The sequence below is a fragment of the Pomacea canaliculata genome, linkage group LG6, assembly GCF_003073045.1.
Source record: "Pomacea canaliculata isolate SZHN2017 linkage group LG6, ASM307304v1, whole genome shotgun sequence".
NCBI classification, from domain to species: domain Eukaryota; kingdom Metazoa; phylum Mollusca; class Gastropoda; order Architaenioglossa; family Ampullariidae; genus Pomacea; species Pomacea canaliculata.
The window spans coordinates 11169676-11241764 of NC_037595.1; the positions used below are offsets into that span (position 1 = coordinate 11169676).

General features: G+C 37.9%; 6 protein-coding genes across 6 annotated transcripts in view; 2 read left to right on the plus strand and 4 right to left on the minus strand.

Annotated features, from left to right (window-relative positions):
- Positions 1 to 184, minus strand: part of LOC112566066 (thymidine phosphorylase-like) — a 9426-nt gene extending 9242 nt beyond the window's left edge. Inside the window, 1 exon segment of the mRNA XM_025242000.1 lies at positions 1 to 184. This exon segment is cut by the window's left edge and continues 160 nt beyond it. The gene's annotated coding sequence lies outside the window, so the exon portion shown is untranslated.
- Positions 185 to 1617: 1433 nt separating this feature from the next.
- LOC112566067 (trafficking protein particle complex subunit 10-like) lies at positions 1618 to 13961 on the minus strand. Its single transcript, XM_025242001.1, is given in 24 exon segments — positions 1618 to 3234; positions 3624 to 3761; positions 4485 to 4722; positions 5039 to 5185; positions 5491 to 5605; positions 6542 to 6779; positions 7076 to 7223; positions 7658 to 7849; positions 7852 to 8001; positions 8252 to 8439; positions 8783 to 8880; positions 9235 to 9375; positions 9720 to 9811; positions 10194 to 10276; positions 10573 to 10678; positions 10966 to 11109; positions 11330 to 11557; positions 11559 to 11578; positions 11804 to 11915; positions 12126 to 12321; positions 12690 to 12883; positions 13113 to 13245; positions 13399 to 13480; positions 13826 to 13961. Coding segments are annotated over 24 exon segments (3405 nt in total). The 5' UTR covers positions 13851 to 13961; the 3' UTR covers positions 1618 to 3037.
- Positions 13962 to 14120: 159 nt separating this feature from the next.
- On the plus strand, positions 14121 to 18086 carry LOC112565739 (lambda-crystallin homolog). The gene is given in 7 exon segments (XM_025241428.1): positions 14121 to 14306; positions 14890 to 15124; positions 15466 to 15627; positions 16131 to 16325; positions 16627 to 16732; positions 17379 to 17473; positions 17475 to 18086. Coding segments are annotated over 7 exon segments (948 nt in total). The 5' UTR covers positions 14121 to 14265; the 3' UTR covers positions 17589 to 18086.
- A 230-nt stretch (positions 18087 to 18316) lies between these two features.
- Positions 18317 to 32819, minus strand: LOC112566077 (peroxisomal fatty acid beta-oxidation multifunctional protein MFP2-like). The gene is given in 14 exon segments (XM_025242022.1): positions 18317 to 19111; positions 19691 to 19796; positions 20126 to 20320; positions 20462 to 20626; positions 20986 to 21056; positions 21059 to 21219; positions 21542 to 21626; positions 29973 to 30188; positions 30562 to 30603; positions 30606 to 30666; positions 30896 to 31090; positions 31595 to 31759; positions 32139 to 32373; positions 32672 to 32819. Coding segments are annotated over 14 exon segments (1959 nt in total). The 5' UTR covers positions 32713 to 32819; the 3' UTR covers positions 18317 to 18890.
- Positions 32820 to 33331: 512 nt separating this feature from the next.
- Positions 33332 to 39131, plus strand: LOC112566888 (kinesin-like protein KIF25). Its single transcript, XM_025243306.1, is given in 14 exon segments — positions 33332 to 33567; positions 33892 to 34080; positions 34186 to 34324; positions 34657 to 34724; positions 34726 to 34761; positions 35126 to 35214; positions 35339 to 35381; positions 35795 to 35847; positions 36023 to 36247; positions 36561 to 36722; positions 37129 to 37319; positions 37736 to 37891; positions 38111 to 38266; positions 38606 to 39131. Coding segments are annotated over 14 exon segments (1851 nt in total). The 5' UTR covers positions 33332 to 33498; the 3' UTR covers positions 38881 to 39131.
- Positions 39125 to 44079, minus strand: LOC112566078 (D-threonine aldolase-like). The gene is given in 10 exon segments (XM_025242023.1): positions 39125 to 39697; positions 39700 to 39790; positions 40050 to 40097; positions 40099 to 40134; positions 40136 to 40204; positions 40543 to 40689; positions 41103 to 41166; positions 42080 to 42243; positions 42542 to 42637; positions 43566 to 44079. Coding segments are annotated over 10 exon segments (1056 nt in total). The 5' UTR covers positions 43761 to 44079; the 3' UTR covers positions 39125 to 39551.
- Positions 44080 to 72089: the final 28010 nt, after the last annotated feature.

Here is a 72089-nt window from a genome sequence, read left to right on the forward strand (position 1 = left end):
AGTGTAAGAGAACCTACTGCTGTGAACTGTGTATGAAACTTGCACTTGCCTCAAACTTTATCTCAGTGAGGGTCTGTGACGCGACTATTACCGCGACCTCAAATATATACAACTGGTGACGTAACACAGCGTGTGTAGTAGTGACAAGTTTTACGAACATGAGCGATTCATGATTTTGTCGATGATACACACAAGCTATAGTGAAAAATAAATCAAACGTAAAAAAAAAAAAAAGAAAAGAAAAAGAAAACGTCAGATTTGTTTACACCAGTCTTCTGGAGTCTCATAAACAGTTTGTCGCACTTTTGTTTGGAACGAAATCGAGGCTTGCCGTCAAGGGAGCCATTGACGTATGGCTTCTAACGCACAGCCGCGTGATTTCGCAGCTGCGATTGTGCTGTCTCGATAATAATTCAGGGGAGTCACAGCACGGATATTTAATGCGTTTTATTCGATGGTTAGAAAACGAGCTGAGTAAGGTAGCTTTGGGTGTGTTCTTCTTGTCCGATCACATTCCAAGATGGTTGCGACTACGTTACTCGGGTGACACAGGAGACGCTGTATGATCCCCACGTTGAACGCAAGGAGTTGAAATAAATAGATTGAACAGAGGAAAGTCTAGCGAGAACCTAGCTGAACCTGGTAACAGAGCGGGGTTGTGTGTGTATGTTTTTGTATCGGCAGAATTAGGCACGGCTAGTGACATTTCGTTCCACTTTCCGAATAACTCGATCGTTTCCCAGAAATGTTTTTGACAGACACTTAATGTAAATGGACCAAGAGAGAATGATTCTGTTAAAAATAAATAACATTATTTAAAAGCCATATAGGAATGAAGTGTTTGCGAAGCAGTGCATAGTCTATAGATATTAGTAGTAGGAGTAATCAATGGTATGGTTCGGTGAGGTTAATTTTTGTTTTATTCTATTTTCGTTCTTGAATACAGGTTGACACAGCCTACGTTCTCGCCTATTCAGGAGATTGATGATTTATTAAAGCTTGTACAGCCGTTTATAACAAGAAGATATACAAACCTATAACAACTGCATTAAATCATTGTAGATGCTCGTTCAATTATCATCACATCATCATAAGAGAGCTTATATATTACCCTATCCTGTCTCATCTCGCTTAGCAAAAATAAATGTCAAAAATTTTTACAAAACAAAGATCAGTATTTAACACCAATTGTCTACCCCTACCTCCATTTGTAAATCCATAATCCTTAAGTTATGTCTTTTGTCAAAACATTTTAGGAGGGCAGCACAATCATTGAATAGACTTACAGAAAATGCACACACTTTTATTTCCAACAAAGAGCTGAAACTATGACTCACTTGAGTCCTCTGCTCATGCTATTTATGATCCAGCTTAAAGGTAATAAGTGCAGGTGTCTTTGTACACCAATTCTGCAGTGGATTTGAATGAATGCATATTTTTTCTACCTTTATGCATTATAATGAATTTGTAAGGCCAGCAGCTGCAAGATCTCAACTTCCATTTCCCCAAGAGGCTTGGGAAGGCTTTTATCTGTGTTGCTGAATGGATACACTGTCTGCATCACATTAGGAATTATTACACACTTTCTTTCAGTTAAATAAAATTTCCCAGTCCATATGAAATTTCGTCATTACTTGATTTTATTTCTGTGTGAAATTCCTTAATGTGTAGCACAGTACAGAGTGTATAGGAGACTGCTTAAAATCTGTACCATTAAGGTTGAATGATCATGTTTTACATTAATAAAATAATAAGGGCACCAGAAATACTTAGGACAACAAAGGTGATAACATGTATGATGACAATAAATTCTTCTAGGAACTCAGAAAAACTCCAGAATACTATTGAGACATGATATACAATATCTATATATTCATTTATCACAGACAAAAAATTTCTTTGAAATAAATACATAAGTATTACTTATTTGATTTTCTGTGAGAAAAGTAAGCACACAAGAAAAAAAAAGAATAACTTGGAAACAGCATTCTTCCTCTGCAAGAACTTCCCGAAACAATACACATAAGGAAAACATATACCCTTTTTTTTCTCAGGCAAAAAAAAGCCTGGGCATTCTTCAAATTTTTTATTGCGGCTAGTGAACCCATTAAAGCACCACCCTTACATATCACTCTGTATGGGTAAAGTAATATTCACTTTTGTCGTGTTTGCACAACCTTTACAATTTATTGACTCTTTCCTAAAAAATAAAGCACTCCCTCACCCTAACATTGGCATTCCACCTGTCTCCCACAACTCAAGTCATTTAAAGGGATTAACTGTGACTAACAGGGACCATAGCTCAGAGATGTAAGCTAGGTACCTCAGAGGTTCACATGGTCCATTAGCAACGTCACGACCTCTAGGTGTCTATTTAGATGCCAGTTCATGTAGCTACAGATGGATCCTATGATCCAGAAGTGCAAATCAGGTCAGACAAATCCAACACAAAGTGTTCTAGTGATACTATGATGCATCTTGCTATTTTTGTTATGGCAGAAGCAAGAGAAGTTGCCACTCATGTTACTTACTACATACAGTGTGACTTCCCTAACGCCATCACACTTGAGACTATACATGTAGGATACATAACAATTTAAAATCAAACTGTTAAGAAAGATGTATAAAAATGTTACACGTTCTGAGTGAAAGAAACAGGTGAGAAAAGAAGGAAAATACATATAGGACGGGGGAAAAAGGGAGAAAAAAAACAGATACAAATGATTTAAGTTTCTTTAAAGAAGGACAACATGTTTAATTTGACACAACTAAAAGCTTATTTTTTAATTTTTTTCTGACATGATGGCTGAATTTCATGAGGGAGAAAGACTGTCATTCACAAGCAGAACTGGTAGGTAAGTGATAGTTGAAGGTTTATTTTCATAAAACAGACCTTCGGGTGGGGAGAGGGGAGAAAAACTCCCAAATTCCAGAGTTACCCACATTAGCTGCTTCATGCTTTGGTCCCTTGGGGGGCAAATCTCATGCTTCTGTGTTAGAACTACAGCTGCAGTCAATGGTACATAAATGCACAAATTTACACAGCAACACACACCTCCATATCGCTAGTGGCAGCAGTGGGGAAAACGTGCACCTGCTTGGCAAGACTGGAATTATACACCCGACTTTCTGTCAATTCCTCAAGGCCATCAAGATCAAGGTCACAATCCTCGCCACTATGAGGCTCTGAAGTCAGCCTCGTGTCCCCAGCACCCTTTCTTTTCACCCACACTTCTGCACAAAAATGAAACAATAAACAACAGTGCATTTCATGCACACTTCAAAGAGTTACGGAAACAACGCTCTTTTAAGAAGGGTGGAGAGTATTCTGTTGTTAAAGGTGTTGCTGTCATGCTGTTAATGTTGCTGCTACTATTGCTGTGATGATGACAATGGTGATGGTATCCATGGTGTGCATGTATCTTTCATTCAAAGCAATTAAAAAATCCATAAAAGACTTTATTTTCTTCCATACTTATGATATTGAGCTTTGAAATAATTATATTTTCAAAGAACTTTCATTAGTCATATGTAGTGTTAATCACTTCAACTAGTTGAGACTACATTTTTTTAATCCCCTTTATGTCCTGATGCTACCTTGGCATCCGTTACAACCAGCCTACCTTCGTCATCCTCATTATGCTGTTTTTGATCACCCACATAGCGGTACAGCTGCACCCTGGGAAGATGTCTGAAGCCAGCAGCCAAGGGTATTACATTTAGCTGAGCTCTGAATGGGTGATCCTTCACACTGAAAACACCTAAAATAAAAAAAATTTTGATGATTGAGTTCTACTGATAAGACTAATGTTTCTCAAAGTGTGGTCCACGGACCACTTGTGGGCCACATGCACAAGTCAGGTGGTCCGCAGATGACAGTCATTATGATGTCGGCAAAGTAATATTTAAATCACCAGATACGCTAATTAGTCTAGTATTGATTTTACATGAGTTTCAATTTTATCGATGCCCAACGGCTCGTTCACATAAAATGCTCGCTTACCAACTAAGTCTTTATGTCACAGAGGAAGGATTGCATCATTTAACCTCGTCATCCATTACCCTTACTAACGCAGTGCACTTCCTTATTTTTAATTTTTATGTGTACTTTGTGAAGTCGGTAATCTTATGTAAACTTATTATCATACTACTATCACGAAGGTACATTTAGTTTTGAATTGTAATGAAAAAATGTGGCAATTCAACTTTGAAATTCACGGTAAAGAGTGATTTCAGGCCTTGGTGGTTCACTATACTTTTACTTTACTAAAGTGGTCCGTGGTCCTAAATACTTTGAGAACCACTGGATTAGATCATCATGATGATGTGCCAAATGGGATTGTCATAGAAGTGGTTTAACTGTGGATATATCATCAGCACTTATGTCCACATGTGTGTACATCTGCACTTACATGAAAGACTAGTTTAAAAGAATTTAAACATTATTTTGACATGCTAATAAATGAGAAACTCAAAATTGTCACCTGTGGTCTTCCCTAATAGTGCCCATATTGAGGGATCAGCAGCAATTCTGTAAGCCAGCAGCTCTGGTCGGAAGGGTGAGCAGTGTGCAGCTACTGGTGTTACTGAGAGATTCAGCATATGCATTTGACCAGCCTGGTACCCAACAACATCTCTGCTGTCACCTCTGCTGCTTTCAAATGACACAGACACTGTTGACTGTGACTTCCCTGACAAGCTGTAGTCCACAGTGTACCAGGTCTAGATAAAAAAAGATAAATTTCAGATGGTGCAGGTCCAATGACTGATTAAAATTAATTTAATAATTGAAACTAATAGCAGAGACAAAGACATTTCTTTGATGTTTTGAGGTGTCTTTTTATTATTCTTTGTAAAGTCTGCTTCCTACTAATGTTCAAAAGAATAGCTTTATGCTAAAATACCTTCTATAAAAACCATTCTGATTACAAGCATGTAAATAAGACACTGCAGTTCACACATTCACATTAAGCTTCAAAATGTAGGACATAAAAGATTATGTTCCAACTTGTAATATAACTATTCCAAACTATCCTGCCTGAAAGTGACTGAGATGGCACTTGTAGTTGAAAGATCGTGGCTGCTGTGCCAGGTCCAAGCTACAGGTGAACTGGCAGACAAACATGGCATTCACGTCTAGTTCATGATGTTCATGAATATTCTCCTCTTGCTTTAATTTCCCAGACTAGAGAAACACTCTGTCCCTTGCAAATGGTCTGGAATAATAGGGAAAAAAAGGAGTGATGTGGAGAGGAGTGCAGATTTTTTTCTTTAAGATTTTCTACTTTTCAGAATTGTGATGATTTATTTAATCATAAGCTAACTCAAAGATGATTCAATAGCCAGTCCTACACAGTTCTCTTTGTCTACACTGATTTTTGCTTTTAGTTCACTCAAATAAACTATGTTAAAAGCATTCAAGCATGAATTTATGAACATTATTGTGATGTTTTAAGTGCCACCTTTCATTTAAAATGTTTGACTACTCACCCAGTCTTTGCCCTGATTGATGAAGCTGAACATGCAGTTAGAGGCAGACAATTGAGGGGAGGTGATTACCATATATTCTTTTGAGCTTCCCTCTAAAGAAATTTGAACATACTTCCTGCAAAACACAAATACTTCTCTTATATTTTAAAAGCCACTATTTTGTCCCAACACAAAAACGAAGATGTAAGCCAGCTCTGAAGTCAGTCTGTTGATAATTTCACATGAATATTATATTTTAAATTTTAAGCCAAACAATAGAAAACACTAGAATGACAGTTACTAATATCTAGTGAACTAAAAGGAAAAAAGCCAATGTTTGGGGAATTAAAAAATATGATAAATGAGGTACTCATTTCTGCTAGACAGCTCCTGGGTTGGCAGATGGTATTTTTCACTCACAAGCCAGACCTCAGACCTAATCCACCATTGAGCACACTACCACAACATGAGGTTTCCCAGATTTTGTTTTTCTTTAAAAAAAAACACTTATGTGTCAATATCTTCTGCTAATACCAAATATGAATTGTCACAGCCATACAGCATTATATATTATACACACATAAGAAATGAGTTTACATACCGCACCCTCCCACATTTTATAAACCAAATGATAAATAATTGTGATCACCATTAACATTGACAGCACTCACTTCTGCAAAGAGGTAAAGATGCGATGTGTTGCACTCATTGGGCAGAGAAAAGATATCTCTTGTCTGATTGAGTCTTCCCAGCCTTCAACTGTACATTGTAACTGACAGTAGATGAGAAAAGTAAATAGTTTTGTTAAGTAACTTTGTTCCAGATTGCTTTAAGAAAAACTGAGACATTTCATAATTTCAAAACAAAGCCAGATCAACTGAATGTACTTATAATTCACATACCTGAGAAGTTCTGACTTATATACATATCAGTATCTTGAAAAAAGAAGTAAATGAATACTTCTACTCATTGATGTATTTCCTACAGGAATGGATGCAAAATGTGGTAGCTCATATAAAGCTCATTGCAAAATCTGGACTCTCCTAAGTAAATCAATAGACAGCTATCTCACCTCAGCTGCACAGGAAGCTGGCACACTAGAAGGAAGGGCATGTAAATGCTAATTTCTAAGTCACAGGAGGTGTGTGGTATCTGAGCCTGGAGCCTCAGCCTATTTTCATCTCCATCAAGAGTTTTTACAGTTAACGCTGGGGTGGAGTGCAGCGTGGCAACAGTGTCATTTAGTAAGTTCTGGCTCCCAGTGTAAAATGTCAGAGTAGCTGATTGCTCTATTCCCAAAATGAAATCAACTGTGACAACAACAACAAAAAAAGTTAAAGCTTGAAATATTTGCTTCAGTGTCTTTCTTTTTATTAAAAATATGATTATCAGTTTTGAAGCACTTTCAGACAATGTATATCATAAAAAAACAGTGTATAAAATACTAAAGGGTTAAATGTTTTATACAACTTCTTTCACTGTGCAATTGTCAGATATCAAAGCAAATTTAATTATCTAACAAAATTATACACCTTAAGACATATAAAACTGCACAAAATAGATATTATAGACTTGTTATATCACAGAGCACAATAGTTAACTATACATACGGAGTTTTTGGGTGTTAATGTGATCCTAGGGCCATGACATGCTACATGAAGTTGAAGGTCACTTGCTGGCAAAGACTGGAGAATTTCAAGACCTTTTATCATTACACATGACTGACTTGGATAGAAAGTTCCTTCACCACCAGCCTGAAAAAATGTACATGAAACAGAAAAAGCTGCAGAAAATATGTGACTAGTCAAGTAATTTACTTGTTTATTGCTGATTAAAGTGCCATCATTACATTATAATAGGATGCCAATTTGTTTTGTATTTTTCTTAAATGTGCTTATGAATGTGTAAAAAATGTAACTTATGCAACATGAGAGACTTTATATTCTGTTGATAATAAACTACTATCTACTGTGAACATACAAAAATGTTCACAGGTGCTCATATATCTACACAAGCAGATAAGGAGCAAAACCTGCAAAGCTCTTTGCCACAGATTTCAGTAGAAAGTTTTGCACAAAACATGTTACACTGGCTTCACAGTTAAGTGTGTACTTAATCTGCAATATCTTTACCAGACTAACATTCATAAGCAGTAAAAGACACAAATGTTTCAGCATCCACTACTTACCCTCATTACCAACTCAACTTCATTCAATCCTGGTTGAATCAGGACATCTGATGCCAAGAAGCACATAGAATAATCTCCCTTGACAATCAGTTCAGGGGAAACAACTTCACTCGCAGAACTGTCTGTTCGCTTCAGGAGCTCAGGAGCATTGTCACATGCCAATCCTGCCACAATCACTCTACCCTGGCGCCGTTCATACATGGCTCGTGCACGAATTTTGGAAGGAAATGAGTGTCTGAAAAGCTGTGAAGAAAGCCTGTCTGTATTAAAATTAATCGCATTTGTGATTCCCAGGGAAGACTTGATTTACGCTGAACTGATTTTGAATCGCCCTCTTGGTTAATCTGTAAAACAAATAATAATAAGAACAACAACAAAATAAATAAAGTAAAATAACAAAAAAGTGATATCTGTAAAAGTTGGAAGAAGAAATGAATGATCAAGTCATGAAAAAGTCATACAATAATCAAATGAAAGTTCATGTATTCCCCCAACAACCAGTACCAGTCAAAGGATGAATTTCTAGAGGCATTACCAGTCAATACAGTATTAGACACAATCTATAATGAAGAGACATGATCTTGACACATTTACCTTTGTCAGCTGAAAAGCAGGGCAAGGTGTGAGGGCCACTTGAATTGTGTCACAGATAACTGGCTGTGGCAAGTGGCTAATGAAGTGTATTGTCATAGTAACCAGATCATCGGTCTTTGCCATATTCTGCATTAGTTTAATCTGTTTCAGCTCCATGATTCCTTGTCCTTGGACACTTAAATTCACATCTGAGTACAGACATGAAATGCACACATTTAAAAGCACAATACAAGAAAATCTATCAAATGAAATATTTAAAATCTGACTTTAAAAAAAAGTTCTCATGTTTTCATTTTGTACACAAAGGATTGCTAAGTTCTATCAATAAACATTACTTTCCAACAAAATTTGCATAAAATGCTAACTTGTCTGGGAATTTACACATCACACTGTTCTATGCATGGAGAGTTCAGGTATAAACTTAATAGCCGCAAGCATGATTAAAGTAAAAGGAGTTGTAAAAGAGAAAGCAAAATCCTCCACTCAGACAAAATACAATACGCTAAAAGTTGGATGTAAAATACTACACACTTTCCTTTAGTACAGTAATTATGTCATTAAAGTGCTGAACACGATCTGTCTCATCTAAGCAGTTGCTGCATGTGATTTCAAGTGCTGTTCCCAGAAACCTTTAAAAATAAAAAAATAAAAAAATAATAATGTCCTTTCGCTGATTTTCAATTTCTGTTCTGCATAATAAATGATTCAAAATGCAACAATTTCAGTAATCTAATCAAGTGTAGAAATCATATGAAATATTAAAAATATAAAAAGTACTAAAAAATCAGTATAAATTATAAATATATTAATTCTTGTTCAATGTAGTATGTCACGTGCCATGGTGCTAGCAGTAATAGCATTAATAATGTTAAAAGAATAATTTCATCCAATCACTACATAAAGACATTAGCATCAACAAATTCCATCACTTTTATCAAGAACTATACCCATTTTGTCTAATAGTAATAATGATCGACATTCACCTGCTTTTTTCTCCAATTAGTTTCTGACATGCTGCCAGTTCCCTCAGTGTTCCATGAGCAAGCCTTGTCCACCCTTCCTGACTGTACAGCTTGATAGCATCACACAGAAAAGCCTCAGCCTTAGCAGGTTCTCCTGCCTTCCTGTATAAATCATCATCATTATTTTTGTGATAATAATTAGAAACAAGAAAAAAAAAATCAGAAATCTAGCAATCAATGTCATAAAAAAATCATTCACTTTTTGACACTTGACTCTTTATTGACCTAAAAAAATCCTGCAAACAGTAAAAGGATTCCTGAATGTGAAATTCTCACAGCAAATCATATGTTTATCTCTTAATCAGTTACTCTCTTTCTTGTCCTCAGTACTGGAATAAAATATGTCCCAAAACAGGAATAAAAATAAAAGGAATAAATAATAACTTAGATTAAATAAGTTTATGATAACCAATACAAATCTGACAGAATTCTGAGTGTAAACTGACATATAGAAATGGGCCAGATCCCTGCCAATCATGCGAGAAGAGCGAAAACGACTGATGTGTTTGTATGTTCCCATTGCAAGCTCACAGGTTTCCTGAAAAATAAATCCATGTATAATATGGGAGGGGAGAAAAGGAAAATACTGACATCTGCAATTCCAGGGCTAACCAAATTACTTTATCAAGTCCACATTTTGCCATTTTACTCTAAGAACACAGACCCCATATAATTTAAGTAATGCTTTAAAGGTATAGCTACTAAGATTTTTTAAAAAGAACATGCTGTACCATTAAGGCCCAAATAAAGTAATCATCATTAAAATTTTCTCTGTTCAAGCACCATGTCCATCATTCAGTTTCACACTGATTTGTGAACACTGAACGACAGTTTGTGCTGAAAATGCAGAGTTATAACCACATGCCAGACAACTGTAAAAATGAAAAAAAAAAAAAACAGCTGTTCATTCTGCTACTTACTAGGTAGTGTTTTTTGAAGGACTCTGAAGATGACAAAGCTTCACGCAACTTATCCACTGGGCGCACCTTTGCAACAGACTCTACTATTGAAATAAATACAAAATAAATAAAGAACAATATACCATAAGCAAAGTGAACATCATAAAAATCAAAACAGAACAATAACAAAGTATAATCAATTTATATAACTTTTGTACTCAAAAATATTAGCACAGTTGCTAAATATCGCTGGAACTGACCAGAGCAATGTTTTCATTTTGAAGCAGCAAAAAAAAATTATGTAAATGCCAAATATCACAGAATCATAAAAAACTGTGGTTTTATTATTGGACTTTTCTTGTTAACAATGAAAAGAAAACTATATATAATATTTTCTCACCATCATCAGATATCATTCCAGCCATCAGATCAACAAGATGACTGAGCTGTTTTGATGATGGGGTGATTCCTGGCATGAGTCCATACATCTGCCCCAGCTTCTTCAACTAACATGATGAATAGGAAACAGATGTTATTAAATAACCATGCATTCACCACTCTAAATTACTGTCCTTTTTCACTCTCTCTCTCACACACACAAACAAATACTGTCATTTCAAGCCAGCCAGGTAATATGATCTTTTTAGCTTTGTATTTTGGTAAATCAAGCAATACTTAATTAATCTCTATATTTTATGTCTTTACTTCTGCACCTAAATGATATTTTGTTCTCTATAATTACTACAACCACCCTCACAAACACTAATAAAACAGTTACAACAAGGGATCCTACCTTGTTTCGTATGTGATCCCATAGGTGTGCAGTAAAGAGGGCACATTTGTCTACCTGTCCTGTATCATGCTTCTGACATGCTGCCAAAATCTCAAGGCCACTTAAGACAGCCCAGCACTCTAATCCCCCCTCTGGCACCTCAACCTACAACAATTAAAATTAAAACAAAAGATAGATCAATGTCTGTGGCACTATGTTACCAATTAAGAAAAATGTGATAAAAGCTTGGGACAATGGATTTATAAGTAACCCTGAAACACCAAGGAAAGAAAAATTTAAAAACTCATGAAAATATTTTCTTAACTTCCTTAATAGTTTGTTATCTTAAATGACATTATGTGTTCTTTAGCAAAAGGTCTTATACCTCTAAACACTTTATTTCGACCACAGTATTGTGAAGAAAGTTTAAGGCCCTCTCAGCCACTTCCCAGGCCCGACCCATGGAGAAGAGAAGTGCTGCCTGACGACTGAAAAGATAATTTCGGAACTCCAGCAGAGAAGTGAGGCTGTGCTTGACACGATCCCGCAGGTCATGATCTAGTGATTTGGCCAGTGACAGGCCTAACCAACTTTTGCAAGGACGTACCAAGGGGAGACAACCACTTCACCATCTCTGCAAAAAAGACAATACAACATCTCGCTTTTACAACATCTCGCTTTTCAGGTTTACTGCATCTAAAGCATTGTTGTGGACTTGTGCAATTTGGAGGGAGGTGAGATAACAGGAACAACAAAAAAGAATAAGAGAAAAAAAAAATGCTACAACATGTGATCAGAGGCAACTAAGACCTCACATATCCCTATAAACAGAACACAAAACATGAAACTTTAAAAATACCTCCATTTGCATGATTCTCAACAAACTGATCAAACATAGCTTCCAGTTCATCATACTGGATCAAAGCATCGTCTTTGAGTCCTAGAATCTCCAGCATAAAGCCAAGTTCCTCCTGAAATAACCAAAAAAAACATATGAAGTGCTTTTCAACTGTATATTTTAATAATGTCACTTGTTATGGTAATGTTTGTTGTCAGTTTCTGTGGGGTGAGATGAATGATTACGTGGTTTCTAAATATTTACACTAACACATACACACACACACAAATGCAAAGTTTTGCACTTTCTAAATTTTTTGTTTTAGGTCTTCCATTTTCCATACCTGCACTGAAAAATATTCAAAATAGGTCCAACCAGGCTCATTACGTTTTTCTCTTAATGCACGCATATTTTCTTCATATTTGTTCAAGTGACGATTATATGCCTGCAGTAAAAGAGTTCGCAGCTTCTGAAAGAAGTGATTCCAAGACTCAACAGATTTTGGCTCTGACTTCAGAGGTTCTATAACAACAGCACTTCTGTTGAAAAAAAAAATGCAGTCATATTATATAGTTGTTGGTATGCCCAGCTACCCATTATAACTCTTGATGCAGTTATGTTCTAGGTTTTTTTTTTAAAGTATAAATTACTTTACCTTAACAATATTTCAAACATTTTGGACCAAGTTTGCAATATAGATTTATAATTATGCATTAATAAATACCATTTAACAAGTTCAAATTAAATACATATTAACAAATAACAATGGTCTTGTAGAAAAACATTACAAATCATTTACTACACACTCACCCACACACACATATACATTTGCACATAAAAACATAAAGGTATATTACATAATTATCCTCTCTATAAAAAAAGCCCATGTCATAAAAGAGTGTTGAACCTTTCAGGCTGCTTGCTGCAAAAGTCACTACGAACTTTGTCAGCAACTGATGATCGTGGCAGTAACTTGGATTTTATTTTGCTTTCATCCGGAATTACAACGACAATGAGCCAGTCAGGAATGTTCTTGGCTCTGAGTGCAGCGTGCCATTCCATCAGTTCATCTTTCACTGACTGCTTGTAGGTATCGAGATCCTGTTAAATTATTTAATATGTCCAAATGAGTTTGCTTTCATACGCCTTTTGTATCGATTAACTGATGAAATAAAAAAGTATGCATGTATTTTCAGCTTTCTTACACAATATATGTGCATGTGTGAGTGTGGCCAAATCAGCAGTGATTCAATTGAGTCATGTGTTGATTGAATCACCAAAATACAAAAGGAAAAATGATGCTCACTGAATAGTGCAAGCAATTACTTACACAATCGGTCCAGTAGATATGGAAGTAGGGCCGACTAACAAGGGTCTTAGTGTCCTCTTCAGGCAGTATATCAGGGTCATAAGGCACGAAGCTGCCCTCGAGCTGAACTGAACGTGGTGCTCGTCCAAATGACCTGTCAAGTGTTCATGATATATACACCTGTTAATGATAAACATCTGTTTATGACAAACCTGTGAAATCTTACAAGGTGGATTAAAATGTTTACAGAAGATACCAACATTTATATTTATAAAATAACATCTGCTTTTTGTTGTTTTTTACTCACCTTCTCCATTCACACACCTCCTTTGGTAGTCCATTTACAACAATTTGATGGAGGGATGAAAACAAAGTCTGATTTCCATGGCCTGCAATCACAAGTATGGTCATCTCCAAGATTTTACAGTGGTTGAAATAATTTTTTTTTCTACATCAGTTGCATATACCTGGTTTAAAGTTCTGAGAAATGAAATGAGGGCTGCTGCTTAATCTGATATAATTAGGTTTCCAAAGGATATACATCCATCACAAGAGTGCTCAAACTTGAAGATCTCTTTGATAACCAAAACTTCACGGATAAGCAGACGACATCACGCCCAGCCGAATTGTTTGCGAAATGAGCAACTTACAGCTCAAAACAACTAACTTAAACGACGAAGAATAATTAAGTGACACCAGTATATTAAACTTAAAGAGAAAACGAATGCGATTACATGTTATTATTGGCTTTGCCTCCATGTCATTGCACACAATTTGTCGTTTGACGTTTCAGAAGAGAGGTAAACTTTTTCATAACACGCCAACCGGAAATTACAACAATGCTGATTCACCTGGCGATTACAAGTGATAGTTGCGTATCTCTTCGCACTTTCGCTTGTAGACAATAATTATTTCTACTGATCTGTATTCACTATTCAAAAAATCATTAAGCATACGATATTTCTTTTATTTTCTTGACTGACTAGGTGAAATAGACGCACCTAAATGCATTTTAGTTCTGCTTGCTACCATATACATAATAGGGACGATCCCCACTCAGCCCCCCCCAGAGCTTATCAACTATCTACGCGAGCTCAAGGGGTCATACTAGGTCTTGCCAACGTGCACATTATTTTAGTTTTCCAAATTTGCCATTTTTGTTATATAGGACAGCATGGCTGAAATAGTCTCTGAGAAAGTTGCCATCATTGGGAGGTGAAGTAGAATTAACCTATTACCTTTTGTATTAACCATGTATCTTGTAACTGGATTTATGAATAAGGTTACAGAAACTAGAAAATAAAACAGCAAGTTTTTTGTATGTACTATAAATTTTCACAGTCATGACTTAGTTTCTTTTTTTAAAAACACAAGCAGGCAAAAGCTACAATGGTCGATCACTGGTTGTAGGCAAGATGATCGAATCCGCTTTTACTGATCATGTGCATTGCAAAATTATAGATCATACCATAATAATACAGATTTTATTATCACCAATGACTTTGTCAATTTATTAGAAAGATATGCAGTAATATTTTAGATATAATTCAGCACAACGATGAAACTGCTGTCACCTAAAGAGAGACATACACCATTACCTCCAGCCATGCATCATCTTCAGAAAAAAAGCCTTTTGTCAATTGCTGCCTTTGTCTTACCATTGTCTTTTCCATTATAAGACAGCATATTAAGCTACCAATTAAGGCTGCTTATTCAATAATAGTTTTCTGAAGGCAGATTTTTGCTACTGTATAAGGCACATCGGATCAGCATTAATTACTTTGCTACTTTTTTTCAGTGGAGTCATTGGTCAGTACTGGGCCATGATCTTTGCAAGTGGTGGTTACCATGTGTCTTTGTATGACATTGACCAGTCCCAGGTTTCTCGTAGTTTAACAGCAGTGAAAGAGCGACTTGAACGATACGAGCAACAAGGTTGTCTGAGAGGTCAAACATCAGCCGCTGAACAGGTCGTACTCATTTCAGGTCACACCAACCTCACAGAATGCCTGAAAGATGCAATCTATGTTCAGGTGATTGTCTTTTCCTCTGCAACTCTGTTTAAGCCATTTTTTAAAAATAGTTTGGCTGCACCTGATTTGAAATTAGGGGAAAATTGAATGGTTGGAAGGGTCATCCGTAATCTAGCCGTTCCATTATGTATTAAAGATTTGTTTTCTTTGCTATGGCTTGATTCTCATTTACATTATAAATAACATTTCAATTGATATTTTGGAATCTCTAACACTAACTGTAATACATAAATTTATTATGGGAAGATCTCTTTTCTCATAACCTTTTTTTTTAAATATACCAGCCCATCTCTCTCACTCTTATTTATACCCATCTTATGCAAAATCAAATAATTTTTCAGGAATGTGTTCCTGAGGTTGCTGAGCTGAAGACAAAGGTTTTTGAACAGATGGATGAGATGCTTTCAGACAGCATAGTGGCGGCTAGTTCAAGCAGTTGTCTTGGTCCCTCAATGTTTGCAGGTGGAATGAAAAACCGTGACAGAGTTGTTGTTGCACATCCAGTAAGTGTTAATTTTTTAAAGATAAGGTCGTAATGACCCTAATGTCATTGTGGAGGGTGAAATATAAGAGATTACACATCTTGGAGCCAGCTTTTCTTGAGGCCTTAACCCATCTTCTCTCCCTCACACTGTACCTTCCATAGGACAAGGGTGCCTAATTTAGAGCTGGGATAAAGGGGTAAATATGACACGGATGTCAACCTGGTTAATGTCCTCACCTTTGATTTCATTATGTGCTCTGACCACGAGACTGTCAATGAGTACTTGTATGTGGTCAATGAGGAGAGTATGTCTTTAGTAAAAGGGGGAAGGGGGGGAATTGGTGTTTTATGCCGTGCCAACAGCTGAGGCTATATTAGGGCAAGGCAGCCAGCCCTGTGTGTCTTTAGTAAAATCACGCTCATTATCTTATACAAAATCTGGGGATGCTACAGAAACTCTCAATGCAGATCTAATTTTTCTTTCCACCGTAACCAAACCTTAATTCATCACTGATTATGCAGGTGAATCCTCCTTACTTCATTCCCCTGGTGGAGATTGTGCCAGGACCCTGGACTGCTCCAGATGTCATTCAGAAGACACAGTCCATAATGCGGAAGGTTGGCCAATCACCAGTAACATTAAAGTCAGAGGTGCCAGGCTTTGCACTCAACCGCATTCAGTACTCTATTATTAATGAATGCTGGAACATGTTTAAGGTATGTAATGTAACTTTCTTCTATCAGGTCACTAATGATTTCCTATAACAATCAAGTACCATTAGGCTTAAAACATAGGGTTCAAACATTTTTTTCTTTACTTTTTTTTTTTGGTATTCAAATGCAACATCTGATGTGTTGACAAACTACTTTATTGTAGATGTGTTACATTTTGCGTTGTGATACCTGTACTGACAAATGAATGCTCAAGCCTCAAGAAAAGTGAGGAACTATTCATTCGAATTTACTGCTAAAATTAGTGTTATTGTCTGCTTAGAGAAGGTCTTTCACTTTTAATCAGGAGGGTATTTTAAGTGCTGAAGACATTGATGTTGTGATGAGAGATGGACTGGGGCCTCGTTATGCTTTTATTGGGCCTCTGGAAACAATGCACCTCAATGCTGATGGTAAGTATTTTGACTTCTGATTATGATCTTTACATCTGTTAATTGCAGTCATTCTGTCACTAACAAACTGATAATTTTAATTAGTTTAGTTTATTCCTTGTTACTCCTTGAGGAGGATAGGGTCAAAACAACTCCTCGCCAGTGGACCTGGCTTTGGGCAGCCCACTCACTTGGATCCATGTGGTTCCAACACGCTTTGCCTAGCTGACAAACTGATATAGTGGGATATTCAGTAATAAAGAACTTTAAAATTGATTATTGGGAGGCTATCCCATTGTGTGACTATTTTCTTTTTCTTCCAGTTATTACAAATTAGGATAGATGTGTGGAACAGACCCTTAGAAAAATATTTATCGATTTTGACAATGGTTTGAAATTCAAAGATAAACTAACTACAAGATCTGTTAAGTTAATCATTTTGATTTCATTTACTGGACTTATGAGATCTAAAGATAGAACAGTTTTAAACTTTTAGCTTTTTAGGATATTTTGTTGACATTATCGTTTTGTATTTTGATTAACATTTTTAATTTATGTTGGCTTCTTATAGTGATTCATTTGTATTGACTTTTTCAGATGTAATCCCATATGAGAAAGTCTTTGGTGAGAGAATGCTTATTAAACTCTTAATTAATTTCCATGCTAGGAATCGTGGACTACTGCAAGAGATATGCAGATGGAGCGTACAAAGTGGGTCAGACCCTAACTATCCCACCTGTTCAATATGATGTCCCAACAGCCTGAGAAAGTTCTAGAAGAAATTGGCAAGAAGATTCCCCTTGAAAAGCTAAGCGAACGTCGTCAGTGGAGGGATGATAGACTTGCCGCCCTTGCTACACTCAAACGGCAAGGCTGACAGCAAAGACAGGGGAGACCACTAAATATCATTTTTGTTTTTATTTGTTCCAAGATATAACTTGTCAGTAACTTTTATTATATTATCTACTTCTTAATTATTTATTTGCATAAATGGGGTTGGAATCCTTGTAAATGTTTGTTAAGCAGAGTTCAGTGATGGGTTTGTTAAGTGTCCTCAAATTCAAAGATAAAAAAAATTCAATGTTTACATGGCTTTAATGAATATATATGTATATAATTTGTGCCATATCATGCAAAGTGCCTTAGTCTTGCATGTGTTAAAAAACACAGTTATTATGAGTAACTAGTAATTCCAAAGAGAAACATTCTAACTAAATGCTTTTCAGAAATTCATTAACTAATTGAGATATGCTGTTTATGGGGAGATAATTATATTAACTATAATGGATCAACTACAATTTGTTTAGCATATGCATTGGAGTACATACATGATTTCAGATGTTACATTTATAATTTCAATAAACCTCAAGTATTTCTCCTGTATTCATTTACTTTGATTTACCCTGCTGGGGCATCAGCTAGGCTAGAGTGAGGCTGCATGCAAGATGCAGGAAATGATGGAGTGTAAATGAAAGTGGATGTGTACATTGGAGGTTATTATTATTGCTTACAAAGTTAAAAATGTTATACTGGTTCTGTCAAAAGCAGATTCATTTTCTATTTAACCACTTGAATGAACACTATAGGAGTAAAAAAAAAAAAACCAATTTGCAAACTGATTTTATTTGTGATCTGGATTCAAACATAGAAAGTCATACACACAATTCTTGCATCTTCATAAGTGGAATGCCAGTGAAATACAAAATATATCCCGTACATTTATAATTTATGTAGGAGTTTTAGGTGAATCGACAGAAATGACCTGTCCATCAGAACGAGATTTGTATGCATAGTCACATGCTCATAAATGTCAAGAGAGGATGATGACAGTAAAAAATGAATCCCTACAATTTTCCAGTAATGTATTTCCTGTTTTTTTTTTTTTTACAATTACATCATTTACTCTTTAGTGCCAGGGGATACTTTACAAATTATCAAAGACTTTTAAAAGTAGTGTTAAAGGTCTAGTCAGGTGCAAACTCAGTGCAAGATACTATTTTCCAAAAATACTAAGAACAGTGCTATGACCATAAGATTCTTCATCAGGCGACATTAAGCATGATTTAGCAGAGAGAAGTATCAGAGCTATTTACAGCAACAGACACAAGTTGAATGTTTAAAAAAACAATCATGCTTAAAAGAAGGAGTCACACTTTACGATCTCTCTTTTAGCATTTTGTTAATCATTTTTGTTCAGGTCGGCTTTTAGTTTGGCCAGAGCGGCCAGCCGGCGGTCCCGCCATTGTCTCCTCTGCTGGATTTCCGAGACTGGGCCGACAGTGGCTTCCATGTCTATCTGGATGAGGTCCAAGACTGGCCCGTCCATCCTCTCCGGTGGGCCCATGTCCTGCTGAATGCCCAAAATCATGTCCGCGTAGCGTTCACTGTAGCTGTGCATCCCTGCGACAGACAGAATCCAGGACAATGTAGGTCTAATTCACGTACACCTGCACTCACTTGTGGCTGCAGAAACACGTAGTTGTCATTAATGCCAAACCATGTACAAATGTCGAAAGTTTCGTATATGGTCACGGCAAGCGCTTTTTTCCCCGGTTGTTGGACGATAGCTAGAAGAGGGGGTAGAAATGGAGAAGGTATGCGGAGTCTCGAAGAACTAGCTTTGGCATCCCTTTTAGCATGCACGACCAGTGTCCAGGGTCACTTAGATGGTCAACCGGACAATCACATTTCTCATATAGTCGGCATGTAGCTCCAGTTATATATGTAAGAGGGGGCTAGGTTATTGGTGGATTTTAAATAATACTAGCTGCGATAATAGATTTCTTGACAATAACGAGACTTTTCAGTGCCTCTAACATCTGTACCTGCGTTTACGTTGCTACATTACATCAGGTGATATTCTAATGAAATTGAGGGTGAAATTTTTAATACTGCTTACATTTATAAAAAGATGATATTTTAATATATGGTTTTCCAACATGCCCAGTTTGTTTTTCCAGTGTCATTTAGTTAACTCACCTTCAGCGTTCAGGTAGGCAGTTTCAAATGGTCCCATAAAGGCATACCGAACACCAAGGCCACAGGACATGACCTTGTCTAAGTCACCTGCTGTCATGACCCCGTCCTGAGAGAAATTTATAAAGAACCACGGTGATTCTGTTGTATGGAAGCAGCATGAGCAATTAAGATTAAGATAATATAATACTCCGTACAGCTTAAAAGATTTTTTTTTTAATCTGAAGGGCTGACGTCGAGATGGACCAAAAACTATAAAACACTTTGCTAATAACATTAGCGTTATTTATAGATAGATGAAGCTGTGTGCTTTACATTTTTGGCAATAATATAATCGTCCCTGACACGCTAATCAGCAAGACTTGTTACAGTCGGTGTATTGAATTGACCTGATGTGAGGGCCACAGACACACTAATTTTATATGCATGGATACTAACTCTGATAAGTCTCCACGATTCCGCAAGGATGGCGTACTGTATCCTATTGAGGACAAAGCCTTTCACTTCCTTTCTGACCAGAACAGGAACTAGTCCTATGCTCTCTAACAGCTTGAGTGTCTGGGTGACCACGTCTGCGTCTGTCCAGGAGGCAGGTACCACTTCCACAAGAGGGACGTAAAATGGAGGATTGGTCTGGAATAAATTTGAGATAGTTGCTGTATTTAGCAATGTCTTATATATAATTCGTGTGTATGCATACAATGATATCTTAGGTCAACGTTTAAGAATAGGTTGCGTAACAAATAATGATGATTAGTTTTGAATTGCTCTTACCGGATGTGAGATAATGAAACGTTCCTTTCGGAGAAAGTTTCTTGAAATGTCCGAGGGTAACAAGGCGCTGGTGGAACTTGATAGAATGACGTCATCGCGCGTGATGAAGGGTTCGGCTTCCTTCCAGACATTTTGTTTGATTTCCAGCCGCTCGGGAACACACTCCTATCAACGATTAAAAACGTGTAAATTCTGTATTCATCCATGATATGATGATACAATGCATAGTTCGAGTTGAATAAACAGGGCGTCCAACCTGCTGTGACCGTTTAGCTATAGCTACGGATATCATGAACTTTGTTCCCAGTATCTAAATAGGTCAGAGCGTGCTTACTTGTCTATTCATTACCCTCGAATAGTCCTCCTTCTTCAAATAAAGTCATATTTAACTAGCAAAAACACACAGCACGGCCCACCCCCCACATACACACATATCACAGCAGGAACACCATCGCGTGACGATGTGCGTGCGTGTGTGTATATATACAGGTGTGGGTGGGTATGTGCAGTCTGTAAATCCTAACCAAGACGAAGAAGGCGTCTTCCACGCAGGACTTCAGGTCGGTAACCCCCTGAATCAGTTGGTACTGCTCGTCTTAGACAGATTGCCTCGCAATAAACCCTCTTCTTCCAGTTTCAGCAACTGAGATTTGATGTCGTCCTTGGCCTTGTCGATCTGCTCGATTTCAATGTCGTACAGCGACACCTGGTAGCCAGAACTAGCGAAGAGCATGGCGTAACTCCTGCCAATGAGGCCGCTGTAACATGTTGGCAATAGAAGACAGATGAACACGAACTCTCTGTAAAGTGCATGGTAAGGAGGGAAGGTAATCGTCAAGATGTCTGTATTGTCTGGCAGGAGTTGCTTACCTTTGTGTCAGTTTTTGTGACATTCGTGAGCGTCACAATGAAGAGATGACAAGATTATCTATCAACCCTTTCTCATTTTATGAAACAGCTATTTAGTCATCTTCTAAGAAATTATTATGCTAAACAGATTTATCTATTCAGCGATCTCCTCATTTCAAATACAAGCAAAGGTGTTAATAACATTTTACCTGTTGTCCTATGAAACCTTACCTGCCGATGATTGCAACTTTGCGGTCACCGCTGTCAGCCATTTTTTTTTTAATGCTGCAACGTTCGCACAACTTCCACTGAGGTCAGACTGTGAAAAAAATGTGAGCATGTGTCAGTAGGTAACAAGTTGCTTAGCCAACACAACAAATCGTGATTATCATGTCGGCATCCTTGTAGGACAAGGACACGGCGAAGGCTATCACATGTGTGAATGTTCAGTGTATGGTAACACATTGTTGACTAAACTTGTCTTTTTTCATGATTTACTAGATGACATCATCGAAGTTAAAAAACGCTTTCAAAACTAAAATCACCCAACAGACTGGCTATACTGTACACCTCGTAACAATCCACACTTTGATTATGAAGCTGTGTGTGAAACTGAGTGGTCCCTCGGACAAAGATAAATGCTCTGTTCAGGTGTAAACACTGTAAAGGTGATAACATATATGCAGCATAAGATCAGATATGATCACGTGCAGCGACATGCACAAAGCATCAGACCTGCACTCGACCTTTTGTCCTCTCGCTCTCGAGGTCTTTCAAGGCTCATATTTGTGACTATGAACAGTCAATAGCTGTCAACGACAAGCTGGTGCAAGTGAGAGATGTGTGTGAATGCGGACAATGTTAGTTCATATAGCAATACACGACTGTGATAGCGGCTTTAAAATGAACAACAAAAATATAGAATACGTGTACCCATATATGCACGCGCGCATATATATAGATATTGTGTGAGTCACAGAGAGAGAGAGAGAAAGAGAAAAAGAGAGATCTGTTTGTGACCATATCAAAACAAACAAAAGTTGGGGGCGTCCAATTATGAAGTTTCCCTACCGATGATTACAACTTCGTGTCACCATTGTCAGCCATTGATACTGTTCTGACGTATGTTTCGATACTCGCGCAGTTGCCACCGAGGTCAGGACGAGAACAGGTGTGAGCAGACTGACAAACACGGCTTGCTGAGCTACAACAAATCTCGGTTAATAAGACAAAGGCTATGTCGCGCAACTCTAGGGGAAGAGTCCGTGGAGATGGTAGAGGTTGTGATTCCGTCCTTCGGTTCTATCACACTCTCGATACCTCTACCAAATCACGTCGACATTTACCGCGTGCTCTCACACTAAATTGCTTATCAATTAACACTTTTAATTAGCTCGAGCCCCCAGCACGCATAACCCCAATGAACAACTCAAGGCAATTTAGTGTATAAAATAAGGTTATTAATCATCGAGAGGATTATACCAATTATGGCAAAATGATACAATTTCAAATATAACCATATGGTCGTTATCTAGGTGTCCCGTTATTCTAATTGTTCTCCCTCTTCTAGTCCAGATATCTAATGAGCCACGATTTAACTAATCTTAATCAAACTACACACTGCACACACCACACGCCACTTATCTTTACTCACAAGTCTCCAGTCACGTGAGGGCCCTCCTTGATCGACGTCCTGAAATCTTCTGATGTCTTCCGTCGTTCGTGTCGGCCTCCTTCTTCACGCGCAGAGAGTCTGGCACCACCGCGTGCCTACCTGTACCTCGTCCTTTAGGCCGGACTGCTGTCTCAAGCTTAACAATCATCCTCTCTCGCGATTGGTCAAACATACTTTAGCCTTACCTTCAACCATTCTGTTACCTAGCTACAACCAATCATACGTAGCTAACGCATGATAGACAGGTGGTCACCGGGGCTTATCCCAGCCCAAACTACACCCCCTTCTTTACCCCCACTCCCCTAGTAACATGATCTGCGACTACGGCGCCATCTTGTCTGATTTCCCATTCAATACCTGCGTCCAACGGGTGGCACCAGTAGGTAGCGCTGTTATCCTGTTTCAGGTATGCGGCGGAACTTCCGTGACTAACGGCGTAGGGTGACTGACACTCTTCCCTTCTCTGAGGGATCCCTTACAACGACCCTACCATTCCGCATTCCAACCTGACCTTGATCTATGTCCGTCGCGACACCTCGCCGCTAACACGTCTCCTCACTTACCCGTTTCACCTGATAGTCTGCTTACCAGCGTGTCCGCCTGTTTCGTGGGTGGGGGGGGGGGAGCAGAAGTGAGACACCAGGTCGCCAATGTAATTCAAGGGAAACCACTCGTCTTCACTTAATCACTGGTAGGAGTTATGGAAAATGACCGCTGCCAAAATTCTAAAAATAAACTTAAAATATTCTTTAGCATATTCTAAAACTTCCTTCAAGGTTTTTCACACACACATATTAAAAAGTGGGGGTAATGGATGTAATATGTGCGAAATCTAATTCATTAGAGCCTTAGTTACTCGCATCCACAATTGTAACGTCTAGGTAAAATCCTCTCTGTCCCTTGTCCAACAGTGGTGCAGTCTTGCCCACACTTGACTAATATCCACACACACAAACGTTCAGAGGAAACCATATACACGTTCCGAAGCTTACTAATAATAGGTGCTGACTCAGCAGACACCTAACAGACGACTCAGAATATAGTTGCTGGAGTCAACACATGACCCAAAGCTGACACCACAAATATATTCCTGGGGATCAACACATGATCCAAAGCTGGCACCACAGATATACGCCTGGGGATCAACACATGATCCAAAGCTGGCACCACAGATAAACCCGCAGGGATCGACACACACACACAATATCCGAAGCGAACACCACACACACTTTACGTCCGCCTCTCTTCCCTGCTCACAGCCGTCTGCTCTCTTCCGAAAGATTTTCACACTCATCCAAACTAAAATTCTCATCCAAACTAAAATTACGTCATAAAATGACGTCGGGTTCTGACGTGAAACCGCGATGCAACCAACACACTTATATAAACAAAAGACAGGGGCAACAACCCCCTGTTCCTAACAAACTGGTCCGTGACAATAATCTATAATTAATAAATAAAAGCTCAAACTTTTAATAGAATGAAAGCAAAGAAATACTGATCAATGTTTATTTTTGCTAATGACTGTTGAAGTACTGTGATCAATATAGGAATAAAGAAGAAAATTATCATTTTCATTTTACCACTCATGTCTTTTCCTTTTTGCCTGTCGTTGAATATTGAGTGGAATTGATCGACCATATGCAAAATTTGTTTCAGTAACACGTTTCTCGTGGCTGTAACATCACTTGTGAGATCTATCAATCTTTTTCGAAAACAGCTGAGCCTTGGATATTGTTCTACAAGGCCAAGATAAAGCAGCGTTTGGCCAATTGTGAGCTCATTATCAATAATGCCATGGACATGCTGTTTAAAATTATCAAATACTTGGCTGACATCATATTCATCTGCCAATTTTAGTAAGTTTTCAAGTGTTTCATCTGCACAAAACATAATCATCTGTATTACGTTTACTCTTCAATAAACATCTGCACTCCTCGTTACAGGGAATATAATCACGTGAAACTAAGATGAGTGTCATATTCTTAAAAAATAGAACAATACAAATTATATATTCAGAGTGTGTTATGGGTGTTATTGTGTGATCTTGAAAATACATTACTTTTGATTTAAACGATCTTGGTTGATCTTGGAAGACAGACCTACAGATTTTAAGTTTATTTAGAAATTTTGACTGATTTTTAAAAAATAAAAAGGTTCAGATGGAGTTCACTTGACAGACTGGAAATTAAATCTTCCAGATTAAACTTTAATGGGCAAAAGTCCCGGTCATTACAGTCTTTGTTGTATTATTATTATTATTATTGAATGCTAATAAGTGAATGCATTTGAGTTAATTTTTCAGTGTGTATCGCTGTCAATAAAATATCAAATGCTTGTTTGTCTAATGCTTGATATTTGTTTAAGCTTTTTACCAACAGTCCTAGTTGGTTTTTCTGTTGAAATCGTGGAGAAAAAAAAGAGGGATGATAGAAGAGAGAAATCTCACAGATACCAAGCATACAAGATCATTCTGCAAAGCTCTAGCTTTTATTTTCGTACCTAACGAGAGGAAAGACTAAATTCAATATTTTGTTTGCCTTGACTGAGTTCAGTGTGTACCTATTTCAAAGCCAATAAGACTGAAACGACTAAGTCCATGTAAAATGTTGATTTAACATGATCATTTCTCAATAACTAAGTTAATCGTGCAGTCGTGTTTTGTTTGTTACCAGAGTTTTCTATGTAGCTCGTTTTAATTTCGAATTTGTCCTAAGTCCATCTGTAACCTGTTTATATATTCAATTCTAAGTCGATGTTTCGCTTGTTCTGTTTTGTATTAAAGCCACGCTGCTGTCCGGTGTATTTTCCATGAAAAATTATTTATTATGCATCTTTTGCTTGACAAAATGCTGCCCATCGTACTGAATGTGAAAATAGTTTAATAATTTCTATTAATTTGTCACCTTCATTATCGTTATTATCATCCTCGATATTATTATCATACCTATCTTTATCATCATTATCGTCATTCACCTTTACTGCCACAGTTACATTGCCGTCATCTTACCATCAACTAAGTTAATTTGCTGAATTACTTATTTACGCTGTGAAAAAAACTTGTATAGTTTACCTCCCGTGGTTCATGCTTTATTATTTCATTTTTGTATTCCTGTTGGTTTTTCAAAATGGACAAAAATCTACTTCAGCATTATTTTGTCTCAGTTTTGTAACTTTGATTTGTGTCTAACTTGTTTTTCTGGAGTCTCGCTAAATAGAATTGTCCTCAAGAGTGATACACAGGCAAAGACCATGACACCACCATAAGATTGCAATAATAGTTTGGAACTATGAAAAACAGAGAAAACTGACTTACTTCTCGGTACTTTCTTTTAAAGCTCTGTCTGTCATTGAAGTCTTTTTCTTCCTTGGTTTTAGTTGGAGTCGTCTCCCTGACTTCGTAAATGTCTGTTCTTTGATATGTATATATATCATGCTGCTTTGTAGTAGATTGTAGTAGTGATTTTTATGTTAAAATACTTCCTGCTGCTTTCGTTGTCGTTCTTGTCTTCAACCCTGCATTGCAGCATTATATTAAATTTAGAAAGATATTGTATACGCATGTTGCCTCGGAACCAGCGCCACCTACAATGTAACGACAAGTAATTACAAGGCTATGTTTGCATGGTGTTTATGTAATTTATGTTTGCTACAAATGTGATGTATGTTATGCATTTTGTAAGTACATTATATGTGTAAAATATGTATATATGTAATATAATGAATGTTCAGTACATCATTATGTACGCATTGACATGTTACACACTCAGCGTTCTGTTTTTCGGTACAGTCATTGTGTAACAACTGCATGCCTTAGACTAACCCTGTTAATCTTCATTGTGTAGATAACTGCGAGCTTCCCTGTTATAGATATGTTGGTCCCCCAGTGGCCGATCCTTTTGTTGCTGATGATGTCTTGAAGCTTTGGTAAAATCCCCGAACCGTACAGTATTACAGTATGTACCTGTGTTGACATTATACATGCTGTGAGACCGAGAGGTTACAATAAAAGAATGCCAGAAAAATTAATTAAATTTAATGAACTAAATAATGGAAATCTTCTTCCCTGCATCTGCTCTGTTTTCTCTCTCCGTTCTGTTCGATAAATTTTTTTTCCTCCTTATAACTCTTTTTATATTTCTCTTTCCGCCCATGATGTCCCTTCCATTTAGGACTGGTGCCGAACTATTTTGCGCCTGGGGTGATAGAGAGACGCTCACCCTCTCCAACTATCTCTCTCACTCTCTCACACACACACAAAACCACACACACACATTCAACAATAAGCTTGTTTGTTTAGGTCATCAATGACCAACTTAAAATCTGACGATTAAGCATCGGCACCAACCCTGGCAATATAGCATCTTCCTCTCCAATGATAATACAAGCTCTCAGTGTTATTGCCCACACACACACACTCCCTTTTCAGAATGTGTGCCCCTGACAATAATCTGTTTCGTCCAATTGTAAAACCGACTCTTATCACGTCTTAGAAACTTGATATTTAGTCTTAAAGTTCAAACAGGATCAAAACATCTTTTAAGTGCGCAGAAGTCATGCTTACACCACATGCAGCTAATCTGTTTTTCTGTGACTTCTGTCTTTTAAAAAAAAATGTTCTGATTCCCTCCCCCCTCCTAAAATTTGTGATTTCTTCTTCTTTTAAAATGTTCTTTCCGTTCTTCCATCGCGGTTTGTTGACTGGTTGTGCAATCACGCCTCTCTGATAAGACTGTCAGGGTTTCAAATCAATCCACCGCTGCCTGCCTCATCGTTTGACAAATCAGGCAAAGAGAGCATTGGGCGACTTGTCTATTAATTTCTTGATCCCAACTGACCCCGGCCGCTCAGAGCCATGACCATTATTTATGATCTCGTCAATCCGTAATGACCTAACTGGAAAAATAACAGGTAATAGCACTGCAGTCAGTAGGTCTGTCAGTTGTATGCTTAGTGTTAAAACTGTTTGTTGGTCCGTAATCCGAGGAACTCCCCAGGTGTTTGGCCAATTCGATAGCTATTAGGTCTTTACCTAATATTAGGTCTATAGAGAGACTAAGCAAACTATTGACATTTCGTAGCACCAATGGATAAACTTTTTATTCTGCCTACCTTTTCACATAAGAAGTACACGGGGGTTAAAAATATCCTCAAACTCACCAGTTATTTTCAGAGACTACGAATAAACATGGCCGCTGTTAGTGGTGTCAGGAGACGTGTCTGCTGATAGAGAAACGTGGTTATCGTCTGCAATAAGAATTTATAATTATCGTCTGCTATTCCTGGTACAAGAATAAGAAAAAATCATGATAAGTACTTTGACAAGGAACGATATCTAAATTTATAGATATTAATACTTCGCCAGCACTATAGCCCTATACTAGTTATCACATGACAGGCTAACACTAACAGCTCCGCGCTTCTCAAACGGTGGGGCGCCCTCCCCCCCCCCCTTGGGTGGTCATTTTTTAAAAGTTTCTTATACCGGTATTAGTGAAATTAGCTTACATTGCTGGCTAAGAGGGGAGCGCGGACGTACCTTTGTTCGTCAGGGGGGCGTCACAAGTAAAAGGTTGAGAACCGCTGCTCTAGCTGTTGCTTATCCCTTGTATGACAACGCATTGATGACTAACCTCATATTTTTCTTCTTTAACAAACTATCATGCGCATTACTCAGCTTCTCGTCGCCATTGTCGATTGGTGTAAATCAAGCTTAGAGATTACGCTTAACATTGAAAGAAAGTCAGTCATGTTTATCGACGTTTGAAAAAATAAAAAAAATGCAAAATCGAAATCGCTCCCAAGTCTGACGTTAATTTTCGTTTCTTAACGAGTGATGCTTCAATTGTGAATCCGTGGTCGTAGTGCGAAGACAAATGGTCTGTTAAGGAGTATTTTATGTTTTATAAATGTTGACACGTGTGTCTGTTTAAATAATATAAACATGAGCTGACCAAGCTCATAGCGTTGACGTCACAACACTGTTACTGGTCAAAATGACAGGTAGACATGCACACCATCCGGTTAATAAGTCTGTTCTGAATGACATGTTTTCTACCAATGACATAGTCACAGACATAAACATAAAATACAAGGACATAAACATGTTACATATCTGTTATTTTTCTTTTCTTTTTATTTTGTCGTTTTTGTTAATTCTTGCTTATTTTCACATCTTGATTAGTCAACATGGCGCATAAGCAGTACGTGTTGTCCATAGGAATGGGAATCATGGGATGGGATGGGACAGCACACATTTGTATTTCCCATGGTAGTCGATACTTGATATTGCAAAATAAATTTACTGTTATTTCATTCATCAAGGATTTAAATCTTTCCTCTGAATCATCTATTGTATGTGAAGTAGCAGGAATTATAGAACAAAAGCCGAAAAGTGGTTTTCAGTGTTGTCCATAGGATTGTTAATACCATGGGAATCCCATGGGAAACGTCCCGTGGGATGGGATGGGACAGGCATAAATTGTCATGGGATGGAATGGGATAGAAAAATAGATCCCATGGACAACCCTGCGCATAAGACTAAACTTGGGTTGCATCTCCTGTGAAACGTATTTCTGTGGATAGTTTTATTTCATAACAGTTCATCAGGAATAATTAGGTTTCATTTTTTAATTTCACGATACTTATTTCAAATAATTAAGTACAATCGATAAAAACTAGTTCTTTTTCGTAATCGGTCTCTAGTACTCTTTTGTCCTAGAACTTTTGGAACAAAGATTTAAAGACAGTGAATATGCCGAAATTAAAAAAATATTTAAAGATGTCTTAGTAAAATTAGTTAGGGGCTTATCATGTATTCTCGGAAAAATTATTAGTTGAATTGCTAGAACTGGGATTTCATCAAATCAGATTTTATAGATGCTTTGTTCTTCCATTCTGGATACCGTGAGGCAGATGAAGCAGTCTCGGTGTAAATATTCGTGTGTGAACGCTCGTTTCTAGAAGACAGCAAAGACTGATTTTATTCAGTGTCATTCAAGTCCTTCTTCAGTTTGGCCAGAGCAGCCAGGCGACGGTTCCTCCACTGTCTCCGCTTGTCGATGTCTGCAAGAGGGCCTGCTATGGCCTCCAGGTCTTTCTGGATGAGGTCGAGTACTGGTCCTTCCATTTTCTCCGGTGGGCCCATGTCCTGCTGGATGGCGAGGAACGTGTCAGCGTAGCGATCTCGCAAGACGTACATTCCTGCACGAGAAAGGATGAGACTGCTGGGTACATGTGTGTAACATGACAACGAATTTGAGGACAAAAATAGAGAAAGAGAAAAGAGAACAGGAGGAGTTTAAGTAAGGATGGGATAGGCAGATGGACGGGAGGGGTTATGATGGTTTACGTCTTCGACTGTGGAAATTCCTCGTCAAATCAGTAAGTATCAAAATATGAAAATATTCTGAATTTTTTTTTTGTTGTTGAAAATATCCATCCAAGCACAACATTCAGCCCAATGATGATGATATATTGATGGATTGATGATAATTTAATTGATTGATGTCCTCTCCCCTGATAGCATTTAAACCTTTTATAAACGCTTATAACGGCTTGTTGCCTTCTTACGCACCTTCAGCATTCAGGTAAGATGTTTCCCATGGTCCTATAAAGCGTAACGCGCACCAAGACCGCATGACATGACCTTTTCTACGTCACGAGGTGCCAGAACCTCATCCTGCACAGAAGACATGTGCATTTATACGACTCTAGAATGTCTGAAAAATATAATAATTGAAATAAAAATACTTACGACTGTGACACCATTGTACATGCTTTGCGTTTCAGAACTATTTATATCCGTCAAATCCTCTAAGCAATTAAAACTCGCCCCATAAATGTTTTTACTGTCTGATATAAAAATAAATGCGAATGAATGGTATGAACTGTGTACGAAGATTGTTCACCTTGACTAGACGCCATGCTTCTCCCAGGATGGCACACTGTATCCGGTTGAGTACGAAACCTTTCACTTCTTTTCTGACCAACACGGGAACCAGTCCTATGCTCCCTAACAGCTTGAGTGTCCTGGTAACAACGTCAGCGTCTGTCCAAGAGGCAGGTACCACTTCCACGAGAGGGGCATAAAATGGTGGATTGGTCTGGAATTCAGAATGCTTACTGTAGCTAACTTTTGTCTCTTTCTGTAATTAAAAACTCGTTATCTTTCCACCATCCACCCATCACAAAAATTGGACTAAAGGCGTGGTAACATAGAAAACGTATACGATTCATAAATATATGTACTTTGGGGGAACGGGGAATCCGATCTGCCAGGCAGAGTTACGATCATATTATGTAACAAAATTTGCAAGGTATCAAAGTAATAAAACATGTACCAAGCAATGAAATTCATGGATTGTGTCTGTTGCAAAACCAAACAAGAAAGCTCTCATAGACATTATTGTATAGCTTTCTAGATTTTTTTTTATTTTGACGTTTTCTGGTTTACATTTTTTTAATTACTGGTTCCATTGTTAAACCTGTTTTGATCCTTGTATTTGAGCTGGACTGAAATCGTGACTGTGTCATATGTTGTTGTTGTTGTTGTTGTTGTTGTTGTTGTTGTTGTTGTTGTTGTTGTTGTTGTTGTTGAGGACTTGTACCGGATGTGAGACGACGAATCGTTCCTTTCGGCGAAAGTTTCGTGAAATGTCCGAGGGCAACAAGGCGCTCGTGGAACTTGATAGAATGACGTCATCGCGCGTGATGAAGGTTTCGGCTTCCTTCCAGACATTTTGTTTGATTTCGAGCTGCTCAGGAACACACTCCTATCAACGATTAAAAACATGTGAATGCTGTACTCAGCAATGATACAATGCATAGTTTAAGTTGAATAAAGCAGCGCGTCCAACCTGCTGTGACCAGAGCTACATATCTAGCTATAGCTACGGATATCATGAACTTTGTTCCCAGTATCTAAATAGGTCAGTGCGTGCGTGATTGTCTAGTATCATGTTATTATTACTCTCGTTTTGTCTTCCCTCTTTAAATAATGTCCTAGTTTTTAAACTAGCACAAACACAAGTCAATGACAGTCGCGCGACGTTCGCACACATACACAACACAGCAGACACGCGATCTGTTGACGATGTGCTTGCGTGTGTATGTGTGTAGGTGTGAGTGGGTATATGTGTGATAAGTCTTAACCAAGACAAAGAAGGCGTCTTCCACGCAGGACTTCAGGTCAGCGACCCCTCGTATCAGCTGGTACTGCTCGTCCTTGGACAGACTGCCCCGCAATAAACCCTCTTCTTCCAGCTGCTGTAGCTGAGACCTGATGGCGTCCTTGGCCCTGTTGATCTGCTCGATGTCAACATCATACAGCGACACCTGGTAGCCGGCACTGGCGAAGAGCATGGCGTAACTCCTGCCTATGAGGCCGCTGTAACATGTGTTACGCCTCAAGACTAAGAACTATACTCTTTTCCAGGTTGATCTTCATGTAAATGTGATAGCGGCAAGGACTCCTCGTATGTTAAGGGTGATAATAATAATAACACGCGTGCTCGCGTCGGTATTTTGTGTCAGATATATTTTCGTTGCATTTGTACGCGTGCGTGTGTGCGCGTGTGATCAAAGAGGTACAATGTATTATTCTTTGATGCAAAGAGAGACCTAGAGAGAGAGCAGACCTCGATTCCAGTCTTAGCTACAACAAATATTGTTCACTGTTAACTTACCTTCCGATGACTGCTACAGTGGAGTCACCAGCGTTGGCCATCTAGGAATGATTTTGCGAATGTCACGGATGTGACTGCCACGACAAATAAACAGAAAAGCAAAGCAGCGCTAGGTATTCACAGCAGTTTGTTGATGTCGCTGGTGACCTGTAAGGTCAGGCACTTGACGTCTGCACTGGATGACTAAAGCTATATGGCAGCAAGCTACGTGACTAAACTCTGTATTTTAAAATTTATGTTATTCATTCAAACGAATCAATAAATTTACGGTGAAATGAGTGTTAATCCATGTACATATGCTAGCAAGGAGGGATTGTATCTTGCAGATCGACCCCATCTTTCCTGTCTTGAATTGGTTACATTGTATTTCCTTTAGTTATTAAGTTAATGGGCAGTATTTAGGATTTCCTTGCTTTTATTAACATTTTTCGAGAATAAGGTTTGATGTGGAACAAATCTATTTTAATGAAGGGTTTTCGTTTAGATCGATGGCAACATCTAGTCAGCACAGTAGTTCTTAATGCCGTGCTCAAACTGGAAAAGAGGGGTCGAACATTTTTACAATGTGAGCTCGATGTCTAGCCCTGGAACAAGTGTCACATACAAAAATAGTCCCAATACGAGATCTGAACCCGAACCTCTCGATCACTGCAATAGTGGGAAGCAACTCTGCACATTTCAAGCAATAAAGGGAATTAACTCCATTAGCTCAATTTGACTGGTCCCCCCTGTTGTTGGGATGCCAATGGCGACGTTATTCATTTCAAAGCGAGCTGATTGAAGCAGCATACAAATATTTCCGAAGAACAACCTAAATCAAAATAACAATGCCTCTTGGAATCGACAGAACAGAATTTTTTGCAGGAAAGTGCAAGGAATTAGAAAGACAGCTCCGGGTAAGACAAAACTCAGGCACTCGGATATATATATACCTCTATAGATAATAATCGTATGTCTTTGCATGTGCATATACATACCTATATTTGTGTGTGTGTGTGTGTGTGTGTGTGTTTTGCACATATGAGCCCTTTGCAAAACAACATATATGCACGATCAACCTTAACAGGAATTTTATGGTATGGGAAATTCTGCTGATAAAATAATTCTCTACCTCTTTGTGAACCATTTTACGAGCATTATTACGAGTCACAATGTTTTTTTTAGATTGTTAAACAGCCTCTTTCAATATATGTTACATATATAAATTATGGACATTCTAGAACAGGGATGAAAGAATTGCTGGCTTGGAGACAGATAATGCTATGCTGTACCTAAAGCTGGCACAACTTAGAAGTCAACTACAGGCAAGCCGTACTGAAATCAATGCAGCTGAAGATGCAAGTGACAGATATGCTGCCTTCTACGCAAGCATCTTTCATCAGGCCTCTCAACTTCAAAAGCAAATCCAGGTATTGTGAAACTGGATGGAATGACAGGAAAAAATTACAAAGAGAGAGACAGAGATGCAGGAATTGACTTAAGTGAAAATTTTCTGCCTTGTTTCCTTTCCTTAGATTATGAAAAGTGAGCTGTCCAACATCCGTGGTCTTGCCTTAGAGTTTCCTCGCCAGGTGTCCCGGACTCTGCAGCGTGCAAGCACTGTGGCACAGCACCATAAAAGCATGGTGCAGTCCCAGTCTTTCAACATCACAGGTAAGAGAGTAAACATGGAATGAAGGAAGTAAAATAAAATTTAAATTTCAGTCAGTTTTCTTGATAAAAATACACTTTCTGTGTATTTCTGTGCCCTTTTTGATACAGGTTAAAGGTACAATCTGTCTGCTTGTCTATGTCAGTGTTTTTAATCTTTGGTCTTAATTCTTACTAACCCGTTGCCAACTCTCACTCCCCTTTCTTTCTCCAGTCTTCATTTACTTTGTGTGTGTTTTTGTCTTAAAGAACTAATCGTCATCTTTTTTAAAGAATTAAGTTTTGCTGCACAGCCAGACAAAAGCAGACTCTTAAGATAAATCATTTGTCCTCAGCATTAGCAGATCAAGTTGCTCAGCTGCAGCTTGCATTGTCTGACATGACAGATCGCCATGGCAGAGAAAAAGAAACGCCGACAAGACTTGCACAATGCACTCATGGTCAGAAAATTGCTTTAAAAATCCACATAGTTAAAAAATTTTCTGAAACAAAACTCCTTGTCTGTTAAAAAACCTTGCATGTTATTAAAATTATGTCTAAAGAAATAATTATGCCTAAAGGTAGTTCACTTTGTTGCATTAAAATATGTTTTTCATGCATTTGTTATTTTTTTCAGAATATTTTGGGGATATGGTAGAAAAATTTAGTTGAAAATGTCATAATCTAGTCAGACTTTGTTGCAGCATTTACAAGTATACAGAGCATATTTTTTATTGGAAATTCCTGAGAATGCTTTCTGTGGTGTACTCATAAAAATGATATTTTAGTTTGCTTCCATAGTAAATGAGTCTAATCATGTTTCAGGAACTCCGGGGTAATATTAGAGTTCATTGCAGGTTGAGACCGCTAATGGAGTTTGACTGTGGAACAGAGGACCTCGCTACATTGGGAAGGTAAGCAATTTTTTTTTTTTGCATTCTGTCCATCTATCTGTCATTAAACAAGTGAAAAAAAATTAAGTTTTTGAGCTATAAATGACATAGTGATGTTGACTTTAATTTCATCTTTCATTTCCAGACAAGGCAGTAAGTCAGAAGTGGTTGTTCATCCAGTGGATGATGTAAGTGTGTAAGCTCTCTAAATTGAAATACACTGATTTTATGTTAATTTTTAAAAGCATTTGTATCATTTTCTCCAGAAAACATAATTCACCAAATTTAGAATTTATTTTTTTTAAAAATGTATTCATGCACATATATATTTACAGTCTGCGTATACATGATGCATATATTATAATATATATACACAAATACATCATGCAGATATATATATATGTGTGGACACACCTTTTATTGAACAGACCAATCCATGCAGTGGTGATTATTAAGATTATACAAATTACCATAAAGTTTACAATAAAATGAAGTTGAAAATAATTAATAAACTGAAAAAAAAACTTGTAATTATCTTTTTAAACCTTTGACAGTAATTTTTTTTTAAAACTGTGCCTTAATGCTTGTTACTGTGTTACAGGAAAATCTGTGTGTTCGAACCCATAAACAAAATAAAGTGTTTGAATTTGAAAGGTAAAGAAATAGTTTATTATTTATTTATGCCTGTTGGGAGTTTATTTGCTCAAAAGGACAAATAAAATATGCTCTCTCTCTTTTATACACATACACATGCATGTGAGTTGAGACGGACAAGTAGCCTACAGAATATTGAAAGCTTACAGAGCTCATCGGAACTTTTTTTTTTCAGGGTATACAACCCAGGAGAAAAACAAGAGGCAGTCTTTGATGAAGTGCAACCTATGCTTACTTCATTGTTGGATGGTTATAACATCTGCATCATGGCTTATGGTCAGACAGGCAGTGGCAAGACACACACAATGCTTGGATCTCATCGCAATGACGATTATAACCCTTCTAAAGAGCCACACCCAGACGAGGGAGTTATTCCCCGAGCTTCACGGGAACTCTTTAGGTAAATGGATGCAGAAAACGCATGTAATATAGCAAAATTTTTTATGGGTAGTGTTATGATGTGGTGAGTTTATGTTTGTGTAATTGTGTAAGGAGTATATATTATGTTATATGTGTAAATATAGCATCACACCCTGATCATACACCCTGTAAACACCTTTTCCCAACAAAACTTGAGAATTCGAAAAAAAAACCCAGCTGTTCCTTTTAAAGTAATGGAATATAGTGTGAAAAATTTCAAAAAGTATATTTTGTATATGACTTAAGAGATTTATGTTCTTTTCCTCAAATACAATTGCATTTGTTGTTAACAGACTCATTGAAGAGAAAGCTCCAGGCACACATGCAGTTGAAGTGTCTGTGGTGGAAGTCTACAACAATGACATCCGGGATCTTCTCAGCAAAGATCCTAACGCAAAGCATGATGTTGTTGCTAGTGGTGATGGGGGTGTCAATTTCCCAACAGTCATGTGCAAGTTTGTATAACTGCTTGTGTTGTAGTGATACTAATTAAGTCCTAATTTAATGTGATACTAAGTAAGTCCTCATTTCATGTTTTTTTTTTCAAAAGACATGTAGCATGGGAAGATATATTTTGAAACAGTTTTCATGTTACTAGTGCACAGATCTACACCTTTTACTCAATGTGCATCAGTACTGCCTTGTGGCGAAAAGGCCACAAAAAAACAGAAATAAGAAATAAGATGATCAGAATTTCACTATACCAATGAATCAATGATCTCAATCAAAATTTATCTGAAAGTCTGTTAAATGCTGAAGACCTCAATAGACTGCATAACTCACTTTAAAACTTTATGCAGTATTGAACTAAAGTGGCCATTAATGTCAATTTAAAAAATAAAATGGTGTTTTTGTGTAAAGACCAGTGGACACAGTCTATGAAGTCATGAGTCTTGTTCAGCATGGACTTCGCACACGCCGTGAAACAGCAACCATGGTTCACGAACATTCCAGTCGCTCTCACCTTGTTGTAACATTGACTGTTATCTCAAAGGCACCAAGCTTTTTTTCCCTTCCGCAAAGTACATCAACAGAGGTACTGAACACTGAAGGTATGATGTTAGTAAGTTAATTGTTTGTAAATTTATTCCATCAGTTTCTAATAATGTGTGTGTGTGCGTAAAACCAACACATTACTCTGTCATGCAGAACATATATTATTATTTCATTCTCTACCACCAAACATAAACAGATTAGCCCTGCAATGAACTAACCAGAGTCATGCAGAACATATATTATTATTTCATTCTCTACCACCAAACATAAACAGATTAGCCCTGCAATGAACTAACCAGAGATCATAAATGCTTTCTCCGCTGCCACTTCTGTCTCCCTCCAGGGTGAAACCTAGTCATACATTTATATGTGTGACAAAATGAGACCTTATTGTAACTCTAAGTGTATTGAGTATTTCTGAAGCCTGCTTGTTGAAGTTTTAATTTTAAGTGTCAGTATATTTTCTGTGAAGGTGCTGCTGTCAAGAAAACACGTTCAACACTCACACATGCCCAGTCATGGTCTGGTGAACAGATACAGGCAGCAGTACCACCGACTCCACCAGCACCTGCCCCAACTGTTCGCACCAAACTTCAGCTGGTAGACCTGGCAGGAAGCGAGTGTGTAGGTCTGTATCTTGCAGGGTTTTACATTGTGTGAATGTGTAGGTGTTCATGAATATGTGTCTTGTGTGTGGGTGTGCTATGTATAGTAAGCATATAGATCCTGCTCAAAACTCGTAGCCGTAGCAAAGACTTTGGGGAAAAGAGGCCAGTAGAACTAATTGTAGCATAGAGAAAGAATGACCAGCAGCTGGAAAATTTTCTTTGGATGTTTCTACTTTCAGGAATGTCTGGGGTAAAGGGAGTGGCACTGAGAGAAGCATCATACATCAACAAAAGTCTGTCAGCTTTGGCAGATGTGCTGGGAGCATTATCAGAACATAGAGGACATGTTCCTTACAGAAACAGTCGACTGACGCATTTCTTGCAGGATTCTATTGGTAGGTTCTCCATAAGCATATCCAGCCACAATTATTGCATACTGCGGAGACTATGGACAACAATACAATTTTTTAATCCTGATTATTTTTATTTATAAGAATATTGGAAATGCTTCATCTGTCTTCATCATAGAATGAGTCCCAAGGTCTCATTCACTGGAAGTTTTGTATTTGGCGCTTCTGTAAATGGTGTTTACAGCTCAGAATTTTGTGCTCATCCACAGACTAGATGTGCTTTTTATGAATTACACCTGTTTGAGTGAACCATGAAAGTAGCAAATATCAGACAGTCATCATCATTAAATTATGTTTAATAGTATGCATGAATATCATTTGCAGGGGGTGATGCCAAGTTGCTGGTTCTTCTCTGCGTTTCTCCAGCACAACGTTACATCACAGAATCTCTGCAATGTCTAGGATTTGGCCAAAGGGCCAGGCAAGTCCAACGTGGACCAACCAAACGGCGCCTGCCATCCTCAGCAGAAAAAGTAGACAGCCCCAAAGCAGCCAGCAGCGTGTTCGGCCATCATCAGCATCCACTCCTTCACGATAATTGCCATTGTTCTGTCAATAGCTTTTCGCCATTTAAGATTTTTTTCCAAAGTCTGTTTTAACTGACTGTTATAGAAATTGGTTTTTCTTACATTCATGATGCTTGTGTCACAGATTAGTGAATATCACAGGTACAAACTGTTGTTAATGATTCAAAATTGTTATGCATTTGGTGTTCATAAGGTGAAGCAGACGTTATTTCCACAAAGTGTTTCCTAAAATCTTATTGACAGTGCAGTTGTCCAGCATTAGGATACAACTTTTCTGCCAAAACATTTACTTGTGAATTAAATGCAGGAAGGCACATTAGAAAGCTACTGGTTTATTTCTTGTGTTCTGAAGAAACATATGTTACTGGTATGCATTTAAAAATACTAGGTAAAATCTTGACAAATGAAAAAAAAGCTGCTTGTCATAGTCCAAAGTATATTCCAAAATGAGCAACAAAAAGCATCATTTATGAGTATAAATAGTGCAGCAAAGATGAAAACACCAATAAAATAATAATGTGATCTTGCAATAAGAGGAAAGGATGCAGTGGACACAACATTCCCTTAACTAAGATTTGGCCAGCATTAAAGTATTAGCTTCGAATAATTGAGGCAATAAAACACAATGTAAGAACATAACCAACTGTGTTATATAGTCAAGAAATTATACTGCTTATAATAAATCTTGACAAACTAGCATCAAAATAAAATCTCTTGAGGTGTTATTGCAGAGGCAAATAGCATCACAACCCTGGACCCCTGCCACTGATAGACCAGACACATTCTACTTTTCCCTTTCTGATTCCTACAATCCAATCATACAGGTTGATTGTTGGGTCACAGTGACCCGGGATAAGCCACACTTTGGTCCCCAGCTTTAGTTCACCTGTGGCGAGACAATACCATGGTTGTCCCCACCACAATAGTACGTCAATTCTGGTAGTCTGAAAGCTGTAAAAAGCCCCATATCATAGTTATCTGACTCTTTAAAGTGATGAAATAAAACAGTTAAAATAATGATAATGATAATGCTCTTTTACATGCAGAAATGTTCAAGTTAATTGCTTTATGGTATTATCTTTTATGTGAACAGTTAACTTGCCCACGTTTGTTTAAACATGGATTTTCAGACTCTTTTTGCAGTCATGAATGTATAGACTGATGATCTGGCTTTGCAGGACAGTTTCTTTTGTGAGATTTCTTCTGAACTTACCACGGTACACCGGAGTCCATGCTCAGGCTTTCATGCCAGCATCCAGAACCACTCTAGTTCCATCTTCCGGTGTACTTTGGAACAGTAGAGAGGACGAATAGGCTCTGTTGAAAACTCTGAAATAAACTCTCCATCTTCTGCTAGATTACGTCTGTAATCGGCGTCCATCACAGCATAGGATCCCTTTGAAAAGTTAAGGCGGTTGTCTTACGTGTTGCAGGCAAATCTTTACGAATATAACGAATCGGTAAGGAAAGGTGGGAAAAGGCAAAAGCCATAAATGGGAGATAACTCTTGAAACATTAACTCAACTTTCATTTTAGCAGTTGTTTACCTTGACAAATTGACACTTAATAATATTAAGTAGAATTCCCACAGAATTTTTCTGTTTGTTGTTTTGCTCGCTGAAAGTATTCACACGCAGGATTAGGATGTTGGCCTGCTATGAGGTGCACTGGCCGGCCATCCGTCAGAACATCATTTATGTGTGTGGGTCAGACTGTGTTATCAATTAAGGATACAGGCTGTATTTCAGTGAACACCTTGCTGCCAGCCTCGTAGCAGAAGGTACCCGTCCCTGCACCTGTGACGTAGTCGCATTTGATTCCAGCTCCAGACAGGGCCTGCGCAGTATAAAGTTTATAAAGATGTAGGAATAACGCGAGTTTCTACATGTATGTGTTGTTGTTAGGAATAAGGATCTGATATAATTTTATTTTAAACGGAACTTCGAGAGATAACTCTAAAAATTAACTAAAAATTAATCTAATAATTAACAATATCTGAATTCAAAGAAGTGTAGCCGGCCTTCTGTGTGGGTACTGCATGACTCCTTAGATGGTTGGGCAAGGTAAGGCAGCTTGCCCCGAGAAAAGCGAGGTCTCTATCACACTTCACACTCTAAGACCTGAAAGGTCAGGGGAACAACCTTCACCTTTACATTAGAGCCAGTTGACTCTGCATTACAGAAAACTAGAAGGATCTATGCCCGATATCTGTGAAGAGAGTCAACACGGTCAACTGTACGTCTTTGTCACGTGACTTACGTCGAGGAACTACAAATATAATCTACTTGGCGTACTTTGTCTACCACCAACTTCACGCCGCTGCTGCGTTCTGCTGCTGACCCGGATGCTGGCTTCACCCTGTCAGAATGTAAACTTAAGAACGACAATGCAGCAACACTTTATCCATTGATAACAATGATACATCGATAGTCATTGATAACAAAATGCTTCGGTTAATGTAGGCGGTTTCATGGACTAGAACTTTTCTAGTTGATAGTGTTGTCTCCCGCGATAATCCCATTCGACTCAGGCTAATATTATAACGTGTACATGTCAGCATTGTCAAGTAAACTGTTTAATATGGTCAAGTGTATCCATAATCATTGCCAGGTGTACTAAATTGGTTAGATGTACATGCTAACATTGCCAAGATTACAAGTCCTTATTTTGAAGTGTGCAGGTGAATATAGTCACATCTATATGGTAATTGTTGTCAACAGCTTGTAATTGTCAAGTGCACAGGTGAATAGTTTCACGTGTATTATATCAATAAAGCCAATTCTATGGTTCAATTTGGTTTAGTTGGATATATGGGTCTCAATGTCTTTAAGTCTGATTACCCGACTTCCTATACGCGTCATAAGTATTTCATGTCATAGTTTAGTAAGGTGTGGAATGATGCTACCTAATGCTGTTCAAGGCAAGCAGAAGAGAAAAAAAAAGAAAAGATGACTATGACATCTCCTCACCCCGTTGTAAGCGTGAATGCCTTTAAACGTTACCCCTGGGAGACGCTTGCTGGCGAGCTAGTTCCACAAACACTGTCTGCAGACTCGACACCACACCTTTATGAAGATAACAATTAAAGACGATATCAACAAAGCAGAATCAATCTATCAATCAATCACTCACAACTGATACACTGATATATATCTGAATATATAGATAAGCTGTGTTAAAAAAAACAGTAGTCGGAGACATGCACGAGACACGCCCCTCCTTCAACCTGAACAATCCCTCTGGTAAGATCAGAGATCCAAGCGGTTCTCACCTGAATCCTCCAACACTGAGCTCAACGACGATGTCGATGTTGACACCCATATCAGAGGCAACGTCGCTGACGTCTCGCAGATTCTCGCAACTGTCCACGGCAAGCGAGATTTTGGCCGTCTTCGCCAGCGAGCCCAGGCGTCTGAGTTTCGACTTTGAGACCATCTGTTCACGAATACGTACAAGCGCGAGACTAAACCAGGACAGGAATGGCATATCGTGCGAGCAAGAGAACAGTTTTCAAGAAAGATATTCAATGGGGTATTTAACGCTGTCTGCTAAGTCTCTGTTGGTCGATTTATAAGGCAAGATGAGAACGATATGTTTTCTTCTTGTTGGTAATTTAAAGGCGTTTCCAGGCTGGTGGTATATGACAAACCTGGTTACGGAACTTAAACTATTAAACTCAGCACAACTATTTAAAAAAACTACATAAAAAGTAAGTGCAAACATCAGCATTAACCTCGTTTGACACAAAGACGTCGTTCACACCTCTTTCCACCATGGCTTCCGCCTCGGTGACCGTCTGACAACACACGCCGACAGCTCCCTCCCTCACCTGCACACAGGTAAGTGTCATATTAGTTATTTAATCTTGTTTCTGAATAAGGTTATCGGTATGCCTGCAAGTATACCTTAGTACACGTCAATGTCTTCTGTTCGCGGTCCACTTAATTGCTCAGTGGTGCTGCCTTCTGAAATTCGGTTTTGTCTAAAAGATACTCGATCTGCATTCATTAGACTTATGACAGCATCCAAGTATGGACTGTCCTTCAGCACATATGCTACTCCATATCTAAATACAACAATATGCTTGTTCTCCGCATGTGCATCCAGACGATGACTATTATATGTTTCTGAGATATACCCGCACTATATCTTATCAGTTAATTATCTTTTACTGCAATATGTGACAAAAGAAATCGATGTCTGTCTATTTGCTTATTTATTTACTGAATCCTTTATGCTGTAAATTTTAGGGACATTTTGCTTTTGGGTTTCAGATCGTACTCTTTCCCCAAAGCTTGAAAGCGATTCTACTACATCTTACGCGCACATGCATCCATCAAAGGACCGTAACCCAGAGGTCACGCCCACAAGTCTAATAGGTCAGCTAGTATATAGTGACTAACTTTGATGCCTAGGCGGCTAGATCTCATGGCTATTTGATGTCCCCTCATTAAAATTCTCAATGTATTTAGGTCTGAGCTTTACTTTATTATTCATCGAAGCTGCAAAACAGATGACGAAAGTTTGTAAACATTTAAACACTTTCCACGTATCTTTCGAACGTGCGTAGGATTCTGCGGTTAAACAGTGCATATCGCTCCGCTAGTAAAACGTAGTTCACAGATGTTCGCCTATATCTCGGCGAATGCGTGCGGGTCTGAGTGATTTTATTTCTTGCACGCGTGTGTATGATCATTTTAAATGAATCGTATTTGTTTTAAACAATATACTACACGTATTTCACTGCTCGTGCGTACCTGTAGCCGCGCTATGCCGGGGCTCTTGTGTGTCTTGGCGTGAGGCCGCACGGCCACCCCAGGATAGTTTTGTGACATCGTCGTCTGCATCTTTCGGATGTTGGCTTCTAAGCGATCCAAGCACACGAGAAGAGCCGGTGTCTCGATGTCTGAGACATCATCTCCGATTCGACAGGGTTTTTGGAGCTGAGCCATGGAGGCGATGTTTGAAAGTCTAGTTTCTCTTGAAAACACGACGAGGTCAAAGTGTAGCTAGGTCACTGTAGGGTCGCGGCAACAGCGAGTGACTGGCCGTCAGCACGAGCTAGCTAGGTGATAACGCTGTGCAGCATCATGCTCGGGGTCGAACCCACTGGTCTGTAGCTACGAGATTGTTTAAATACAAGACATGTTAGTTTGTAGTCATTGATTTTAAATACTGTGCTGAGAGGCGCAACAGAGCTGAATGACTATTTCATTCATAAAACATGAAAATCCATGAATATTTTCTTTTAAAGAATTTTAGTACATGTAAATGCAAAAAATTTTTGCTATTTTGAGGTGCAGAGTTTATATAGATCACTGATTACTGACTCATCCGGTATGTTCATGGGGCATTGGTATGAGACGAGCCATGTGTATCACATTAATAAAGAGCTAGAAAATGGAGCAGCCTGCATGGACCATGAAATAAAAAAAACTCTTATTTTCACTTTTGAACAGCTGTTGAAAAGCTTTTTCACATTCATTAATTTTATTCCATTTCTGTTTGCATTATTATTTGTGAAAATTCTGCACATGATTTGAGCCTTCAAATAACATATTTTATGTTACAATTTTTTATTTGCCGTTATCATATTCTGTCCTTTAATGCCAACTTTGGTGCCAAAAAAATCATCAGAAAAAGGTTTGAAAGAACCTTTGCAAACTGAGGTGGATATAACTTTCTAGCCATGCATTACTACAAAAAAAAAGGAGAAGGGGTAAGATCACTCAAAATTGTGGGCTGCTTGGTAAATAGAAGTGTCATGTGCTGTTTATAACAGGTGCTTTACCAGGTATTAATCTAATGGAATACACTAGCAAATTAAACACTTCCATGTACAAACTTGCATAGTAATATTGAAATAAAATGTTTTAACTGTGTGCATGTTCACTTCTCAAGACTGCAGCAACTTCCATCCTGGAGATAATATAAGGTCCAAATCACAAACCAACAAGCTGAATAAAACGGCAGATTTTGGCTGTGCGTGCTGACATAAATTTCTGCAGCTCTTTTCAGTCTTAACATGGGGAAAGGTATTTATTTAGTAGGTTTTTTAAGGCGTTTGAGTAAAATCGAATATTTAAGAATTTGCTAAGGTAATGTGTTTGATATTAGTTTGATTTTCACAGCTTTTTTGTCTGTAGGCTTGGGTATACTGATGGAAAGCAATAATCAAAGATTGACTGTCATGTGTGACATTGCTTGTGTACTTGAAGCACATTAAAAGGTTTGTGTATTTTCTGTGCATCAATATTTAACCTGTGATTAGTACCTGTAATATATATACAAAAGGAATTTTTTTTATTTGATATTGGGTTATGTTCTTCACTCATGATTACATTGTGATTCTTCTTACTTTATTACCTTTATTCAGAAAGACAGTATTATTGACTTTGCACGTCTGCAGTTTGCACTGCCAGTGTTTCACATCTATGGCCATGTCAGGTCATGCGAGATATTGTTATGGGTATTCAAAAGCATGTCATGAATATGAGCCACAAGAGTTGAAATATGATGGAAACTAAAATTTAAAATTGTGTTCTAATGTATAAAATAAAAAATAATTACTTGGCACTTGTTTTGGTTTATTGTGCACATTTATTTTGTTAATTTGTTCCTTAGGACATGATTTCATGATAGTAATTATCAATTTAAGCCATCTATTGTATCTTTACTGCAGAGTTCTAAAAAAAATAATAAAATGGATGCCAGTTTGAAGCAGGAAACAAATACTTAGAAGATTTTTTTCCCCTAACTAAATTAAACATTCATCACAAAAATTTTTGACCTTTTTTATCTCTGTGGCATCTGTTTACAGGGCTGGCTGCCTTGCCGTGATATAGCCTTAGTTGTTGACTCGGCGTAAACACCAATTCCTTCCCCTTATAACTGACATAGGCTGTGGACTTCATTTCAGTTCTCTGCCATCACCAAACATTCTGGATTAATCACATTCCGATTTGATTTTAAATACTGTTTTATATGTAACCGAGTGGTGAGGGGGGTTGAACAGTGACCACAACAGTCCAGCACTCAAACCTGTCATCAGTTGCACAACTCTTTAATGCAGGCTAGATCAACAGCCACGGCTGCGTCGCTTGTCTCGCGCCTTCTCTTCGCAGTTTCCTCCCCTGTCCTTGCGTCTCAGCTCTGCCCTTTTATACCTCTCGGGTGGGTCCCTTTTCGCGGTCTTTTACATGCATCAGCACTATTCTCGCGTGCATCAGCATTTTCTGCCTAACAAGCGTTGGACTACCGGCACTCTACATATATAAGAAAGGAAGGACGAAACATCCAAATCTAACATTTTTAAATGGTACTTTCCTGACAAGGGTAAGAACTGCACAGTCTCTACAAATATCGTCTTACGTACTTGCTTCCCTTCCCAGTGGCCTGCTCCGCATGAATGCCCCAGTTAAACTGATGTAAATTTTGAAATCCATTTGCAGGAGCAGGAATATTTTTTTAACCCCCCCCCCTCTCTCTCTCTCTCTCCGACCGATAGCTTTTAATAAAAGGGTATGACAAAATATTTATCATATTCCGCAAAATGTTTTCCGGGAGAACATAGTTAATAGATTCAACTGACATTGGTTTGTAGGAAAATATATATGTTTGTTGGAAATAATCTATTCCCATTTTCCTTCTTTCAGCTCGTACAGTATGTGCAAGCTGTAACAAGACTAACCTGGCTTTACTTATGCTTTTGTCTTGCATCCTATTTGCCAAAAGCGACAACCAGAGGTAAAGACGGACAGTTCATGCCAAGAAGGTTGTCATGTATGAAATATAAAGCTCTAGCAGACATATCTGTCGCGAAAGACATCATATTTTGATGTCTTCTTGCACTTAATACTGTGTGCGAGAAGGATTGGATTTCAAAAATGGTTATTTTTGTGTTTATCACACGATGATGGTGTAGTGCTGGATAATAGTACTGTAAGAATGAATGAGGGCGTATAATAATTCGAATAATAATAATCAGATGAATAAACGCACAATTTGTAAAGCGCATACTCACATTCCTAAGGAGCATATGCTCTTAGTGCTTGAGAACAAGAACGAAACATGGACAGCATACGAGGGACAGGAAAACAAATAGTATAATTATGAACTATAACAGGATTTTGGTTAGTTCTCTCCCACAGGTCTGTATTGCAGATCTTCTTGGGTAATCTGATATTGAGGATGTGGCGCAGACATCTGTTGACGAATGTCTGAATCGCGGTGGTGATGGTGTTTGTCACACGCCATGTCTCAGAGCCGTACAGAAGGACTGACTTTACGTTTGTTTTAAAAATGCGGATCTTGGTGTATATATATAAAAGCCTTTGAGTTCCAGATAGGTTACAGGGTGTGGAATGCAAGCCTGGCTTTGTTTATTCGGCTTCATACATCTTCAGCTGTACCTCTATCTTTGCTGACTATGCTGCCAAGGAAACTGAAACGGTCAAACTCTAGAAACGCGCCAAACATATGTTGTTAATATCATTGTCAAGTGTCAGCGATTGTGTTGTCGTCTGTGTTGTGCCTCCCGAACAGTGCTGGCCTGTCGTTGGGTGTGCGCGCAGGGATGGGGGGAACCAAGGAACAGTTCTGGCGGCCATTGTGTAACACTATCCGCCTCGCGAGCCGAAGAGCCCTGCGTCACGCGTCAGTTGCTCGCAGGTCCCTCTGGGCATAAACGTCTATGCTCTGGGGTCTCTTCTTTTTTCGATCCCCCCTTCACCTTCCTCCCCCCTTCTTCACCTTCTCTCTTTTTGCGCGCGCAATCCTTTGGCGCGTTTTTTTCTGTCGTTCATCCAGCAAACATATCATTGCCACAAGTGTTAAATTCGGCTTCACTAAAAACCGATGGTAAAAATGAGTTAGATTCCTGTGTTACAACCAGAACAGGATAGTTATTGGCTTTTGATATTTTTGCACAGTTCTTGCAGGTCACAGATTTGTTTGTTGACTACACTGTCGACTTTCAATGGATGAATTATAGTAATGATAAGCGACTTCAATGATACACACTTGTAGCGACAGCACTGGAGACTTAACAGATCCACCAAGAAAACGAACAATTACAGAAAAAGACAAAACACTTCATGATGTATTTCAGAATTCCAAACGGCGCTCCTCTCGATACACGCACACTGTGCTTATATACACCATCCATGGAATGACCTCACTCGCGCATGCGCAGCTAAACAGAACATTTTAAACTACAAAGACGTTGGAAAAGTTGATTATTGCAACATGTTCTACGAAAACGGGCTCAAGCCATTTGCTGTTAGCGGGAGACACTAGTCGAGTGGATTTTATTTCATTAAAATAGTATCCACTCTTAAAATACACTACTGTTATTCAGTAGCAAGAAACATTAAAAAGGAAAAGAAAACACACTAAAAGAATTGCAACAAAGTAAAGAATAAAGTACATTTTAAAAAATGGTTTGAAAAAATTGTAGAAAACAGTTTCAAGTTAAAAAAACGACACAATGTTTATACATAATCCCAGTCAACTTATAATTCATCTTAAAAAGACACGACGGTTTGTGTAAAAAGTTACAGCCGCTTTTTGACACGATTTTGTCATCGCGTGGTGACTCAGCGGTCAAGTCCAGACTTTTTCTTTTTAACGCATGGAATTTATTTTTATAATGTGGCAAACTCGCTGAAACTACACTATAACAGTTATTTTTAAAATGTAAAAAAATAGCAAATTAAAACAAAAGACATTATACAAGAAAACAAGTACAATACACACGGACAATACAGGGTGGACTATCTACTTGCTGTACATTTCATTGTGAACAAGTTCTAAATTTAATAAATAAAATATTCATGAAGTACAACAAGAGGAAATAATCAGTCGTTTTATTATTGTTATAACTACAGAAAACAGGTGGAGTCAGTTCATTTCGTCATATTCTACTCATACAAGCCTAAGCCGTTTTCTAATAATGCAAGATACTAATCGGGTGGATTTCTTCATTAGGACTGCCACTTTGCTGAAAACTACACCAATGCATTTTTGTTTAAAAAGTAAAAAAAAAAAAAATTGATAATGAACGGAAACAGGCTGAAAGAATATGTTTTATATTCCTAGCTATGACTGTGCATTTCACAGAAAGCAAGCCGTTGATGTTTGTAAAATGGCGGAGTTCACTGGGTGTACAACAGCTTCGCCAACCGCAAACACGTTCTATCAAACCTGTTATTGTGCGTGCAGTTTCACACGCAAAGTGCCAATGTGCGGGTTGTTTTACCCAAACAGCGATTAATGTGCGAACAGAGGCTAAAGTGCTGGGCTGTTTTACCCAAAAAAAGTGGTTAATGTGCGGGGTTGGTTTACCCAAACAGCGATTAATGTGCGAACAGCGGCAAATGTGCTAGGCTGTTTTACCCAAAGAGCGATTAATGTGCGAACAGCGGCTAATGTGCTAGGCTGTTTTACCCAAAAAAAGTGGTTAATGTGCTAGGCTGTTTTACCCAAAAAAAGTGGTTAATGTGCTAGGCTGTTTTACCCAATAAAAGTGGTTAATGTGCTAGGCTGTTTTACCCAATAAAAGTGGTTAATGTGCTAGGCTGTTTTACCCAATAAAAGTGGTTAATGTGCTAGGCTGTTTTACCCAATAAAAGTGGTTAATGTGCTAGGCTGTTTTACCCCCAAAAGCGGCTAATGTGCATTCTCAAGTCCAGACTTTCCCAAGTCCAGAGTTTTACAAACTGACTATATAAGCAAATCACGAGCTGCTTTATCCTAAGGAGTTCTATTTGCAAAACATTTCATTTTACAAGATGTCAACTATTCTGGTGAGTTGTTTTAGCCATGAAAGCACCATTTAATATACAACTCTTCTTAATTCCATTTAATATACAGCTTATCTTAAGTAGACTAAACTGTTATTTTACTGTTTATACCTTTAGCGTTGAAACCAATGCCGTGAGTTTAGTTATGAACATTTATCGTTTTTCCACTAAACCACCTATATAAACTCGACAGGACATTTACAAACGACTCTGGTGCTCGTGCGATGTCATCTTCAAGACGTGTTGTAGTAAGAGCACTTCATACAGCTTTTACTTGCTGGGTACTGTAGTTTAGACTAAGATACTGCTTAACTTTGTTTATTTTAAGTTACTTAGACATCTCACCATATTGTACAAGTCATCGTTAAGTGTTTTGTACATCATCTGTGTGCAGCATGTACAGGGACAGATCCGTGTTTCAATGTCTCCGGGGAAGTGCAAGTCCAGGAGATTAGTGAAGAGACTTAAAAATCGTGTAAACGAGCTCGATGATGTAAGTTTTTTTCTGTTTGTATTTTTGCGATAATGTTTGAAATCAGTTTGATCCTGTTAAACGCGGAGCGCTTTACAATATTTTGGTATATTCGTTAAAGTTTAATACACAACATGTATATACATTGAGCACACGCGCGCACACACACACACACACGCACACATACTGTATTTTTAAGTGTTTGTATTTTAATTGTTCAGCTATATTTCCTTTTTGCTTCATTTCTGAGCGTGCATTACTAATTATTTATGTATTCATTTTTTTAATCGCAAATAAAAAAGTTAGTCAGTGTTAAAATGGTGTTTACATTGTTTGTGAAAATGTTTCTAATCCATGAGATGGAAGCACACGCCATTATCGTTTCAAGACTGTCTTACATTTATGCACTTTGTATGCAGGAGCTGAGGGCCATCAAGGACAGGCTGCACTGTGTGACCAGTGAGACAGATGGCGGCGCTGTCCCCATGGAGGTTGATTTCCAGCAATCCCCGGACAAAAGGAAATGCACCCTCATGGACTGGAGTTAATGCAACCTTGCTTTGAGAATCTCATCAGTTCTTGTGATATATAATATGACATTTTAAAAATGTTTCACGCAAATACAAACTTATGTACTTACAAACTTGGTTCTCCTCTTTTTTAGATGCGAGAGATAGAAAATCAATAATGAAACAAATTGTACTAATTAAAATATAAGGCAAAGATTATTTCGTGTACACTCACTTTATACTAACTTAAGAATTCCACATGTTTTAATTACTGGAAAACTTCAGGCGAAATAACATTTAATTACAGTGTTCATGTGGGAGTAAGTGACATTTGTACACCTACTCATACATTTATGTTTTCATTATTTCGTGATGTGCAAGCCTTCAGTAGTTTTGTGTCCATTTAAAAAATACATTCATTACTCTCATGTTCAATTAAACTTTTATTAACTTGTCATAATGATTTTTCATAGTGATAACCAATCAGTAGCGTTATCAATGTATAATCTTTAATTTAATTAGCACACTTTCGTTTCTTTTCAGTTACAGTTTAAAAGCTTCTAATTGGCGACAGTGTTAAAATATTACCTAATGAAGATAATTATCAACCTTGCCAATTTGCCACTCTTATGTGGCAAAGTTCATAATGTTATACCACTGTCAGTTTTGTGTTAAATGTTGATGCTGTCTTCTGTCAACTGTACAGCGGAATATTTATAATACAGAAAAGGTGAAGTTAATAAAACAATTGTTATTCAATTTTCTATTTGTATTGCCCCAGTTAAACTGACGTAAATTTTGAAATCCATTTGCAGGAGCAGGAGTATTTTTTTAACCCCCCCCCCTCTCTCTCTCTCTCTCCGACCGATAGCTTTTAATAAAAGGGTATGACAAAATATTTATCATATTCCGCAAAATGTTTTCCGGGAGAACATAGTTAATAGATTCAACTGACACTGGTTTGTAGGAAAATATATATGTTTGTTGGAAATAATCTATTCCCATTTTCCTTCTTTCAGCTCGTACAGTATGTGCAAGCTGTAACAAGACTAACCTGGCTTTACTTATGCTTTTGTCTTGCATCCTATTTGCCAAAAGCAGAGGTAAAGACGGACAGTTCATGACAAAAAGGTTGTCATGTATGAAATATAAAGCTCTAGCAGACATATCTGTCGCGAAAGACATAATATTTTGATGTCTTCTTGCACTTAATACTGTGTGCGAGAAGGATTGGATTTCAAAAATGGTTATTTTTGTGTTTATCACACGATGATGGTGTAGTGCTGGATAATAGTACTGTAAGGATGAATGAGGGCGTATAATAATTCGAATAATAATAATCAGATGAATAAACGCACAATTTGTAAAGCGCATACTCACATTCCTAAGGAGCATATGCTCTTAGTGCTTGAGAACAAGAACGAAACATGGACAGCATACGAGGGACAGGAAAACAAATAGTATAATTATGAACTATAACAGGATTTTGGTTAGTTCTCTCCCACAGGTCTGTATTGCAGATCTTCTTGGGTAATCTGATATTGAGGATGTGGCGCAGACATCTGTTGACGAATGTCTGAATCGCGGTGGTGATGGTGTTTGTCACACGCCATGTCTCAGAGCCGTACAGAAGGACTGACTTTACGTTTGTTTTAAAAATGCGGATCTTGGTGTATATATATATAAAAGCCTTGGAGTTCCAGATAGGTTACAGGGTGTGGAATACAAGCCTGGCTTTGTTTATTCGGCTTCAAACATCTTCAGCTGTACCTCCATCTTTGCTGACTATGCTGCCAAGGAAACTGAAACGGTCAAACTCTAGAAACGCGCCAAACATATGTTGTTAATATCATTGTCAAGTGTCAGCGATTGTGTTGTCGTCTGTGTTGTGCCTCCCGAACAGTGCTGGCCTGTCGTTGGGTGTGCGCGCGGAGATGGGGGGAACCAAGGAACAGTTCTGGCGGCCATTGTGTAACACTATCCGCCTCGCGAGCCGAAGAGCCCTGCGTCACGCGTCAGTTGCTCGCAGGTCCCTCTGGGCATAAACGTCTATGCTCTGGGGTCTCTTCTTTTTCGGATCCCCCCCTTCACCTTCCTTCCCCCTTCTTCACCTTCTCTCTTTGTGCGCGCGCAATCCTTTGGCGCGTTTTTTCTGTCGTTCATCCAGCAAAGTTTTTTGGTGAACAGTTTCATGTATTTAGGTTTCACAATAAGTACAATACTATCTTTAACGACTGCCCTCCACCAAAGTGTTTTTTTTTTGTTTTTTTTTAAGTAAGAGTAGCTCAACTTTTGCAAACCATGTTGAGGTTAGTTGATCTGAACGAGCTGAGGCCGTTTGTATTGTCGGATTTATCGTATTTCCACTAAACGGTTGAATGCAAAAGGCAATCTCATCGCAGCCCACCATTTCTTTTCATGAAATCGAAGTTGTGAACAGTTTCATATATTTAGGTTTACCTTAATTCCACGAAACATTTGAGTGCACCAGGCACTCTCATACCCTCCTCCCGTTTCTCTATTCCCATTGGTCTCTATAAGAAAGTTCGAAAGGGTCGTTTTAGTAGTTGATCTGAATAAACCGGAATCTTTTTAGTACAATGCCTCGTTTTATTGGTTAATTGGAAAAAATCCTCTGCTATCAGTCCAGTAAGATAAGTTTGTGCTTTGATGCACGATTAAAGGGATTCCAGCCACAGAGAAGAGCACAACGAACTTTGACATTGTATCCCTCATTCATCCCAGCTGACGCTCAGCTTGATTATTGCTTATCTACAGTCCATTGAACGATGTCAGTGGGGCAGGCACAGCCACACAGAATAGTGGAGACCACCAGATAAATGTCACGCGATGAGTTAGCAGGAGAGCTCAGCCCTGACAGCACATACCCCGATTTGACTCCGAAGGTGCTTGAGGTTTTTAATGTGCACAGCTCACCAATGAGGCGAACGTTTTGTAAAATGGCGCAAAAGTCTTGTTCTACTACTAACAGAGCTTTGTGTAGCCTCCTGCAACACAGTGATTTCTCTGTATCAGGCTTGCTGTCTGTTTGTATCCGACAAACTGGTGTGGTAATATTCTTCCATGTCAAATATAAGAAATTCTCTCATGTTGACAGCCGCTAAAACGTTCAATGTCAGTTCATCGCAAGTCCAGACTTTCACAAGTCCAGAGTTTTACAAACTGACTTTATAAGCAAATCATGAGCTGCTTTATCCTAAGGTGTTCCATTAGCAGAACATTTTTTGGTACATGATGTCCTCTATTGTGATAAGTTTGCTAGTTTTTATTTGTTTCTTGTGTGTGTGTGTGTGTGTGTGTGTGTGTGTGTGTGTGTGTGTGTGTGTGTGTGTGTTTGTTTGGTTTTTTTTGTTGTTGTTGTTTTTTACCATTTAGGCACCATTTAATTTACAGCTCTTCTAATTTAGGCAACAGTTTATTTTACTAAGTATTTATCCCTTGAGCGTCGAAGTCATCGCCATGAGTTTAACTTTCAAAAATTTAGCCAGCTGTCTGAAACATTAATGTATGAGTCTATTCGGGATTATTAATATGTTATGGTGCTTTATATCGAGCTGCCCCGAATTGCCCTCTGAGAGAAGAAAAAGCGTTCTCTTAGTCAGCGCACTTAACAGATCATTTACTTTATATAAGTGTTTGCTCTATTTTAATGAAACTTTTGGTAGAGGAATGTCAAACTGAAACATGAAACCGACGTTATTGTACTCTGGAGAGGACAAGCCCCTCTGATAAATAATTGTTGTCGATATTTGTCGATTTTCTCAGCACTGATCACGTGAAGCTTTTCAACACTCACACACACACGCACACAATCTCTGACAGAACACAAGACATTTATCAATACACATATACAACACATATTTTGCATTGTTTCTTTATTTGTTTGAATGTTACAAAAATTATTTTGCATTGTTTTTTTGTTTTCGGTATTAGTCTGTTACTCTTGCTCTCGCGTCTTTGTCTGCCGTAAGCTCTCCTCCCTCGTCTTTCTTTAACTTCATTTCTTATTCTCTTTATACATCATATCTGTGTGCAGTGTGTAGAGATCGTTCATTCAAAGTTTCAGGAGGAGGAAAGCAAATCAGTGACATCAATAAAGAGACCTGAAAATCTTGTTCAAGAGCTTCAGTATGTAAGTGATTTTTTTTGTTTTTATTTTTTCAAACATGTTGGTGTTCTGTTTGTGTATTTTTATTACTTTAATGCTTCTTTAATTGCTGATGATCGGCATAGACCATGTGTAAGGTTTAAGGAAGAGAACCTTACAAATCGTGCTAAAAATAGGATCCTGTCACAAAAGAATACATTCAAAGTTAAGCTTGAAAATCACACTTTAAATGCTTGAAAATACTCTTGAAAATGTTTATAACAATGTCACGGACGCCGAGTCTCTCTCTCAAGCAACAAACACACACACGACGTCCGTACGCGTTCTGTAACACACAGAACAACGATTGCCTGAGGCTGTCCACAAGATGTTAATAAGTTGCTGAATGACTCTGGATTTCACAAACTTCAAGACACATATGCATAAATAATAATCCGCCTCAACACAATATTTTATCTGCGAAACACAATTATCGGTACATACAATGTTTACAATCCGGGGCCTTCCCAGATCAATTACACTTAAATAACTCTTAATCTTAATCCCAACCTCCACTCTTAATCTCAATTCTTATCATGTAGTTAATAATCGCACCAGCAGTCATTTAGTACTTTACTCACAGTTCTGTTCGTCCACACACAGTTCCAATTTTATTATCTCGTTTACATTTTCTTGGCGACGCGAAGCCCGCAGTACACACAGTCTACACACAGTCTACACACAGTCTACACACTGCTGTGCGCTTCACCGAAGGCGAAAAGATCAGATCTAGACAAATCCTCGATCAAAATGTTGCTACCTACCACAATCACCCGTACACAGAGAAAAATAGAAACCTTGGCTAGGCAAGGAATTACTTCTAAGATCTACGCTCACATTAACACACTACATCCTTCCACGCTCATGTCCGCCAATGCCGTCTGCTTCTTTACATTTTTTGGCTAGAGTGATCTCCCTTTCCTCGCTGACACTCACTCGTCAACACATGTTATTTACAGTTGTAGTTTACAAACAGCGAAGGATTACACTAGCTTTAAAACATGGAGGCACGGACTGATCCTTGACAAACAAACAATATAAATCAGGTTTCTCTAAGGTTCTAGTATTTTTGCCGACCACGTGTAACGGCCTCTCAAAGCTGAAAGTGTCTTAGAAATTGACTGTAAACTGGTCAACAAGGAATCCATTGAGGTCATTTACTGGAAAGTGGGGCAGACGCCTGCGCGTCTACAACTAACAGTGCTTTGCGTAGATACCTGCAACACACTGATTTACATGTGCCTGGACTGCTTTTTGTGTCCAACAAAGTAGTGTGGTCATATTTTGGAAAGTCAGACATTCAACCATGCTTGCAGGTACTTTCTTTCAAAGTGAGCGGGTGACAAGTTCAGTGAATTGTGATGCAATATGTTGGACTCAAGAAACTAGAACAAAAAATAAGCCTTTTCTTCTTTTAAGTGTTACGAATGTCCCTTGTCGAATGCAATTTGTTTTATTAAATACCGTGGTAATGTATATATGCACACTCTATGTCCATTACACATAATTATATATAGATTGTATCTCATTGATTTATATTTACAGCTTCTTCAACTACAATTTCAGTGTGCTGTCGACAGTAGGCAGCAGCACATCTCTGACAATTATAATTGATAATTATGGCAGCAATGGTTCCCAGAACTTAAAAAAGGTTCAAATATTCGACGACGTTTGTTTCTTTATAAATTGTCTTGCCTATGTGCAGATTTCAGTAAGAATAATCAAGTATGAGGAGACACTGCTGGTTAAGGAATATGAGGTTCTAAAGAATGTAAGTGATGTGCAATATTTTTCCCTTTCCCATTGATTTGTGTGTGTGTGTGTGTGTGCAAGATGTTACTGTTAGGAATATGAATAAAGTTAATGCTGGAAAGTGTCGTGTGATGGATCACGGAAAACTGACGAGGTATGCTATTTCTTTTTATTTGTTTTTGACACAATAAAAATATATATATTGGTAAATGTTGAAACCTATTCAGCTGTAAGAATCCAAGGACAGTTCCTCATTGAGTGCATCGGTTAAAAAGTTGTTCCAGTTCTGTGCAAGTATATGACTATAGATTTATGTATGTGTTTATGTGTTTGTGTGTGTTTTGTTCGTGTGTCTGGGTTTAAATTAAAAAACTGTTAAACAGTGTGAGTTTATAAGACAAAATTTTTTTACACACTTCAAAATTCATTTACACTGTAAAAGTTGCTGTAAGTCCATAGTTACGTTTTTTTTTTAAACTTAAAAGCATTTTAGATTGATCTGGAGGTGTTGATAATACTGGTAAATAATGTAAAAACTTAGAAGTATCTATTTTACATTCATACCTGGCCTTGTACCTCACAAAAACAAGCATAGAAACATGTATTTATGTAGCGGCAACACTGTAAGTTTTACTATACTTATGCTGTCTCTAATTTAAATTATCATCAAACGGCTTCTGCAATGTTTGCCTTATATCTACAAATACTTTTACAAAATTCCAAACTAAAAGTTGGTTCATTCTCCTCTTTACTTGTGTTCCACGAGAAATCCAAGAAAGTGTTCTTTATGCGTCATGTAAGCAGACACAATGATAGCTATGATTTAACTTGTAAATAAAGAAATCTTCTCACGCATACACACAAAACAAATTCGGCTTCACTAAAAACCGATGGTAAAAATCAGTTAAATCCCCGAGTTATAACCAGAACACGATAGTTATTGGCTTTTGATATTTTGCACAGTTCTTGCAGGTCACAGATTTGTTTGTTGACTACACTGTCGACTTTCAATAGGTAAATTATAGCAATGATAAGCGACTTCAATGATACACACTTGTAGCGACAGCACTGGAGACTTCACAGATCCACGAAGAAAGCAAACAACCACCGAAAAGAACACTTATGATATATCTCAGAATTCCAACTGGCGCTCCACTTGATACACGCACACTGTGCTTATATACACCATCCATGGAATGACCTCACTCGCGCATGCGCAGCTAAGCAGAACATCGTAAACTACAAAGACGTTTAAAAAGTTGAATATTGCAACATGTTCTACGAAAACGGGCTCAAGCCATTTACTGTTAGTGGGAGACGCTAGTCGAGTGGATTTTATTTCATTAAAATAGTATCCACTCTTAAAATACACTACTGTTATTCAGTAGCAAGAAACATTAAAAAGGAAAAGAAAACACACTAAAAGAATTGTAAAAAAGTAAAGAATAAAGTACATGTTAAAAAATGGTTTGAAAAAATTGTAGAAAACAGTTTCAAGTTGAAAAAACGACACGATGTTTATACATAATCCCAGTCAACTTATAATTCATCTTAAAAAGACACGACGGTTTGTGTAAAAAGTTACAGCCGCTTTTTGACACGATTTTGTCATCGCGTGGTGACTCAGCGGTCAAGTCCAGACTTTTTCTTTTTAACGCATGGAATTTATTTTTATAATGTGGCAAACTCGCTGAAACTACACTATAACAGTTATTTTTAAAATGTAAAAAAAAATTAGCAAAAGACATTATACAAGAAAACAAGTACAATACACACAGACAATACAGGGTGGACTATCTACTTGCTGTACATTTCATTGTAAACAAGTTCTAAATTTAATAAATAAAATATTCATGAAGTACAACAAGAGGAAATAATTAGTTGTTTTATTATTGTTATAACTACAGAAATCAGATGGAGTCAGTTCATTTCGTCATAATCTACTCATACAAGCCTAAGCCGTTTTTCTAATAATGGAAGACACTAATCGGGTGGATTTCTTCATTAGGACTGCCACTTTGCTGAAAACTACACCAATGCATTTTTGTTTAACAAGTTAAAAAACGTTAAAAATGAACAGAAACACGCTGAAAGAATATGTTTTATATTCCTAGCTTTACTGTGCATTTCACGGAAAACAAGCCGTTGATGTTTGTAAAATGGCGCAGTTCACTGGGTGTACAACACAGCTTCGACAAACGCGAACAGTTTCAGTCAAACCTCTTATTTTGTTGGCGGTTGTGCACAAAAAGCGGTTGGTGTGCGGCAGTTTTGCTTGCAAAGCGTTTATTTTGCTGGTGGTTGTGCACAAAAGTCGGTTTTTTTTGCTGGCGTTATTTTGCTGGCGGTTGTGCACAAAAGTCGGTTTTTTTTGCTGGCGTTATTTTGCTGGCGGTTGTGCACAAAAGTCGGTTTTTTTTGCTGGCGTTATTTTGCTGGCGGTGTGCACCAAAAGGCGTTTTTTTTTTGCTGCGTTATTTAGTTGCTGGCGGTTGTGCACAAAAGGCGGTTTTTTTTGCTGGCGTTATTTTGCTGGCGGTTTGTGCACAAAGGCGTTTATTTTGCTAGCTATTGTGCACAAAGTCAAGGTTTTTTTTGCTGGCTGTGTATTTTGCTGCACAAGCGGGTTGTGCACAAAAGGCGTTTTTTTTGCTGGCGTTGTGCACAAAAGCGGTTTTTTTTTTTTTGCTGGCGGTCTTGTGCACAAAAGGCGTTTATTTGGTACGCTTATTTCTGGCGGTTGAGTGCACAAAAGGCGTTTTTTTGGTTTTTTTGCTGGCGTTATTTTGCTGTTGGCACAAAAGGCGGTTGCGGCTGCACAAATGGCGGTTATTCTGTCTATTTTGGACTGCTGGCGTTACTTTGCTGGCGGTTGTGCACAAGCGGCGGTTTTTAAGCGTTCAATTGCTCGGGCGTTATTTGCTGGAGCGGTTCGGTTGTGCACAGGCAGTCTGTGATTGTTGCTGGCGTGTTTATGTTTTGGCTGGGCTGATCACAAAAGGCGTTAGTTTTTGCTGGCGTTTGCACAAAAGGGGTTTTTTGGCGTTATTTGCTTGGCGGTTGTGCACAAAGGCGTTTTTTTTTGCTGCGTTATTGTGAGATGTTCGGCACAAAAGCGTTTTTTTTGCTGGCGGTTGTGCACAAAAGCGTTGTTTTTGCTGGCGTTGTGCACAAAAAGCTGTGCGGGCGTATTTGCTGGTGGTTTGCACAAAAGCGATGCACAAAAGGCGTTTTTTTTGCTGGCGTTATTTTGCTGGCGGTGTGCACAAAAGGTGTGTGTTGGGGCGTTATTTTTTGCTGGCCGTTATTTTGCTCTCTATATGCGGTTTGCACAAAAGGCACAACGGTTTTTTTTGCTGGCGTTATTTTTTGCTGGCGGTTGTGCACAAAAGGCGGTTTTTTTTCGGCGTTATTTGCTGCGTTGGCACTGGTTTGTGTGCGTTATTTTGTTCCTGGCGTTATTTTGCTGGCGGTTGTGCACAAAAGGCGGTTTTTTTTGCTGGCGTTATTTTGCTGGCGGTGTGCACAAATGGCGTTATTTTGCTGGCGGTTGTGCACAAAAAGTGTTTTTTTGCACAAAAGTCTGGCGTTATTTTGCTGGCGGTGTGCACAAAGCGTTTATTTTGCTGGCTATTGTGCACAAAAGTCGGTTTTTTGCTGGCGTTTATTTTGCTGGCGGTTGTGCACAAAAGGCGGTTTTATTTTTTGCTGGCTTATTTGCTGGCGGTTGTGCACAAAAGTCGGTTTTTTTTTGCTGGCGTTATTTGCTGGCGGTTGGTGCACAAAAGTCGGTTTTTTTTTTTTGCTGGCGTTTATTTGCTGGCGTTGTGCACAAAAGGCGGTTTTTTTTGCTGCGTTTATTTTGCTGTGGTTGGCACAAAAGGCGGTTATTTTTTGCTGGCGGTTATGCACAAAAGGCGGGAAATCTTATTTGCTGGCGGTGTCGCACAAAAGCGGTATTTTGCTGCGGTTGTGCACAAAAAGGTTGTGTAGAAATGCACTCTCATGGACTGGGTAATAACCTTGCTGGAGAATCTCAGCAGTTCTTGTGATAGATAATATGACCCTTTAAAAATGTTTCACGCAAATACAAACTTATGTAATTACAAACTTGTTCTCTCTTTTTTTAGAAGCGAGAGATACAAAATCAATAATGAAACAAATTGTACTAATTAAATAAAGGCAAAAGATTATTTCGTAAGCACACTCATTTATTTACTACTTTATGAATTCCATTTTATGCTTTAATTACTAGAGAACTTCAGGTGAAATAACATTTAATTACAGTGTTCATGTGCGAGTAAGTACATTTGACACCTCTCATACATTTTGTTTCATTATTTTGGTGATGGCAAGCCTTCAGTAGTTTTTGTGTCAGTCATTTAAAAAAGATACATGTCATTACTGTCTCTTGTTGAATTAAACTTTTATTAACTTGTCATAACATGATTTTTCATAAGTGATAAGCCATGGGTAATTCTTTTTAAGTACTATCAATGTATAAGCTTTAATTTAATTAGCACACACTTCGTTTCTTTTCAGTTACAAGTTTTAAAAGTTTCCTAATTTGGTGACAGTATTAAAATATTACCTAATGAAGATAATTATCAACCTTTTCAATTTGCCACTCTTATGTGGCAAAGTTCATAGTGTTATACCACTGTCAGTTTTGTGTTAAATGTTGGTCATTTGGGCGTGCAAGTATGGAAGAACTTTCTGTTTGGTGATTGCTTTTTACGAAATGACTATTACTAAGTGTAAACGGTAGTTCTCACATCCCAAGCAGAAGAAAGACAGGACAGAGATGTCAGTCTATGGTTTGTGACAGACAACAGACACCAACAGAAAAAATATGTTGTTTCTTCCATTTGTTTTAATAGCTTCTTGAAACTCTCCAGTTTAGTATCAATTTAGACAGAAATCAGTTTTAACACTGGGAAGCTTTATTTGAGTTTTTTTTTTCAAAGCACATACACATACACAGACATACATTGGTGAGGATAAACAGATCAGCAAACTTTCAATGGAGAGATGAACTTCACCAGGAGAACTTGTAATTCTCTTTTAACACCGGAAAGTACCACCACTGTTTCTTCTAGCTACACAAATACATACATCACACAAACAAAAATTTTGAGCACATACACATACACACACACATACACATACACATACACATAGATTTGTGAGAATAAACAGATCAGCAAACTTTCAATGGAGAGATGCAACTTCACCAGGAGCATTTGTATTTCTCTGTTCATGCAGGAAGGTACTCTCGTTGGTCCTTCTACAAACATAATCATAACCATGATCGAGAAAAAAAAAACTGTCAAGATGCACGATCTACCACACCGTCAACTTTCAATGGAGACATCCTAGTGAGGATCACTCTGGCCACTTGACAGTGATACACGAGGAAACACCTCAAACAACAGCACACTTCACGATGAATCTTTATTCACCTCAAATGGCGCTCGTCTCGCTGTCGCCCGCACTACAGTTATATACCTGGGCTTTCTAATTGCTATGTATTTCATTGTGATCACGTTCTAAATATTATAAAAATATATTCATACGGTAGAACATGAGAAAATAACCATCCTTTTTTGTTTTATTATTATTAGAGAAAATACTGGTCAGGTTGAGTCAGTTCGTTATTTCGTCATATTCTACTCATACGGGCCTAAGCCGTTTCTCGTAGAATGGAGGATACTAATCGGGTGGATTACTTCATAAAGACTGCCACTTTGAGGAAAACTACACTAATGTATTTTATTTTAAAAAGACCAAAAAATTATTGAAAATTAACATAAACAACCTGAAAGAATGTGTTTGAGATTCCTAGCTATCACTGTATTTCACAGAAAGCAAGCCGTTGAGGTTTGTAAGATGGCGCAGTTCGCTTGGTGTACAACACAGCTTCGCCAGCCGCGAACAGTTTCTAGCAGAACCAGAAGATTAATTAACTACAAACACTATAAATTAAAAAAACAATAAAAACTTTTTTCAAACATGTAAAATTAAAGTACATACACGAAATGTTTTGGAAAGAATTGTAGAAAACAGTCTCCACTTGACATAACGACAAAATGTGTGGACATAACCCTGGTTTCATTGTAAAAAGATAAAACCTTTTACTGACGACTGTTACTAAGATTGCACGATCGGAAAAACTGTCAACCTGAAAGAACCACTACACTGTCGACTTTCAATAGATACATCATGGTCACGATCACACTGTTAAACACGATGAAAGTGAACTCACCTAGCAGAGCACAACAAACATTCATACTGTATTATCTCTTATGAATTCCAACAGACCCTAAGCCTGGTTAAGCTTCTACACCGTCCCATTGAGCGATGTCAGGTGACATTCCACCACACACAATAGACCAGCCACAAAGAAACATATTCTGCCGTCGTGTGAGGATTTAGTGGACGAATCCTGACACCATCCACCCGACACTTGACTAGCAAGTTGAGGCACCGCTTCACCGCTGAATGTGTTTCAGGTTTTCAATGTTCACGGTACAGAAAATGGGACACACATCTGAGTCTACAACTTACAGAATATGGTGTAGCCTCCTGCAAAACATTGAATCCTCTATACTAAGGCTTGCTGACTCTCGCTATCTGACAAACTGGTGTAAAATATTCTTCCATGTCAGAAAGAAGAAATTCTCTCATGTTGACAGCCGCTAAACTTTGAAAATCCTCTCATCACAAGTCCAGACTTTCACAAGTCCAGAGTTTTACAAACTGACTATATAAGCACATCATGAGCAGCTTTATCTTAAGTTGTTCCATTTGCAAAAATTTTTATTTACAAGATGTCAACTATTCTGGTGAGTTGTTTTAACATGTAGGCACCGTTTAATATACAATTCATCTTAATTACATTAAAGATACAAATCTTCCTTTTTTACATTTAACATACAACTCTTCTTAAATACATTAAATATAAATTCTTGTTTGTTATATTAAATCTACAACTCTTCCTTCTTACATTTAGTATTCAACTGTTCTTAATTTGACTAAACTGTTATTTTGCTGTATATACCTTCAGCGTTGAAGTCATTGCCGTGAGTTTAGTTATGAACATTTATCGTATTTCCACTAAACCACCTATATAAACTCGACTGGACACTAACAAACGACTCAGGTGCTCGTGCGATGGCATCTTCAAGACGTGTTGTAGTAAGAGCACTTCATAGAGCATTATGTAGTTCAGACTAAGATACTGTTTAACTTTGTTTATTTTAAGTTACTTAGCCATCTCACCGTATTGTACAAGTCATCGTTAAGTGTTTTGTACATCATCTGTGTGCAGCATATACAGGTACAGATCGGTGTATCAATATGTCCGGGGGAGAGCAAGTCAATGAGATTAGTACTTGAAAATCATGTTGATGAGGTCGATAATGTAAGTATTTTTCTGTTTGTATTTTTTGCAAACATGTTTAAAATCATTTGATTTTGTTGCCTGTCAATAGGGTTAAGAATTGTTTAGTATCTGCTTCAAATGTTACCACCCAACATATATGTGCATATAGTATATATACACCCTTTATTTATGAGTGTTTGTATACTAATTGTTCGCTTTATTTCCTTTTTGCTTAATGCTATGAGTCAGTTAATAATTTATTTATTTAGTTAGTTTTATTTGTAAATAGAAAAGGGAGTCAGTGTTAAAATGGTGTTTACACTGTTGGCGAAAATGTTTCTATTCCATGAGATGCAATAACACTACATCACCATTGTTTGAAGATTGTCTGACATTTATGAACTGTGTGTGCAGGAGGTGAGGGCCATCGAGGACAGGCTGGACAGTGGGACCAGTGAGACAGATGGCGGCGCTGTCCCCATGGAGGTGGATGGCAAGCAATCCCCAGGCACAAGTGAATGCACCCCCATGGACTGGAGTTAATTCAACTTTGTTCTCACAATGTGAACAGTGCTTGTAATATATAATAGGACATTTTACAAATGTTTCCTGCCCAAAAAATGTAATCACAAACATGGTTTTGTCTTCGCGTTTTAGACGAGAGAGATGGAAAAGCAATAATGAGACGAACTGTACCCATTAAAATACAAGGACAAAGATTATTTTGTGTAAACTCATTTTATGCTAACTTTAATGAACTTTAAGAATTCCACATGCTTTAATTACTAGAAAACTTCAGGTGAAATAACATGTAATTACAGTGTTCATGTGCGAGCAAGGGACATTTGTACACATACTCATACATTCAAGTTTTCATTATTTGGGGATTACTAAGCCTTCAGTCGTTTGTTTTGTACATTTAAAAGATACATTCGTTATTCTCATGTTGAAATAAACTTTTTTTGTTTTACCATAATGATTGTTCTCTGGAGTCTAATTTTGAGAATATAATTGCAAGGTGTCTATTTTGTGTTACAATGCAGCAATTGAGCAACACTTGTCTGTGTGTGTGTGTGTGGTTGTCATTCGGGCGTGGAAATATGGAAGAATTTTCTTTTTTGTGTTTGCTTTTTTTTTTTTTTTTTTTTTTTGAGATGACTATTAGTAAGTGTAAAGGATAGTTCTCACATCCCAAGCAGAAGAACGACAGGAGGACCCAGAGTTGTCAGTCTATAGTTTGTGACAGACAACAGACACCAACACCAACAATATGTTGTTTCTTCCATTTGTTGCTATAATTTCTTGAAACTCACCAGTTTAGTATCAATTTAGCCACAAATCTGTTTTACCACTGGGAAGCTTTATTTGACTGCTTGTTCAAACTACATTCACATACACAGACATACATTTATGACGATAAACACATCAGCAAACTTTCAGTGGAGAGATGCACTTCACCAGGAGAATTTGTAATTCTCTTTAAATACCGGAAAGTACCACCACTGGTTCTTCTAGTTACACAAATACATACACCACACAAACAGAAATTTTGAACATATACACTTACATACACATACACAGACATACGTTTGTGACGATAAACAGATGAGCAAACTTTCAATGGAGAGATGCACCTTCACCAGTAGAATTTGTTTATTTTTTCTGTTCACGCAGGAAGGTATTCCAGGTAAGGAAGTCAGGGAGGATTCCTCGCGTCACTCGTGTAATATCCGACGGAGAAACAATTTTCTACCTATGTACACTTGATGTAGAACGCAATGCTGCTTATCGACAAATGGTGAGACAAACCATGATCGGAAAAGAAACTGTCAAGTCCACGAGCTACCACACCGTCAACTTTCAATGGAGACATCCTAGTGAGGATCACTCTGACCACTTGACAGTGATACACGAGAAAACACCTCAAACAACAGCACAGTTCACGATAAATCTTTATTCACTTCAAATGGCGCTCGTCTCGCTGTCGCCCCGCACTACAGTTATATACCCTCCATGGAGTGACGTCAATCGCGCATGCGCAGCTAAACGCCTTTTGTCATGGCGTGGTGACTCAGCGGCCAAGTCCAGACTTTTCTCTTCTAAGGCGTGGAATTTATTTGATAATGTGCAAACATGACGAAAACTACCCAAGAGCAATTAAGTTTAAATGTAAAGAAAAGTTAGCAAATTAAAACAAAAGACATTAACAAGAAAACAAGTACAGGAGACACAGAGAATACAGGGTGGGCAATCTTAGGTGGAGTGAGGTCGTTATTTCGTCATATTCTACTCATACAGACCTAAGCCGCTTTTCTAATAAAGGAGGATACTAATGGGGTGGATTACTTCATAACGATTGCCACTTTGAGGAAAACTACACTAAAGCAATTTTATATAAAAAGTAATAAAAGGATTGAAAATGAACAGAAACACGCTGAAAGAATGTGGTTGAGATTGCTAGCTACGACTGTGTATTTCACAGAAAGCAAGCCGTTGAGGTTTGTAAGATGGCGCAGTTCGCTGGGTGTACAACACAGCTTCGCCTACCGCGAACAGTTTCTACCAGAACAAAAAGATTAATTAACTACAAACACTATAAATTAAAAAAAAACAATAAAAGAATTTTGAAACATGTAAAATTAAAGCACATATATGAAATAATATGAAAAGATAGAAAACAGTCTCCATTTGACATAACGACACAATGTTTGGACATAACCCTGGTTACATTGTAAAAAGATAAAACCTTTTACTGACGACTGTTACTAAGATCGCACGATCGGAAACAACTGTCTAGTTGTAAGAACCACTACACTGTCGACTTTCAATAGATACATCATAGTGATGATCACACTGGCTACTTCACTGTTACACACGATGAAAGTAAACTCACCTAGAAGAGCACAACAAACATTCATACTGTATTATCTCTTATTCATCACAACACACCCTAAGCTTGGTTACTACTTCTACACCGTCCATTGAGCGATGTCAGGTGACATTCACAGCCACACACAATAGACCAGACCACGAAAAAACATATTCTGCCTTCGTGTGAGTGTTTAGTGGACGAATCCTGACACCATCCACCCGACACTTGACTAGCAAGTTGAGGTACCGCTTCACCGCTGAATGTGTTTCAGGTTTTCAATGTTCACGGTACAGAAAATGGGAAACACATCTGAGTCTACAATATACAGAATATTGTGTAGCCTCCTGCAAAACAGTGAATCCTCTATACCAAGGCTTGCTGACTCTCTGTACATGACAAACTGGTGTGTAATATTCTTCCATGTCAGAAAGAAGAAATTCTCTCATGTTGACAGCCGCTAAACTTTGAAAATCCTCTCATCACAAGTCCAGACTTTCACAAGTCCACAGTTTTACAAACTGACTATATAAGCAAATCATGAGCTGCTTTATTCTAAGTTGTTCCATTTGCAAAACATTTTTATTTTACAAGATGTCAACTATTCTGGTGAGTTGTTTTAGCCATGTAGGCACCGTTTAATATACAATTCATCTTAATTAAAGGAATCCACACTATGCTTGTACCCAGAACTGGAAAAATATATTGTGTATGTTGTGAATTTATCAATTCTTTAATAGATAATAGCAGTGTAACATAAAAGGAACTGAAGACAGAAAAGTAAAGGTATGGGATATAATATTAAGGGGAATAAATCTGTACAATGGAAACTTGGAAGCTCTGACTCTCTGCCGACAGGAATTGTGAAATAAGAGTCTAGCTCTGAAAGGAAAGTTGTACATAACAAATGCAATAAGACAACAATAGAAAAATCAACAAAATGTTTTCAGTTAAAAGTTCTCCATAGAATCTTTACTAGCTAACGTTCATGAGAAAGAGTATGAACTCCCCAAAATGTGCTGTATGTCTTATTGAAGAAGAGACAATAAGGTGTCTGTAATGACAATGTCAGTGTTTGTTTGCAAACCACCTTTGTGACGACGAGTGGTTATGTGTGCAAACAACTTATCCCACCTGTAGCTGTTACTTGTTTACCATGAATATCACTAGGACCGTCAGACTGAAGGTAACCATCAAAGTCAGGCAGCTTTGTATCGTCAGTGAATTTACAAGTCAGTTATATAAGCAAATCATGGGCGACATTTTCCCAATGTCTTCGAATAGCAGAACGTTGGTGTTACAAGATGTCATCTATTGTGGTAAGTTTTTCTAGCCATTTAGGAACCGGTTAATTAACAACTCTTCTAGTTTAGACAAAGGTTTTATTTTAGTCAAACTTTATCTATGTCCTACGTAAACGTTTTCCCGTACCGGGCGATACATACCAACCAGGTGGAGTGGATTCATAAGTCGGTCCTACTCTAGGTAAACGAACATAGGATGTTTTTTATTATTATTAATAGGTACATACAGGTTGAGTCGGTTCACTATTTTGTCATATTCTACATAAATGAGTTCAGCCACTAACGGAAGATACGAGTCTGGCAGAATTTCTTTCACTAAGATGGCCACTCTTAATAAACGTTTAGTAAAAGTACACTATAACATTTAAAGAAAAATAAAATAAAAGGAACATTAAAAAAATAAATCGTTTAAAGAATTCTAAAATAACATGGGAAAAGCGAGTAAGCAGAGATACTGCGACAGCTAAGATTTAATTAGTAAGTCAGGAAATCCTTTATTAAAAGCAAATTCACCTGTAAGTACTTAAATAGATATATCCTAGTAAGGTTCAGTCTGGCGACGTCGGTGATACACACTTGTAGCGACAACACTAGAAACTTTACAGATATTCAACGAAAAGGAACAACCGGCCGCCGAAGAGAAAAAATAAATTATGATAATTACCGCACACGAAAGTACCAGCCATGCAATGACGTCATTCGCACATGCGCAGAAAATACAGAACATTCTGGACCACGAACGAAAAAACACAGTTGATGATTGGGTGGCTTTCATCTCGATACAATGTCGTTAGCGCAGGCACAGTCACAAAGAATAGCAAAGACCACCAACTGTCACATGTTGCCGTTACGTGATGACGTAGCAGGCCAGTCCAAGAGGAGGTAACGCCGAAAGCGTTTGAAGTTTTCAACGTGCGCGGCTCACCAAGGTAGCCGTTGAGGCGAATTTGAAAAATGGTGCAGAGGTCTGTGTATGCAACTAACAGAAGCTTGTATAGTCTTAGTCTCCTGCAACACCCTGATTTCTCTCTGCCAGACTTGCTGTCTCTCTGTACCTGACAAAGTGGTTTGTAATATTCTTCCATGTCCAGACTTTTACAAACCGATTATATAGGCAAATCATGAGCTGCTTTATACTAAGGTATTCAATTTGCAAAACATTTTTATTTTACAAGATGTCAACTATTCTGGAGAGTTGTTTTAGCCATGTAGGCACCGTTTAATATACAATTCATCTTAATTACATTAAAGATACAGCGCTTCCTTTTTTACATTTAACATACAACTCTTCTTAAATACATTAAATATACAATTCTTCTTTGTTATATTAAATCTACAACTCTTCCTTCTTACATTTAGTATACAACTGTTCTTAATTTGACTAAACTGTTATTTTGCTGTATATACCTTCAGCGTTGAAGTCATTGCCGTGAGTTTAGTTATGAACATTTATCGTTTTTCCACTAAACCACCTATATAAACTCGACTGGACATTTACAAACGACTCAGGTGCTCGTGCGATGGCATCTTCAAGACGTGTTGTAGTAAGAGCACTTCATAGAGCATTCTGTAGTTTAGACTAAGATACTGTTTAACTTTGTTTATTTTAAGTTACTTAGACATGTCACCGTATTGTACAAGTCATCGTTAAGTGTTTTATACATCATCTGTGTGCAGCATGTACAGGTACAGATCGGTGTATTAATGTCTCCGGATGAGAGCAGGTCAATGAGATTAGTTCTTGAAAATCATGTTGATGAAGTCGATAATGTAAGTATTTTTCTGTTTGTATTTTTTGCAAACATGTTTCAAATCATTTGATTTTGTTGCCTTTTAAAAGGGTTAAGAACTGTTTGGTATCTGCTTCAAAGGTTACCACATAACATGTATGTGCATATAGTATACACACACACCCCTATATTTATGAGTGTTTGTATACTAATTGTTGGCTTACTTCTTTTTTTGCTTAATTGTGTGAGTCAGTTAATAATTTATTTATGTATTTAATTTTATTTGTAAATAAAAAAGAGAGTTAGTGTTCAAATGGTGTTTACACTGTTGGCGAAAATGTTTCTATTCCATGAGATGCAATAACACTACATCACCATTGTTTGAAGATTGTCTGACATTTATGAACTGTGTGTGCAGGAGGTGAGGGCCATCGAGGACAGGCTGGACAGTGGGACCAGTGAGACAGATGGCGGCGCTGTCCCCATGGAGGTGGATGGTCAGCAATCCCCAGACACAAGTGAATGCACCCCCATGGACTGGAGTTAATTCAACCTTGTTCTCACAATGTCAGCAGTGCTTGTGATATATATAATAGGACATTTTGCAAATGTTGCATGAAAATAAAAACACATGTAATTGCAAACATGGTTTTTGTCTTCGCCGTTTAGATGTGAGAGATGGAAATGCAACAATGAAACTAACTGTACTAATTAAAACACAAGGAAAAGATTATTTTGTGTGCACATACTTCATACAAACTGTAATGAACTTTAAGAATTCCAATTGCCTTAATTACGAAAATTCTTCAGCCCAAAGAACATGTAATTACAGTGTTCATGTGTGAGCAAGGGACATTTGTACACATACTCATACATTCATGTTTTCATTATTTGGTGATTACTAAGCCTTCAGTCGTTTGTTTTGTACATTTGAAAGATACATTCGTTATTCTCATGTTGAAATAAACTTTTATTGTTTTATCATAATGATTGTTTTCTGGCGTCTAATTTTGAGAATATTATTGCAAGGTGTCTATTTTGTGTTACAATGCAAATACTGGGCAAGAATTGTCTGTTTATGTGCGTGTGCGAGTGTGTAATGTGTGTGATGGTCATTTAGGCGTGTAAATATGGAAAAATTTCCTTTTTGGTGTTTGCTTTTTTGTTGTTTTTTTTTTAGATGACTATTACTGAGTGTAAGTGGTAATTCTCACATACCATGCAGAAGAACGACAGGAGGACCCAGAGTTGTCAGTCTATAGTTTGTGACATGCAACAGACACCAACAGCAACAATATTTTATTTCTTCCATTTGTTGCTATAATTTCTTGAAACTCACCAGTTTAGTATCAATTTAGCCACAAATCAGTTTTACCACTAGGAAGTTTTATTCGGGTGCTTGTTTAAATCACATACACATACACAGACATAGACATACATAGTTGAGGATAAACAGATCAGCAAACTTTCAGTGGAGAGATGCACTTCACCGGGGGAATCTGTAATTCTTTGTTAATACCGGAAATGTCCCTTCACTGGTACTTCTACCTACACAAATACATACAGCACACAAACAGAAATTTTAAACACATACATACACATACACATACACATACACAGACATACGTTTGTGACGATAAACAGATGAGCAAACTTTCAATGGAGAGATGCACCTTCAGCAGGAGTATTTGTTTATTTTTTCTGTTCACGCAGGAAGGTATTCCAGGTAAGGAAGTCAGGGAGGATTCCTCGCGACACTCGTGTAATATCCGACGGAGAAACAATTTTCTACCTATGTACACTTGATGTAGAACGCAGTGCTGCTTATCGACAAATGGTGAGACAAACCATGATCGGAAAATAAACTGTCAAGTTCACGAGCTACCACACCGTCAACTTTCAGTGGAGACATCCTAGTGAGGATCACTCTGGCCACTTGGCAGTGATACACGAGAAAACACACTCAAACAACAGCACACTTCACGATGAATCTTTATTCACCTCAAATGGCGCTCGTCTCGCTGTCCCCCGCACTACAGTTATATACCCTCCATGGAGTGACGTCAATCGCGCATGCGCAGCTAAACGCGTTTTGTCATGGCGTGGTGACTCAGCGGCCAAGTCCAGACTTTTCTCTTCTAAGGCGTGGAATTTATTTGATAATGTGCAAACATCACGAAAACTACACAAGAACAATTAAGTTTAAAATCTAAAGAAAAGTTAGCAAATTAAAACTAAAGACATTAACAAGAAAACAAGTACAGGAGACACAGAGAATACAGGGTGGGCAA